Source organism: Heptranchias perlo, unplaced genomic scaffold, assembly GCF_035084215.1.
Source record: "Heptranchias perlo isolate sHepPer1 unplaced genomic scaffold, sHepPer1.hap1 HAP1_SCAFFOLD_868, whole genome shotgun sequence".
Lineage (NCBI taxonomy): Eukaryota > Metazoa > Chordata > Chondrichthyes > Hexanchiformes > Hexanchidae > Heptranchias > Heptranchias perlo.
Window position 1 is genome coordinate 25,001 of NW_027139905.1, and position 54,282 is coordinate 79,282.

The 54,282-nt window shown below is 52.5% G+C and overlaps 1 protein-coding gene across 1 annotated transcript; it reads left to right on the plus strand.

The window, feature by feature from the left end:
• Nucleotides 1–3,218: 3,218 nt before the first annotated feature.
• On the plus strand, nt 3,219–48,934 carry LOC137319579 (cohesin subunit SA-3-like; the record flags this gene model as incomplete). Its single annotated transcript, XM_067981675.1, has 8 exons — nt 3,219–3,393; nt 8,426–8,531; nt 16,878–17,003; nt 17,888–18,025; nt 34,483–34,620; nt 38,949–39,059; nt 48,046–48,142; nt 48,858–48,934. Coding segments are annotated over 8 exons (968 nt in total), but the record flags the coding sequence as incomplete, so codon positions are not given.
• Between the last annotated feature and the right edge of the window lie 5,348 nt (nt 48,935–54,282).

Genomic DNA, 54,282 nt, shown 5'->3' on the forward strand with positions numbered 1-54,282 from the left:
GAGGTAATGGGGGAGAGAGAGAGTGAGGTAATGGGGGAGAGAGAGTGAGGTAATGGGGGAGAGAGAGAGTGAGGTAATGGGGGAGAGAGAGAGTGAGGTAATGGGGAGAGAGAGAGAGCGGGGTAACGGGAGGGGGGGAGAGAGTGAGCGGGGTAACGGGAGGGGGGGGAAAGTGAGAGAGAGCGCGGGGTAACGGGAGAGGGGAAGAGAGAGGGAGGGAGGCAGAGAGAGCGGGGTAACGGGAGATGGGGAGAGAGAACAGAGTAACGGGAGATGGGGAGAGAGAGGGGTAACGGGAGATGGGGGGAGAGAGCAGAGTAACGGGAGATGGGGAGAGGGGAGAGAGAGGGGTAACGGGAGATGGGGAGAGAGAGCAGAGTAACGGGAGAGGGGAGAGAGAGGGGTAACGGGAGATGGGGAGAGAGAGCAGAGTAACGGGAGATGGGGAGAGAGGGGTAACGGGAGATGGGGAGAGAGAGCAGAGTAACGGGAGATGGGGAGAGGGGAGAGAGAGGGGTAACGGGAGAGGGAAAGAGAGAGCGGGGTAACGGGAGATGGGGCGAGAGAGAGCGGGGTAACGGGAGATGGGGCGAGAGAGAGCGGAGTAACGGGAGATGGGGCGAGAGAGAGCGGAGTCACGGGAGATGGGGCAAGAGAGAGCGGAATAACGGGAGATGGGGAGAGAGCGCGGAGTAACGGGAGAGAGGAAGAGAGAGAGAGCGGGGTAACGGGAGAGAGGAAGAGAGAGAGAGCGGGGTAACGGGAGAGGGGAAGAGAGAGAGAGTGGGGTAACGGGAGAGGGGAAGAGAGAGAGAGCGGGGTAACGGGAGAGGGGGAGAGAGAGCGGGGTCACGGGAGAGGGGGAGAGAGAGCGGGCTAACGGGAGGTGGGAGGGAGAGAGAGCGGGTTAACGGGAGTGGGGGAGGGAGAGAGAGAGCGGGTTAACGGGAGGGAGGGAGGGAGAGAGCGGGGTAACAGGAGAGGGAGAGGGAGAGAGAGAGAGAGAATGCTAACGGGAGGAGTGAGAGAGAGCGGGGTAACGGGAGGGGTGAGAGAGCGGGGTAACGGGAGGGGGGGAGGGAGAGAGCGGGGTAACAGGAGAGGGAGGGAGGCAGGCAGAGAGAGCGGGGTAAAGGGAGAGGGAGGGAGGCAGAGAGAGCGGGCAAACGGGAGATAGGGAGAGAGCAGAGTAACGGGAGATGGGGAGAGAGAGCGCGGTAACGGAGAGGGGGGAAGAGAGAGAGAGAATGCTAATGGGAGGGTAGAGAGAGAGCGGGCTAACGGGACAGGGAGGGAGGCAGAGAGAGCGGGCTAACGGGAGATGGGGAGAGAGAGAGCGGGGTAATGGGAGATGGGGAGAGAGAGAGCGGGGTAACGGGAGATGGGGAGAGAGAGAGCAGGGTAACGAGATGGGGAGAGTGAGCGGGGTAACGGGAGATGGGGAGAGAGAGAGCGGAGTAACGGGAGAGGGGGAGAGAGAGAGAGCGGGGTAACGGGAGAGGGAGAGAGAGAGCGGGGTAACTGAAGAGGGGTGGAGAGAGAGAGCGGGGTAACTGGAGAGGGGGAAGAGAGAGAGAGAGAGCGCGGGGTAACTGGAGAGGGGGAGAGAGAGAGCGCGGGGTTACGGGAGGTGGGGGGAGAGAGAGCGCGGGGTAACTGGAGAGAGGGAGAAAGAGAGAGCAGGGTAATGGGCGAGGGGGAGAGAGAGGGAGCGGGGTAATGGGAGGTGGGGGGGGAGAGAGAGAGAGAGCGCGGTGTAACTGGGGAGGGGGAGAGAGAGAGAGAGAGAGAGTGGGGTAACTGGAGAGGGGGAGAGAGAGAGAGCGGGGTAATGGGGGAGAGAGAGAGCGGGGTCACAGGAGAGGGGAAGAGAGAGCGAGAGAGAGCGGAGTAACTGGAGAGGAAGAGAGAGAGAGCGGGGTAACGGGAGGGGGGGGGAGAGAGAGAGAGCGGGGTAACGGGAGAGGGGGGGAAGAGAGAGAGCGGGGTAACGGGAGAGGGGGGGGGAAGAGAGAGAGCGGGGTAACAGGAGAGGGGGGGAGAGAGAGCGGAGAGAGAGAGAGAGCGGGGTAACGGGGGAGGGAGGGAGGCAGAGAGAGCGGGGTAAAGGGAGAGGGAGATAGGGAGAGAGAGCGGGCTAACGGGAGATAGGGAGAGAGAGCAGAGTAACGGGAGATGGGGAGAGAGAGCGCAGTAACGGAGAGGGGGGGAGAGAGAGAGAGAGAATGCTAATGGGAGGGGAGAGAGAGAGCGGGCTAACGGGACAGGGAGGGAGGCAGAGAGAGCGGGCTAACGGGAGATGGGGAGAGAGAGAGCGGGCTAAAAGGAGATGGGGAGAGAGAGAGCGGAGTAACGGGAGATGGGGAGAGAGAGAGCGGAGTAACGGGAGATGGGGAGAGAGAGAGCGGAGTAACGGGAGATGGGGAGAGAGAGAGCGGCGTAACGGGAGAGGGGGAGAGAGAGAGACCGGGGTAACTGGAGAGGGGGAGAGGGAGAGAGAGAGCGGGGTAATGGGAGGTGGGGGGGAGAGAGAGAGAGAGAGACAGAGCGGGGTTACTGGGGAGGGGAAGAGAGAGAGAGAGAGAGAGAGAGCGGGGTAACTGGAGAGGGGGAGAGAGAGAGAGAGAGAGAGCGGGGTAATGAGAGAGGGGGAGAGAGAGAGAGAGAGAGAAAGCGGGGTAATGGGAGAGAGAGAGAGAGAGTAGGTAACGAGAGAGAGAGAGAGAGAGAGAGGGGGAGAGAGAGAGAGAGAGAGAGAGAGAGAGAAAGCGGGGTAATGGGAGAGAGAGAGAGAGTAGGTAACGAGAGAGGGAGGGGGAGAGAGAGAGCGGGGTAATGGGAGAGAGAGCGGGGTAACGGGAGAGGGGAAGAGAGAGAGAGAGAGAGAGAGCGGAGTAACTGGAGAGGGGGAGGAGCGAGAGAGAGAGCGGGGTGACGGGGGAGAGCGGGGTGACGGGGGAGAGCGGGGTGACGGGGGAGAGAGGGAGAGCGGGGTCACGGGAGAGCGGGGTAACGGGAGAGGGAGGGAGAGAGACCCCGACATACCTCGAGGGAGGAAGGAAGAGAGGGAGACCCCGACAGACCCGAGAGAGAGGGAGAGATGGTCATGCAGCAAGGGAGGGAAAGAGAGAGGGGCTGAGGGAGAGAGACAGAGGCACAGACCAGCCCTCCCCCTCCTTCCCCATATGTACGTGACAGGGTTTCTCTTTGTTTTCCAGTTGTTACAGTCATGCCGGTGTTGAGGTCGAAGAAAGGCTCCCCCAGCTCCGAGGGGCCCGTGTCCTCGTCTCCGCAGAGTGGTCTGAGGGGCTCAGGGTCGCAGTTTTCCAGCCCTACCTACTTCCGAGGGGAGGAAGTCGCAGAGTTGCTGGCTGGACAGGACCCTGACTCAGAGTAAGTTGTCACTGCGGAGGGGCTGGAGGCAACAAGAAATATTATCGGTACAAGCCAGTGAGTGAGAGATGTAATGGACACAAGCCAGTGAGTGAGAGATATAATGGACACAAGCCAGTGAGTGAGAGATATAATGGACACAAGGCAGTGAGTGAGAGATATAATGGACACAAGGCAGTGAGTGAGAGATATAATGGACACAAGGCAGTGAGTGAGAGATATAATGGACACAAGGCAGTGAGTGAGATATAATGGACACAAGGCAGTGAGTGAGAGATATAATGGACACAAGCCAGTGAGTGAGATATAATGGACACAAGGCAGTGAGTGAGAGATATAATGGACACAAGCCAGTGAGTGAGAGATATAATGGACACAAGGCAGTGAGTGAGAGATATAATGGACACAAGCCAGTGAGTGAGATATAATGGACACAAGCCAGTGAGTGAGAGATATAATGGACACAAGCCAGTGAGTGAGAGATATAATGGACACAAGGCTGTGAGTGAGAGATATAATGGACACAAGCCAGTGAGTGAGATATAATGGACACAAGCCAGTGAGTGAGAGATATAATGGACACAAGCCAGTGAGTGAGAGATATAATGGACACAAGGCAGTGAGTGAGAGATATAATGGACACAAGGCAGTGAGTGAGAGATATAATGGATACAAGGCAGTGAGTGAGAGATATAATGGACACAAGGCAGTGAGTGAGAGATATAATGGACACAAGGCAGTGAGTGAGAGATATAATGGACACAAGGCAGTGAGTGAGAGATATAATGGATACAAGGCAGTGAGTGAGAGATATAATGGATACAAGGCAGTGAGTGAGAGATATAATGGACACAAGGCAGTGAGTGAGAGATATAATGGACACAAGGCAGTGAGTGAGAGATATAATGGACACAAGGCAGTGAGTGAGAGATCTCATGGACACAAGCCAGTGAGTGAGAGATATAATGGACACAAGCCAGTGAGTGAGAGATATAATGGACACAAGGCAGTGAGTGAGAGATATAATGGACACAAGGCAGTGAGTGAGAGATATAATGGACACAAGGCAGTGAGTGAGAGATATAATGGACACAAGGCAGTGAGTGAGAGATATAATGGACACAAGGCAGTGAGTGAGAGATATAATGGACACAAGCCAGTGAGTGAGAGATATAATGGACACAAGGCAGTGAGTGAGAGATATAATGGACACAAGGCAGTGAGTGAGAGATATAATGGACACAAGGCAGTGAGTGAGATATAATGGACACAAGCCAGTGAGTGAGATATAATGGACACAAGCCAGTGAGTGAGAGATAGAATGGACACAAGCCAGTGAGTGAGAGATATAATGGACACAAGGCAGTGAGTGAGAGATATAATGGACACAAGCCAGTGAGTGAGAGATATAATGGACACAAGCCAGTGAGTGAGAGATATAATGGACACAAGCCAGTGAATGAGAGATATAATGGATACAAGGCAGTGAGTGAGAGATATAATGGACACAAGGCAGTGAGTGAGATATAATGGACACAAGGCAGTGAGTGAGAGATATAATGGACACAAGGCAGTGAGTGAGAGATATAATGGACACAAGGCAGTGAATGAGAGATATAATGGACACAAGGCAGTGAGTGAGAGATATAATGGACACAAGGCAGTGAGTGAGAGATATAATGGACACAAGCCAGTGAGTGAGAGATATAATGGACACAATGCAGTGAGTGAGAGATATAATGGATACAAGCCAGTGAGTGAGAGATATAATGGACACAAGGCAGTGAATGAGAGATATAATGGACACAAGGCAGTGAATGAGAGATATAATGGACACAAGGCAGTGAGTGAGAGATATAATGGACACAAGGCAGTGAGTGAGAGATATAATGGACACAAGGCAGTGAGTGAGAGATATAATGGACACAAGGCAGTGAGTGAGAGATATAATGGACACAAGGCAGTGAGTGAGAGATATAATGGACACAAGCCAGTGAGTGAGAGATATAATGGACACAAGCCAGTGAGTGAGAGATATAATGGACACAAGGCAGTGAGTGAGAGATATAATGGACACAAGGCAGTGAGTGAGAGATATAATGGACACAAGGCAGTGAGTGAGAGATATAATGGACACAAGGCAGTGAGTGAGAGATATAATGGATACAAGGCAGTGAGTGAGAGATATAATGGATACAAGGCAGTGAGTGAGAGATAGAATGGACACAAGGCAGTGAGTGAGAGATATAATGGACACAAGGCAGTGAGTGAGAGATATAATGGACACAAGGCAGTGAGTGAGAGATATAATGGACACAAGGCAGTGAGTGAGAGATAGAATGGACACAAGGCAGTGAGTGAGATATAATGGACACAAGCCAGTGAATGAGAGATATAATGGACACAAGCCAGTGAGTTAGAGATAATCGGTAAATGCCAGTGAGTGAGAGATATATTCGGTGCAAGCCGATGCAATCGATCCATCTGTCCATGACAGCATTGGTAGGAGTGACCACCGCACAGTCCTTGTGGAGACGAAGTCCCGTCTTCACACTGAGGACACCATCCATCGTGCTGTGTGGCACTACCACCGTGCTAAATGGGACAGATTCAGAACAGATCGAGCAGCTCAAAACTGGGTATCCATGAGGCGCTGTGGGCCATCAGCAGCAGCAGAATTGTATTCCAGCACAATCTGTAACCTCATGGCCTGGCATATTCCTCACTCTACCATTACCAACAAGCCAGGGGATCAACCCAGGTTCAATGAGGAGTGTAGAAGAGCATGCCAGGAGCAGCACCAGGCGTACCAAAAAATGAGGTGCCAGCCTGGCGAAGCTGCAACTCAGGGCTACATGCATGCTAAACAGGGGAAGCAACATGCTATAGACAGAGCTAAGCAATTCCACAACGAACGAATCAGATCAAAGCTCTGCAGTCCTGCCACATCCAGTAGTGAATGGTGGTGGACAATTAAACAACTAACGGGAGGAGGAGGCTCTGCAAACATCCCCATCCTCAATGATGGTGGAGTCCAGCCATCTTCAGCCAGAAGTGCCGAGTGGATGATCCATCTCGGCCTCCTCCCGATATCCCCACCATCAGAGAAGCCAGTCTTCAGCCAATTCGATTCACTCCTCGTGATATCAAGAAACGGCTGAGTGCACTGGATACAGCAAAGGCTATGGGCCCTGACAACATCCTGGCTGTAGTGCTGAAGACTTGTGCTCCAGAACTAGCTGCACCTCGAGCCAAACTGTTCCAGTACAGCAACAACACTGGCATCTACCCGACAATGTGGAAAATTGCCCAGGTATGTCCCGTCCACAAAAAGCAGGACAAATCCAAACCGGCCAATTACCGCCCCATCAGTCTACTCTCAATCATCAGCAAAGTGATAGAAGGTGTCGTCGACACTGCTATCAAGCGGCACTTACTCACCAATAACCTGCTCACCGATGCTCAGTTTGGGTTCTGCCAGGACCACTCGGCTCCAGACCTCATTACAGCCTTGGTCCAAACATGGACAAAAGAGCTGAATTCCAGAGGTGAGGTGAGAGTGACTGCCCTTGACATCAAGGCAGCATTTGACCGAGTGTGGCACCAAGGAGCCCTATTAAAATTGAAGTCAATGGGAATCGGGGGAAAACTCTCCAGTGGCTGGAGTCATACCTAGCACAAAGGAAGATGGGAGTGGTTGTTGGAGGCCAATCAAATAAGCCCCAGGACATTGCTGCAGGGGTTCCTCAGGGCAGTGTCCTGGGCCGAACCATCTTCAGCTGCTTCATCAATGACCTTCCCTCCATCATAAGGTCAGAAATGGGGATGTTCGCTGATGATTACACAGTGTTCAGTTACATTTGCAACCCCTCAAATAATGAAGCAGTCCGAGCCCGCATGCAGCAAGACCTGGACAACATCCAGGCTTGGGCTGATAAGTGGCAAGTAACATTCGCGCCAGACAAGTGCAAGTTACCATCGCCGAATCCTCCACCAACATCATCCTGGGGGTCACCATTGACCAGAAACTTAACTGGACCAGCCATATAAATACTGTGGCTACAAGAGCAGGTCAGAGGCTGGGTATTCTGCGGCGAGTGACTCACCACCTGATTCCTCAAAGCCTTTCCACCATCTACAAGGCACAAGTCAGGAGTGTGATGGAATACTCTCCACTTGCCTGGATGAGTGCTGCTCCAACAACACTCAAGAAGCTCGACACCATCCAAGATAAAGCAGCCCGCTTGATTGGCACCCCATCCACCACCCTAAACATTCACTCCCTTCACCACCGGCGCACAGTGGCTGTAGTGTGTACCATCCACAGGATGCACTGCAGCAACTTGCCAAGGCTTATTTGACAGCACCTCCCAAACCCGCGACCTCTACCACCTAGAAGGACAGGCACATGGGAACAACACCACCTGCACGTTCCCCTCCAAGTCACACACCATCCCGACTTGGAAATATATCGCCGTTCCTTCATCGTCGCTGGGTCAAAATCCTGGAACTCCCTCCCGAACAACACTGTGGGAGAACCTTCACCACACGGACTGCAGTGGTTCAAGAAGGCGGCTCACCACCACCTTCTCAAGGGCTATTAGGGATGGGCAATAAATGCCGGCCTCGCCAGCGACGCCCACATCCCATGAACGAATTTTTTTTAAAAGCCAGTGAGTGAGAGATATAATTGACGCGAGGCAGTGAGTGAGAATGCTGTCTGCCTTGAGGAAACCAGAAATGGGAGGGTGTGGTAGGAGAGAACAGAAATAACTTAGACCAAGAGTGGGGCAGGAAATTTACCCAGTCGATTGTCTGAGGAATGTCAACACTCGGCTTTGCTGAGGTCGCCAGTGGCCAAGATTTTTCTGAACTCAATTGAGGAGAAATGCAGGTGCCTGCCCAGGGACTCTGAAAGCTGTGTGACCCACCACCAGCGCAACAGTCCTCCTCCATCTGGAACAGTGTATGTACTGTGCTGGATGTGGGCACTGATTCCTCAGGATCTAACACCCTTCCTGCTTTCTCCCAGCGATGAAGAAAGTGGGTCGGAATCGGAGGCTGACACAGGGAGTGACTTCGAGGAGACGTTGAAGAAAGGGAGGAAGCAAATGGCCTCTGCTCCGCGGAGGGCCCCCGTAAGTGGATCGGGAGCGGCACCTTGTGAACTGTTGGTTGGTGTCGAGCTTGTTCTCAGAGGTGGGAACGATGTAGAGCAGTGACGGAGAAGGTGTTGTGGAGTGGGCCGAGACGGCATGTTCAGGAGTAGGGGTACAGTGGGGAGAGGGGGGGCATGTTCAGGAGTAGGGGTACAGTGAGGAGAGAGGGGGCATGTTCAGGAGTAGGGGTACAGTGGGGAGAGAGGGGGCATGTTCAGGAGTAGGGGTACAGTGGGGAGAGAGAGGGCATGTTCAGGAGTAGGGGTACAGTGGGGAGAGAGGGCATGTTCAGGAGTAGGGGTACAGTGGGGAGAGAGAGGGCATGTTCAGGAGTAGGGGTACAGTGGGGAGAGAGAGGGCATGTTCAGGAGTAGGGATACAGTGGGGAGAGAGGGGGCATGTTCAGGAGTAGGGGGACAGTGGGGAGAGAGGGGACATGTTCATGAATAGGGGGACAGTGGGGAGAGAGGGGACATGTTCAGGAGTAGGGGTACAGTGAGGAGAGAGGGGGCATGTTCAGGAGTAGGGGTACAGTGCGGAGAGAGGGGGCATGTTCAGGAGTAGGGGGGCAGTGAGGAGAGAGGGGACATGTTCAGGAGCAGGGATACAGTGGGGAGAGAGGGGGCATGTTCAGGAGTAGGGGTACAGTGAGGAGAGAGGGGGCATGTTCAGGAGTAGGGGTACAGTGGGGAGAGAGGGGACATGTTCAGGAGTAGGGGTACAGTGAGGAGAGAGGGGGCATGTTCAGGAGTAGGGGTACAGTGGGGAGAGAGAGGGCATGTTCAGGAGTAGGGGTACAGTGAGGAGAGAGGGGGCATGTTCAGGAGTAGGGGTACAGTGGGGAGAGAGAGGGCATGTTCAGGAGTAGGGATACAGTGGGGAGAGAGGGGGCATGTTCAGGAGTAGGGGTACAGTGGGGAGAGAGAGGGCATGTTCAGGAGTAGGGGTACAGTGGGTAGAGAGGGCATGTTCAGGTGTAGGGGTACTGTGGGGAGAGAGGGGGCATGTTCAGGAGTAGGGATACAGTGGGGAGAGAGGGGGCATGTTCAGGAGTAGGGGTACAGTGGGGAGAGAGGGGGCATGTTCAGGAGTAGGGGTACAGTGGGGAGAGAGGGGGCATGTTCAGGAGTAGGAGTACAATGGGGAGAGAGGGGGCATGTTCAGGAGTAGGGATACAGTGGGGAGAGAGAGGGCATGTTCAGGAGTAGGGGTACAGTGGGGAGAGAGGGGGCATGTTCAGGAGTAGGGGTACAGTGGGGAGAGAGGGCATGTTCAGGAGTAGGGATACAGTGGGGAGAGAGGGCATGTTCAGGAGTAGGGGTACAGTGGGAAGAGAGGGCATGTTCAGGAGTAGGGGTACAATGGGGAGAGAGGGGGCATGTTCAGGAGTAGGGGTACAGTGGGGAGAGGGGGGCATGTTCAGGAGTAGGGGTACAGTGGGGAGAGGGGGGCATGTTCAGGAGTAGGGGTACAGTGGGGAGAGAGGGGGCATGTTCAGGTGTAGGGATACAGTGGGGAGAGGGGGCATGTTCAGGAGTTGGGGGACAGAGGGGGCATGTTCAGGAGTCGGGGTACAGTGGGGAGGGAGAGGGCATGTTCAGGAGTAGGGGTACAGTGGGGAGAGAGGGGACATGTTCAGGAGTAGGGGTACAGTGGGGAGAGAGGGCAAGTTCAGGAGTCGGGGGACAGTGAGGAGAGAGGGGACATGTTCAGGAGTCGGGGTACAGTGGGGAGAGGGGGCATGTTCAGGAGTAGGTGTTCAGTGGGGAGAGAGGGGGCATGTTCAGGAGTCGGGGTACAGTGGAGAGAGAGGGGGCATGTTCAGGAGTAGGGGTACAGTGGGGAGAGAGAGGGCATGTTCAGGAGTAGGGGTACAGTGGGGAGAGAGGGGGCATGTTCAGGAGTGGGGGTACAGTGGGGAGGGAGAGGGCAGGTTCAGGAGTAGGGGTATAGTGGGGAGAGAGGGCATGTTCAGGAGTAGGGGTGCAGTGGGGAGAGAGGGCATGTTCAGGAGTAGGGGGACAGTGGGGAGAGAGGGCATGTTCAGGAGTAGGGGTACAGTGGGAAGAGAGGGCATGTTCAGGAGTAGGGGTACAATGGGGAGAGAGGGGGCATGTTCAGGAGTAGGGGTACAGTGGGGAGAGGGGGGCATGTTCAGGAGTAGGGGTACAGTGGGGAGAGGGGGGCATGTTCAGGAGTAGGGGTACAGTGGGGAGAGAGGGGGCATGTTCAGGTGTAGGGATACAGTGGGGAGAGGGGGCATGTTCAGGAGTTGGGGGACAGAGGGGGCATGTTCAGGAGTCGGGGTACAGTGGGGAGGGAGAGGGCATGTTCAGGAGTAGGGGTACAGTGGGGAGAGAGGGGACATGTTCAGGAGTAGGGGTACAGTGGGGAGAGAGGGCAAGTTCAGGAGTCGGGGGACAGTGAGGAGAGAGGGGACATGTTCAGGAGTCGGGGTACAGTGGGGAGAGGGGGCATGTTCAGGAGTAGGTGTTCAGTGGGGAGAGAGGGGGCATGTTCAGGAGTCGGGGTACAGTGGAGAGAGAGGGGGCATGTTCAGGAGTAGGGGTACAGTGGGGAGAGAGAGGGCATGTTCAGGAGTAGGGGTACAGTGGGGAGAGAGGGGGCATGTTCAGGAGTGGGGGTACAGTGGGGAGGGAGAGGGCAGGTTCAGGAGTAGGGGTATAGTGGGGAGAGAGGGCATGTTCAGGAGTAGGGGTGCAGTGGGGAGAGAGGGCATGTTCAGGAGTAGGGGGACAGTGGGGAGAGGGGGCATGTTCAGGAGTAGGGGGACAGAGGGGGCATGTTCAGGAGTCGGGGTATCGTGGGGAGAGAGGGGACATGTTCAGGAGTAGGGGTACAGTGGGGAGAGGGGGCATGTTCAGGAGTAGGGGTACAGTGGGGAGGGAGCGCATGTTCAGGAGTAGGGGGACAGTGGGGAGAGAGGGGACATGTTCAGGAGTCGGGGTGCAGTGGGGAGAGAGGGGGCATGTTCAGGAGTGGGGATACAGTGGGGAGGGAGAGGGCAGGTTCAGGAGTAGGGGTACAGTGGGGAGAGAGGGCATGTTCAGGAGTAGGGGTACAGTGGGGAGAGAGAGGGCATGTTCAGCAGTCGGGATACAGTGGGGAGAGGGGGGACATGTTCAGGAGTAGGGATACAATGGGGAGAGAGAGGGCATGTTCAGGTGTAGGGGTACAGTGGGGAGAGGGGGGAAATGTTCAGGAGTAGGGGTACAGTGGGGAGAGGGGGCATGTTCAGGAGTCGTACAGTGGGGAGAGAGGGGGCATGTTCAGGACAAGGGGCAACAGTGGGGAGAGAGGGGACATGTTCAGAATTCGGGTACAGTGGGGAGAGGGGGCATTTTCAGGAGTAGGGATTCAGTCGGGAGAGATGGGACATGTTCAGGAGTCGGGGTACAGTGGGGAGAGAGGGGGCATGTTCAGGAGTCGGGGTACAATGTGGAGAGAGGGCATGTTCAGGAGTAGGGGTACAGTGAGGAGAGAGAGGGCATGTTCAGGAGTAGGGATACAGTGGGGAGAGAGGGGACATGTTCAGGAGTAGGGATACAGTGGGGAGAGAGGGCATGTTCAGGAGTAGGGATACAGTGGGGAGAGAGGGCATGTTCAGGAGTCGGGGTACAGTGGGGAGAGAGGGGGCATGTTCAGGAGTAGGGGTACAGTGGGGAGAGAGGGGGCATGTTCAGGAGTAGGGGTACAGTGGGGAGAGAGGGGACATGTTCAGGAGTAGGGATACAGTGGGGAGAGAGGGGACATGTTCAGGAGTCGGGGTACAGTGGGGAGAGAGGGGACATGTTCAGGACTAGGGATACAGTGGGGAGAGAGGGCATGTTCAGGAGTAGGGGTACAGTGGGGAGAGAGGGGACATGTTCAGGAGTAGGGGTACAGTGGGGAGAGAGGGGGCATGTTCAGGAGTTGGGGTACAGTGGGGAGAGAGGGGACATGTTCAGGAGTAGGGATACAGTGGGGAGAGAGGGGGCATGTTCAGGAGTGGGGATACAGTTGGGAGAGAGGGGGCATGTTCAGGAGTGGGGGTACAGTGGGGAGGGAGAGGGCAGGTTCAGGAGTAGGGGTATAGTGGGGAGAGAGGGCATGTTCAGGAGTCGGGGGACAGTGGGGAGAGAGGGGACATGTTCAGGAGTAGGGGTGCAGTGGGGAGAGAGGGGGCATGTTCAGGAGTAGGGATACAGTGAGGAGAGAGAGGGCATGTTCAGGAGTAGGGATACAGTGGGGAGAGAGGGGGCATGTTCAGGAGTAGGGGTACAGTGGGGAGAGAGGGGGCATGTTCCGGAGTAGGGGTACAGTGGGGAGAGAGGGCATGTTCAGGAGTAGGGGGACAGTGGGGAGAGAGGGCACATGTTCAGGAGTAGGGGTACAGTGGGGAGAGAGGGGGCATGTTCAGGAGTGGGGGGACAGTGGGGAGAGGGGGCATGTTCAGGAGTAGGGGTACAGTGGGGAGAGAGGGGACATGTTCAGGAGTAGGGGTACAGTGGGGAGAGAGGGGGCATGTTCAGGAGTAGGGATACAGTGGGGAGAGAGAGGGCATGTTCAGGAGTCGGGATACAGTGGGGAGAGAGGGTGCATGTTCAGGAGTAGGGGGACAGTGGGGAGAGAGAGGGCATGTTCAGGAGTAGGGGGACAGAGGGGGCATGTTCAGCAGTACGCGTACAGTGGGGAGAGGGGGCATGTTCAGGAGTAGGGGTGCAGTGGGGAGAGAGGGGGCATGTTCAAGAGTAGGGGTACAGTGGGGAGAGAGGGGACATGTTCAGGAGTAGGGATACAGTGGGGAGAGAGGGGACATGTTCAGGAGTAGGGGTACAGTGGGGAGGGAGAGGGCATGTTCAGGAGTAGGGGTACAGTGGGGAGAGAGGGGACATGTTCAGGAGTAGGGATACAGTGGGGAGAGAGGGCATGTTCAGGAGTGGGGGGACAGTGGGGAGAGAGGGGGCATGTTCAGGAGTAGGGGTACAGTGGGGAGAGAGGGGGCATGTTCAGGAGTGGGGGGACAGTGGGGAGAGAGGGGACATGTTCAGGAGTAGGGGTACAGTGGGGAGAGAGGGGGCATGTTCAGGAGTAGGGGTACAGTGGGGGCAGAGGGGGCATGTTCAGGAGTGGGGGGACAGTGGGGAGAGAGGGGGCATGTTCAGGAGTAGGGGTACAGTGGGGAGAGAGGGGACATGTTCAGGAGTGGGGGTACAGTGGGGAGAGAGGGGGCATGTTCAGGAGTTGGGATACAGTGGGGAGAGAGGGGACATGTTCAGGAGTAGGGATACAGTGGGGAGAGAGGGCATGTTCAGGAGTTGGGGTACAGTGGGGAGAGAGGGCATGTTCAGGAGTAGGGGGACAGTGGGGAGAGAGAGGGCATGTTCAGGAGTAGGGGGACAGTGGGGAGAGGGGGGCATGTTCAGGAGTAGGGATACAGTGGGGAGAGAGGGCATGTTCAGGAGTGGGGGTACAGTGGGGAGAGAGGGGGTATGTTCAACAGGTGTCGAGATACAACCTGTGTATAAACTAATGTGTATAACTCATGTAACTGACCTGGGTTATGGGTGCAGCAGAAAGAGTAAAGCTCCCTCTGCACTGTCCCATCAAACACTCCCAGGACAGGTGCAGCACAGGTTAGATACAGAGTAAAGCTCCCTCGACACTGTCCCATCAAACACTCCCAGGGCAGGTACAGCATGGATTCGATACAGATTAAAGCTCCCTCTACACTGTCCCATCAAACACTCCCAGGGCTGGTACAGGATTAGATACAGAGTAAAGCTCCCTTTACACTGTCCCATCAAACACTCCCAGGGCTGGGACAGCGTTGGATACAGAGTAAAGCTCCCTCTGCACTGTCCCATCAAACACTCCCAGGGTCAGTTACAGGGTTAGATACAGAGTAAAGCTCCCTCTGCACTCTCCCATCAAACACTCCCAGGGCAGCTACAGCACGGGTTAGATATAGAGTAAAGCTCCCTCTGCATTGTCCCATCAAACACTCCCAGGGCAGGTACAGCACTGGTTCGAAACAGAGTAAAGCTCCCTCCACACTGTCCCATCAAACACTCCCAGGGCAGGTGCAGGGTTCGATGCAGAGTAAAGCTCCCTCTGCACTGTCCCATCAAACACTCCCAGGGCAGGTGCAGGGTTAGATACAGAATAAAGCTCCATCTACACTGTCCCATCAAACACTCCCAGGGCAGGTGCAGGGTTAGATACAGAGTAATGCTCCCTCTGCACTGTCCCATCAAACACTCCCAGGGACAGGTACAGGGTTAGATACAGAGTAAAGCTCCCTCTACACTGTCCCATCAAACTCTCCCAGGGCAGGTACAGCACGGGTTAGATGCAGAGTAAAGCTCCCTCTACACTGTCCCATCAAACACTCCCAGGGCAGGTACAGGGTTAGATGCAGAGTAAAGCTCCCTCTGCACTGTCCCATCAAACACTCCCAGGGCAGGTGCAGGGTTAGATACAGAATAAAGCTCCCTCTACACTGTCCCATCAAACACTCCCAGGGCAGGTGCAGGGTTAGATACAGAGTAATGCTCCCTCTGCACTGTCCCATCAAACACTCCCAGGGACAGGTACAGGGTTAGATACAGAGTAAAGCTCCCTCTACACTGTCCCATCAAACTCTCCCAGGGCAGGTACAGCACGGGTTAGATACAGAGTAAAGCTCCCTCTACACTGTCCCATCAAACACTCCCAGGGCAGGTACAGGGTTAGATGCAGAGTAAAGCTCCCTCTGCACTGTCCCATCAAACCCTCCCAGGGCAGGTACAGGGTTAGATACAGAGTAAAGCTCCCTCTACACTGTCCCATCAAACTCTCCCAGGGCAGGTGCAGCACGGGTTAGATACAGAGTAAAGCTCCCTCTCCACTGTCCCATCAAACACTCCCAGGGCAGGTCCAGCACGGGTTGGATACAGAGTAAAGCTCCCTCTCCACTGTCCCATCAAACACTCCCAGGGCAGGTACAGGGTTAGATGCAGAGTAAAGCTCCCTCTACACTGTCCCATCAAACTCTCCCAGGGCAGGTACAGCACGGGTTAGATACAGAGTAAAGCTCCCTCTCCACTGTCCCATCAAACACTCCCAGGGCAGGTCCAGCACGGGTTAGATACAGAGTAAAGCTCCCTCTCCACTGTCCCATCAAACACTCCCAGGGCAGGTACAGGGTTCGATACAGAGTAAAGCTCCCTCTCCACTGTCCCATCAAACACTCCCAGGGCAGGTACAGCACGGGTTAGATACAGAGTAAAGCTCCCTCTACACTGTCCCATCAAACACTCCCAGGGCAGGTACAGGGTTAGATACAGACTAAAGCTCCCTCTGCACTGTCCCATCAAACACTCCCAGGGCAGGTGCAGGGTTTGATACAGAGTAAAGCTCCCTCTACACTGTCCCATCAAACACTCCCAGGGCAGGTGCAGGGTTAGATACAGAGTAAAGCTCCCTCCACACTGTCCCATCAAACACTCCCAGGGCAGGTACAGGGTTAGATACAGAGTAAAGCTCCCTCTTTCACATTATGCCTCAGCCCCCACCTGTTGCACCAGGGTGAGTATTTCGTGTTCTATAACCTGTGGCCTCTCCTCTGCCAAAATTGCCATTGCTCCAGGAGCATCTTGGACAGCAAGGATAACCCCTGGCTTCTCTTCTCCATTACCAACTATCTCCTTTGAACCCCTTTCCCCTCCACCTTCAACTCCAACCAGTGTGCGGAGTTCATGATTTCTTTGTTCAGCTGCCTTTGCTGCTTCCATGATCCCTTTTCCTACCTTTGAAGCTCCCCTCTGCCCTCACCCTGATCCTGTGTGTCTCTCGTTTCCAGCCTGACTCATCATCCCCACCCCAATGCCCTCCTCGAGCTCCTCTTGTCCATGAGACCTTCCTCATTGTTGCTTTGATCGCGCACCCACTAAACTGACTGCCCAACTTCCATTCCAGGGCTCCCATATTGCTAACATTGTAAACTGTTCACTCTCAAGTACTGTCCCCGTCCCTTTCAAAAGCACAGGAGCCTGATCAGACAAACATTGTCACCGACCCACAGAAGGAGATATTAGGAGGGATAACTAAAAACCTGGTCAAAGAGAGGTTTTAAGGAGGGTCTTAAAAGAGGAGAGAGAGCGGTGGACAGGTTCAGAGAGGGAATTCCAGAGCTTCGGGCCGAGACGGCTGAAGGCACGGCCGCCAATGGTGGGTGAATGGACAGGGGAATGCACAAGAGGCCAGAATTGGAGGGGCGCAGAGATCTCAGAGAGTTGTCAGGCTGGTGTTGATGTTCTGCTTGTCATCCTGATGTGTTTGCAGCTGTCCAAGAGGCCAAGACATGCGCTGGTGGAGAAGAAAGCAGCTGTGGGGAAGAGGAATTCTGCCAGGCAGCAAGAACCGAGCCCTTTGCCCAAATCACTGAGTGTGGCACAGGGCGCCCCACAGGTGGGTGCTGGACCCGCAGCAGCTGGCCCGTGGCCTTTGGTCAAAGAAAGAAGGAACTTGAATTTATCTCGAGCGCCTTTCACAACCTGTGAACCTCCCAAAGTGCTTTCCAGCCAATCAAGTACTTTCGAAATGTGGTCACTGTTGTAATGTAGGAAATGTGACAGTTAATTTCCGCACAGCAAGATCCCACAAACAGCAATGAGATAGTGACCAGATAATTTTTCTGGTGATGTTGGTCGTGATCAGTATTGGCCCAGAGCACTGGGAGAACTCCCCTGCTCTTCGAATAGTGGCCATAGGATCTTTCACATCCACCCGAGAGGGCAGATGGAGCCTCAGTTTAACATCTCATCCTAAAGACGGCACCTCTGACAGTGCAGCACTCCCTCAGAACTGGCACTGGAGTGTCGGCCTGGATTATGGGCTCAAGTCTCTCGAGTGGGGCTTAAGCACACGATCTTCTGACTCGGGCGAGAATGTTACCCACTGAGCCAAGGTAACCCATGGCGACGATGCCCCTCACTCTGCCCCAGATTCACCTGCTGCTCCTGCCCTTAGTTCTGGACCACTCTTTTCCAAAATGAATCGTCGGTGCTGGAATATGAATCGACCGGCCCCTGTCGCCCCTCGGTCAACTAACCGTTTAATGGAGACAGCTGACGGGCTTCACAGCCGAGCCGAGCCGAATCCTGTCCATCCCCTCCCCCCCCCCCACCCTGCCGGCCTCACTCAGCAGTGACTGGCAGTGGGGATCCCCACCTGGGGTCCTGATGTCAGATTTTTCCTCTGAGGCCCAGCAGGAGCCCAAGTTTCTCCAGACAACAAAGTTGTATCACTCCCCCCCCTCCTGATGAACTCACATCATCCCAATGTGTTGGCAGGTCCCCAGGAGACCACGGCGAGCACTGGCACAGAGTAACCAGACAGCGGGGAAAGAGAATGATTCGATGTGGCCGGACAGTGATCAGGAAGCCAGTAACCTGTCTGAGACCACCAGACGGCCTAAAGGCACGGCACAGGTGAGTGTTGGAGCAGCCGGAGCAGGCTGGGAGACTTTGGCCCTTTTGAATAATCTCACTAATTCACCAAGAAGTGGCCGGTCCTTGCTATTGAATAGCAGTTGTGTGTGCGTGACATTCAGTAGCTCTCATGTGCACTGAACGCATCTCTGGGACAAGAGGCTTTAGTTATGAGGAGAGCATTGTGCCTGAGTTACACAGCCTGGCGAAGGGTGCCTCTCAGGTGGGTGTTGGACTCCCAGCTGCTGGGCTGTGGCCTTTAGTAACCCATGGTGACCATGTCCCTCACTGATGCTGCTGCTGCTGCCCTTCGATCTGGACCAAAAACAGTTAGGAAAGCAAAGAGGAACTCTGAATTTAATCACAGAATCTAAAAAGAAATAAAGTATTCTACAGGTACATAAATTACAAGAAAAATCAGGATAGGGATAGGGCCATGAATGGATGTGTAGGTCTGTGAGGGTGTGTGTGTGTATATAGGTCTGTGAGGGTGTGTGTGTATATAGGTCTGTGAGGGTGTGTGTGTGTATAGGTCTGTGAGGGTGTGTGTATATAGGTCTGTGAGGGTGTGTGTGTGTATAGGTCTGTGAGGGTGTGTGTATATAGGTCTGTGAGGGTGTGTGTGTATAGGTCTGTGAGGGTGTGTGTGTGTATAGGTCTGTGAGGGTGTGTGTGTATATAGGTCTGTGAGGGTGTGTGTGTATAGGTCTGTGAGGGTGTGTGTGTGTATAGGTCTGTGAGGGTGTGTATGTGTATAGGTCTGTGAGGGTGTGTGTATATAGGTCTGTGAGGGTGTGTGTGTATAGGTCTGTGAGGGTGTGTGTGTGTATAGGTCTGTGAGGGTGTGTGTGTGTATAGGTCTGTGAGGGTGTGTGTGTGTATAGGTCTGTGAGGGTGTGTGTGTATATAGGTCTGTGAGGGTGTGTGTGTATAGGTCTGTGAGGGTGTGTGTGTATATAGGTCTGTGAGGGTGTGTGTGTATAGGTCTGTGAGGGTGTGTGTATATAGGTCTGTGAGGGTGTGTGTATAGGTCTGTGAGGGTGTGTGTGTATAGGTCTGTGAGGGTGTGTGTGTGTATAGGTCTGTGAGGGTGTGTGTGTGTATAGGTCTGTGAGGGTGTGTGTGTATATAGGTCTGAGGGTGTGTGTATATAGGTCTGTGAGTGTGTGTATATAGGTCTGTGAGGGTGTGTGTGTGTATATAGGTCTGTGAGGGTGTGTGTGTATAGGTCTGTGAGGGTGTGTGTATATAGGTCTGTGAGTGTGTGTATATAGGTCTGTGAGTGTGTGTATATAGGTCTGTGAGGGTGTGTGTGTGTATAGGTCTGTGAGGGTGTGTGTGTGTATAGGTCTGTGAGGGTGTGTGTGTGTATATAGGTCTGTGAGGGTGTGTGTATATAGGTCTGTGAGGGTGTGTGTGTGTATATAGGTCTGTGAGGGTGTGTGTATATAGGTCTGTGAGGGTGTGTGTGTGTATATAGGTCTGTGAGGGTGTGTGTATATAGGTCTGTGAGGGTGTGTGTATATAGGTCTGTGAGGGTGTGTGTGTGTATATAGGTCTGTGAGGGTGTGTGTGTATAGGTCTGTGAGGGTGTGTGTGTGTATATGTGAGGGTGTGTGTGTATATAGATCTGAGGGTGTGTGTGTGTATATAGGTCTGTGAGGGTGTGTGTGTATATAGGTCTGTGAGGGTGTGTGTGTATAGGTCTGTGAGGGTGTGTGTGTGTGTATAGGTCTGTGAGGGTGTGTGTGTGTATATAGGTCTGTGAGGGTGTGTGTGTGTGTATAGGTCTGTGAGGGTGTGTGTGTGTGTATAGGTCTGTGAGGGTGTGTGTGTGTGTATAGGTCTGTGAGGGTGTGTGTGTATAGGTCTGTGAGTGTGTGTATATAGGTCTGTGAGTGTGTGTATATAGGTCTGTGAGGGTGTGTGTGTGTATAGGTCTGTGAGGGTGTGTGTGTGTATAGGTCTGTGAGGGTGTGTGTGTGTATATAGGTCTGTGAGGGTGTGTGTGTGTATATAGGTCTGTGAGGGTGTGTGTATATAGGTCTGTGAGGGTGTGTGTATATAGGTCTGTGAGGGTGTGTGTGTGTATATAGGTCTGTGAGGGTGTGTGTATATAGGTCTGTGAGGGTGTGTGTGTGTATATAGGTCTGTGAGGGTGTGTGTGTATAGGTCTGTGAGGGTGTGTGTGTGTATATGTGAGGGTGTGTGTGTATATAGATCTGAGGGTGTGTGTGTGTATATAGGTCTGTGAGGGTGTGTGTGTATATAGGTCTGTGAGGGTGTGTGTGTATAGGTCTGTGAGGGTGTGTGTGTGTGTATAGGTCTGTGAGGGTGTGTGTGTGTGTATAGGTCTGTGAGGGTGTGTGTGTGTGTATAGGTCTGTGAGGGTGTGTGTGTATAGGTCTGTGAGGGTGTGTGTATAGGTCTGTGAGGGTGTGTGTGTATAGGTCTGTGAGGGTGTGTGTGTATAGGTCTGTGAGGGTGTGTGTGTATAGGTCTGTGAGGGTGTGTGTGTATAGGTCTGTGAGGGTGTGTGTATATAGGTCTGTGAGGGTGTGTGTGTGTGTATATAGGTCTGTGAGGGTGTGTGTATATAGGTCTGTGAGGGTGTGTGTGTGTATATAGGTCTGTGAGGGTGTGTGTGTGTATATAGGTCTGTGAGGGTGTGTGTATATAGGTCTGTGAGGGTGTGTGTGTGTATATAGGTCTGTGAGGGTGTGTGTGTATAGGTCTGTGAGGGTGTGTGTGTGTATATGTGAGGGTGTGTGTGTATATAGATCTGAGGGTGTGTGTGTGTATATAGGTCTGTGAGGGTGTGTGTGTATATAGGTCTGTGAGGGTGTGTGTGTATATAGGTCTGTGAGGGTGTGTGTGTATAGGTCTGTGAGGGTGTGTGTGTATAGGTCTGTGAGGGTGTGTGTGTGTGTATAGGTCTGTGAGGGTGTGTGTGTGTGTATAGGTCTGTGAGGGTGTGTGTGTGTATCTAGGTCTGTGAGGGTGTGTGTGTATAGGTCTGTGAGGGTGTGTGTGTATAGGTCTGTGAGGGTGTGTGTGTATAGGTCTGTGAGGGTGTGTGTGTATAGGTCTGTGAGGGTGTGTGTATATAGGTCTGTGAGGGTGTGTGTATATAGGTCTGTGAGGGTGTGTGTGTGTATATAGGTCTGTGAGGGTGTGTGTGTATATAGGTCTGTGAGGGTGTGTGTGTGTATAGGTCTGTGAGGGTGTGTGTATATAGGTCTGTGAGGGTGTGTGTGTATAGGTCTGTGAGGGTGTGTGTGTGTATATAGGTCTGTGAGGGTGTGTGTGTATAGGTCTGTGAGGGTGTGTGTGTGTATAGGTCTGTGAGGGTGTGTGTATATAGGTCTGTGAGGGTGTGTGTATATAGGTCTGTGAGGGTGTGTGTGTGTATATAGGTCTGTGAGGGTGTGTGTGTGTATATAGGTCTGTGAGGGTGTGTGTGTGTATATAGGTCTGTGAGGGTGTGTGTGTGTATATAGGTCTGTGAGGGTGTGTGTGTGTATATAGGTCTGTGAGGGTGTGTGTTTATAGGTCTGTGAGGGTGTGTGTGTGTATAGGTCTGAGGGTGTGTGTGTGTATAGGTCTGTGAGGGTGTGTGTGTGTATATAGGTCTGTGAGGGTGTGTGTGTGTATATAGGTCTGTGAGGGTGTGTGTATATAGGTCTGTGAGGGTGTGTGTATATAGGTCTGTGAGGGTGTGTGTATATAGGTCTGTGAGGGTGTGTGTATATAGGTCTGTGAGGGTGTGTGTATATAGGTCTGTGAGGGTGTGTGTATATAGGTCTGTGAGGGTGTGTGTATATAGGTCTGTGAGGGTGTGTGTGTGTATATAGGTCTGTGAGGGTGTGTGTATATAGGTCTGTGAGGGTGTGTGTGTGTATATAGGTCTGTGAGGGTGTGTGTGTATAGGTCTGTGAGGGTGTGTGTGTGTATATGTGAGGGTGTGTGTGTATATAGATCTGAGGGTGTGTGTGTGTATATAGGTCTGTGAGGGTGTGTGTGTATATAGGTCTGTGAGGGTGTGTGTGTATATAGGTCTGTGAGGGTGTGTGTGTATATAGGTCTGTGAGGGTGTGTGTGTATATAGGTCTGTGAGGGTGTGTGTGTATATAGGTCTGTGAGGGTGTGTGTGTATTGGTCTGTGAGGGTGTGTGTGTATAGGTCTGTGAGGGTGTGTGTGTGTGTATAGGTCTGTGAGGGTGTGTGTGTGTGTATAGGTCTGTGAGGGTGTATGTGTGTGTATAGGTCTGTGAGGGTGTGTGTGTGTGTATAGGTCTGTGAGGGTGTGTGTGTATAGGTCTGTGAGGGTGTGTGTGTATAGGTCTGTGAGGGTGTGTGTGTATAGGTCTGTGAGGGTGTGTGTGTATAGGTCTGTGAGGGTGTGTGTGTATATAGGTCTGTGAGGGTGTGTGTGTGTATATAGGTCTGTGAGGGTGTGTGTGTGTATAGGTCTGTGAGGGTGTGTGTGTGTATAGGTCTGAGGGTGTGTGTGTGTATAGGTCTGTGAGGGTGTGTGTGTGTATAGGTCTGAGGGTGTGTGTGTGTATAGGTCTGTGAGGGTGTGTGTGTATAGGTCTGTGAGGGTGTGTGTGTGTATATAGGTCTGTGAGGGTGTGTGTGTGTATAGGTCTGTGAGGGTGTGTGTGTGTATAGGTCTGAGGGTGTGTGTGTGTATAGGTCTGTGAGGGTGTGTGTGTGTATATAGGTCTGTGAGGGTGTGTGTGTATATAGGTCTGTGAGGGTGTGTGTGTATATAGGTCTGTGAGGGTGTGTGTGTATGTAGGTCTGTGAGGGTGTGTCTGGGTCTGTGAGGGTGTGTGTGTGTATAGGTCTGAGGGTGTGTGTGTGTATATAGGTCTGTGAGGGTGTGTCTGGGTCTGTGAGGGTGTGTGTGTGTATAGGTCTGAGGGTGTGTGTGTGTATATAGGTCTGAGGGTGTGTGTGTGTATATAGGTCTGTGAGTGTGTGTGTATATAGGTCTGTGAGTGTGTGTGTATATAGGTCTGAGGGTGTGTGTGTATATAGGTCTGAGGGTGTGTGTGTATATAGGTCTGAGGGTGTGTGTGTGTATAGGTCTGTGTGGGTGTGTCCAGGTCTGTGAGTGTGTGTCCAGGTCTGTGAGTGTGTGTCCAGGTCTGTGAGTGTGTGTCCAGGTCTGTGAGTGTGTGTCCAGGTCTGTGAGTGTGTGTCCAGGTCTGTGAGTGTGTGTCCAGGTCTGTGAGTGTGTGTCCAGGTCTGTGAGTGTGTGTCCAGGTCTGTGAGTGTGTGTCCAGGTCTGTGAGTGTGTGTCCAGGTCTGTGAGTGTGTGTCCAGGTCTGTGAGTGTGTGTCCAGGTCTGTGAGTGTGTGTCCAGGTCTGTGAGTGTGTGTCCAGGTCTGTGAGTGTGTGTCCAGGTCTGTGAGTGTGTGTCCAGGTCTGTGAGTGTGTGTCCAGGTCTGTGAGTGTGTGTCCAGGTCTGTGAGTGTGTGTCCAGGTCTGTGAGTGTGTGTCCAGGTCTGTGAGTGTGTGTCCAGGTCTGTGAGTGTGTGTCCAGGTCTGTGAGTGTGTGTCCAGGTCTGTGAGTGTGTGTCCAGGTCTGTGAGTGTGTGTCCAGGTCTGTGAGTGTGTGTCCAGGTCTGTGAGTGTGTGTCCAGGTCTGTGAGTGTGTGTCCAGGTCTGTGAGTGTGTGTCCAGGTCTGTGAGTGTGTGTCCAGGTCTGTGAGTGTGTGTCCAGGTCTGTGAGTGTGTGTCCAGGTCTGTGAGTGTGTGTCCAGGTCTGTGAGTGTGTGTCCAGGTCTGTGAGTGTGTGTCCAGGTCTGTGAGTGTGTGTCCAGGTCTGTGAGTGTGTGTCCAGGTCTGTGAGTGTGTGTCCAGGTCTGTGAGTGTGTGTCCAGGTCTGTGAGTGTGTGTCCAGGTCTGTGAGTGTGTGTCCAGGTCTGTGAGTGTGTGTCCAGGTCTGTGAGTGTGTGTCCAGGTCTGTGAGTGTGTGTCCAGGTCTGTGAGTGTGTGTCCAGGTCTGTGAGTGTGTGTCCAGGTCTGTGAGTGTGTGTCCAGGTCTGTGAGTGTGTGTCCAGGTCTGTGAGTGTGTGTCCAGGTCTGTGAGTGTGTGTCCAGGTCTGTGAGTGTGTGTCCAGGTCTGTGAGTGTGTGTCCAGGTCTGTGAGTGTGTGTCCAGGTCTGTGAGTGTGTGTCCAGGTCTGTGAGTGTGTGTCCAGGTCTGTGAGTGTGTGTCCAGGTCTGTGAGTGTGTGTCCAGGTCTGTGAGTGTGTGTCCAGGTCTGTGAGTGTGTGTCCAGGTCTGTGAGTGTGTGTCCAGGTCTGTGAGTGTGTGTCCAGGTCTGTGAGTGTGTGTCCAGGTCTGTGAGTGTGTGTCCAGGTCTGTGAGTGTGTGTCCAGGTCTGTGAGTGTGTGTCCAGGTCTGTGAGTGTGTGTCCAGGTCTGTGAGTGTGTGTCCAGGTCTGTGAGTGTGTGTCCAGGTCTGTGAGTGTGTGTCCAGGTCTGTGAGTGTGTGTCCAGGTCTGTGAGTGTGTGTCCAGGTCTGTGAGTGTGTGTCCAGGTCTGTGAGTGTGTGTCCAGGTCTGTGAGTGTGTGTCCAGGTCTGTGAGTGTGTGTCCAGGTCTGTGAGTGTGTGTCCAGGTCTGTGAGTGTGTGTCCAGGTCTGTGAGTGTGTGTCCAGGTCTGTGAGTGTGTGTCCAGGTCTGTGAGTGTGTGTCCAGGTCTGTGAGTGTGTGTCCAGGTCTGTGAGTGTGTGTCCAGGTCTGTGAGTGTGTGTCCAGGTCTGTGAGTGTGTGTCCAGGTCTGTGAGTGTGTGTCCAGGTCTGTGAGTGTGTGTCCAGGTCTGTGAGTGTGTGTCCAGGTCTGTGAGTGTGTGTCCAGGTCTGTGAGTGTGTGTCCAGGTCTGTGAGTGTGTGTCCAGGTCTGTGAGTGTGTGTCCAGGTCTGTGAGTGTGTGTCCAGGTCTGTGAGTGTGTGTCCAGGTCTGTGAGTGTGTGTCCAGGTCTGTGAGTGTGTGTCCAGGTCTGTGAGTGTGTGTCCAGGTCTGTGAGTGTGTGTCCAGGTCTGTGAGTGTGTGTCCAGGTCTGTGAGTGTGTGTCCAGGTCTGTGAGTGTGTGTCCAGGTCTGTGAGTGTGTGTCCAGGTCTGTGAGTGTGTGTCCAGGTCTGTGAGTGTGTGTCCAGGTCTGTGAGTGTGTGTCCAGGTCTGTGAGTGTGTGTCCAGGTCTGTGAGTGTGTGTCCAGGTCTGTGAGTGTGTGTCCAGGTCTGTGAGTGTGTGTCCAGGTCTGTGAGTGTGTGTCCAGGTCTGTGAGTGTGTGTCCAGGTCTGTGAGTGTGTGTCCAGGTCTGTGAGTGTGTGTCCAGGTCTGTGAGTGTGTGTCCAGGTCTGTGAGTGTGTGTCCAGGTCTGTGAGTGTGTGTCCAGGTCTGTGAGTGTGTGTCCAGGTCTGTGAGTGTGTGTCCAGGTCTGTGAGTGTGTGTCCAGGTCTGTGAGTGTGTGTCCAGGTCTGTGAGTGTGTGTCCAGGTCTGTGAGTGTGTGTCCAGGTCTGTGAGTGTGTGTCCAGGTCTGTGAGTGTGTGTCCAGGTCTGTGAGTGTGTGTCCAGGTCTGTGAGTGTGTGTCCAGGTCTGTGAGTGTGTGTCCAGGTCTGTGAGTGTGTGTCCAGGTCTGTGAGTGTGTGTCCAGGTCTGTGAGTGTGTGTCCAGGTCTGTGAGTGTGTGTCCAGGTCTGTGAGTGTGTGTCCAGGTCTGTGAGTGTGTGTCCAGGTCTGTGAGTGTGTGTCCAGGTCTGTGAGTGTGTGTCCAGGTCTGTGAGTGTGTGTCCAGGTCTGTGAGTGTGTGTCCAGGTCTGTGAGTGTGTGTCCAGGTCTGTGAGTGTGTGTCCAGGTCTGTGAGTGTGTGTCCAGGTCTGTGAGTGTGTGTCCAGGTCTGTGAGTGTGTGTCCAGGTCTGTGAGTGTGTGTCCAGGTCTGTGAGTGTGTGTCCAGGTCTGTGAGTGTGTGTCCAGGTCTGTGAGTGTGTGTCCAGGTCTGTGAGTGTGTGTCCAGGTCTGTGAGTGTGTGTCCAGGTCTGTGAGTGTGTGTCCAGGTCTGTGAGTGTGTGTCCAGGTCTGTGAGTGTGTGTCCAGGTCTGTGAGTGTGTGTCCAGGTCTGTGAGTGTGTGTCCAGGTCTGTGAGTGTGTGTCCAGGTCTGTGAGTGTGTGTCCAGGTCTGTGAGTGTGTGTCCAGGTCTGTGAGTGTGTGTCCAGGTCTGTGAGTGTGTGTCCAGGTCTGTGAGTGTGTGTCCAGGTCTGTGAGTGTGTGTCCAGGTCTGTGAGTGTGTGTCCAGGTCTGTGAGTGTGTGTCCAGGTCTGTGAGTGTGTGTCCAGGTCTGTGAGTGTGTGTCCAGGTCTGTGAGTGTGTGTCCAGGTCTGTGAGTGTGTGTCCAGGTCTGTGAGTGTGTGTCCAGGTCTGTGAGTGTGTGTCCAGGTCTGTGAGTGTGTGTCCAGGTCTGTGAGTGTGTGTCCAGGTCTGTGAGTGTGTGTCCAGGTCTGTGAGTGTGTGTCCAGGTCTGTGAGTGTGTGTCCAGGTCTGTGAGTGTGTGTCCAGGTCTGTGAGTGTGTGTCCAGGTCTGTGAGTGTGTGTCCAGGTCTGTGAGTGTGTGTCCAGGTCTGTGAGTGTGTGTCCAGGTCTGTGAGTGTGTGTCCAGGTCTGTGAGTGTGTGTCCAGGTCTGTGAGTGTGTGTCCAGGTCTGTGAGTGTGTGTCCAGGTCTGTGAGTGTGTGTCCAGGTCTGTGAGTGTGTGTCGAGGTCTGTGAGTGTGTGTCGAGGTCTGTGAGTGTGTGTCGAGGTCTGTGAGTGTGTGTCGAGGTCTGTGAGTGTGTGTCGAGGTCTGTGAGTGTGTGTCGAGGTCTGTGAGTGTGTGTCGAGGTCTGTGAGTGTGTGTCGAGGTCTGTGAGTGTGTGTCGAGGTCTGTGAGTGTGTGTCGAGGTCTGTGAGTGTGTGTCGAGGTCTGTGAGTGTGTGTCGAGGTCTGTGAGTGTGTGTCGAGGTCTGTGAGTGTGTGTCGAGGTCTGTGAGTGTGTGTCGAGGTCTGTGAGTGTGTGTCGAGGTCTGTGAGTGTGTGTCGAGGTCTGTGAGTGTGTGTCGAGGTCTGTGAGTGTGTGTCGAGGTCTGTGAGTGTGTGTCGAGGTCTGTGAGTGTGTGTCGAGGTCTGTGAGTGTGTGTCGAGGTCTGTGAGTGTGTGTCGAGGTCTGTGTGTGTGTGTGTGTGTGTCGAGGTCTGTGAGGGGGTGAGGGTGTGTCGAGGTCTGTGAGGGGGTGAGGGTGTGTCTCGGTCTGTGAGGGTGTGTCTCGGTCTGTGAGGGGGTGTCTCGGTCTGTGAGGGGGTGTCTCGGTCTGTGAGGGGGTGTCTCGGTCTGTGAGGGGGTGTCTCGGTCTGTGAGTGTGTGTCTCGGTCTGTGAGCGCGCGCGGATCTGGGTCTGTGAGCGTGCTCGTGTGTAAAAGAATAGTTCCAGACGAGCTAATGTGATTCCTGTGTTTTAAAAGGGAGAAAGAACAAGTCCAGGGAACTGTAGACCAATTAGCTTAACATCAGTGGTAGGAAAGAATCTTAACTCAAAGATGAAATGGGAAAACATCTAGAAATTGAAAATAATCAGTCGGTTACTCAGACTGGCGGGAGGTGGGACGTTGAGTTCCACAGGGATCAGTGCTGGGACCACTGGTGTTCACAATTTACATTAACGATTTGGATTCAGGAATCAGAAGAACAATTTCAAAATTTTCGGACGACACCGGACTGGCGATGTCGTTAATACCGAGGGGGACTGCGACAAAATACAGGAAGACATTAATAAACTTGCAGAATGGACGCGTAATTGGCACATGAATTTCAATATAGATTAAGTGTGAGATATTACATTTTGGTAGGAAGAATAAGGGGGCCACATACTGCTTGGATAAATGGGGGAGAGGAGCAGAGGGATCTGGGGGTACAGATACACAAATCACTAAAACTAGTGACGCAGGTTAATAAGACCGTTTTTTAAAAGAAAGCAAATAAAGCACTGGGGTTCTTTTCTAGAGGGATAGAATTGAAAAGCAGAGAGGTTATGTTAAACTTGTATAAAACCTTGGTTAGACCACACTTGGAGTATTCTGAACAGTTCTGGTCTCCCCATCATAAAAAGGATATAGAGGCACTGGAGAAAGTGCAAAAAGGATTTATTGGGATGATACCAGAACTGAGAGGTTATAACCTATCAGGAAAGGTTGAGCAGGCTGGGGCTCTTTTCTCTAGAAAAGAGAAGACTGTGGGGTGACCTGATGGAGGTAAGATTATGAAAGGGTTTGATTGGGTTATGGTGGAGAAGGTGTTTCTACTTGTGGGGGAGACCAGAACTGGGGCCAGAAATATAAGATAATCGCTAATAGGAACAGGAGTCGGCCATTTGGCCCCTCGAGCCTGTTCCTCCATTCAATAAGATCATGGCTGATCTGTGACCTAACTCCATATACCCGCCTTAGCCCCATATCCCTCAATACCTTTAGTTAACAAAATCAATCTCAGATTGAAAATTAACAATTGAGCTTGCATCAACTGCCGTTTGCGGAAGAGAATTCCAAACTTCTCCCACCCTCTGCGTGTAGAAATGTTTCCTAATTTCACTCCTGAAAGTCCTGACTCTAATTTTTGGGCTATGTCCCCTCGTCCGAGACTCCCCAACCAGTGGAAATAGTTTCTCTCCATCTACCCGACCGGCTCCCCTTAATATCTTGAAAACTTCGATCAAATCACCCTTTATTCTTCTAAATTCCAGGGAACACAACCCTGGTTTGTGTAATCACTCCTCGTAATTTAACCCTTAGAGTCCAGGTTTCATTCTGGTCGCTGCACTCCCTCCAAGGCCAATATAACCTTCCGAAGATGCAGTGCCCAGAACTGAACACAATACTCCAGGTGTGGTCTAACCAGGACTTTGTATCGATGCAGCATATCTTCAACCCCCTTGTAGTCTCGTCCTCTAGATATAAAGGCCAGCATTCCATTAGCCTTATTGATTTTCTGTACCTGCCCATGACATTTTAATGATCTATGAACATGGGTCCCTCAGTCTGTTTGGACCTCCACTGTTTCGAGCTTTTCACCCTTTAGAAAGTGCTCTGGTCCACTTAGAAAGTACTTTTTAGTTCCAAAATAAATCCAAGAGGGAATTCAGGAGAAACGATTTCACCCAGAGAGTGGTTAGAATGTGGACCTCGCTCCCACAAGGAGCAGTTGAGGTGACATTGAAGGAGAAGCTGGATAAAGACATAAAGGAGAAGGGAATAGAAGGTTCTGACCGGGTTCGGTGGAGGAGGCTCGTGTGGAGCATGATCTATGTAATCACGGATTTCAAAAGGGAAGGTCATCCTTGATCAACCTAATTATAGAATCATACAATGGTTACAGCACAAAAGGAGGCTGTTCAGCCCATCGAGCCCGTGCTGGCTCTTTCCAAGAGCGATCCAGTTAGAACCATTCCCCTGCTCTTTCCCTGTACCCCTGTGAATTTTTTTCCTTCAAGTATTTACCAATTTCTTTTTGAAAGCCACGATTGAATCTGCTTCCATCACCCCCTCAGGCAGCGCATTCCAGATCACAACTACTCGCTGTGCAAAAAAGATTTTCCTTGTGGTTCTTTTGCCAATCACCTTAAATCTTCCGCCAATGGGAACAGTTTCTCTTTATTTACTTTATCTAAACTCGTCATGATTTTGAGCACTTCTATCAAATCTCCTCTCAACCGTCTCTGTTCTCAGGAGAACAATCCCAGCTTCTCCAGTCTATCCGTGTAACTGAAGTCCCTCATCCCTGGAACCATTCTAGTAAATCTCTTCTGCACCCTCTCTAAGGCCTTCACATCCTTCCTAAAGTACAATGCCCACAACTGGACACAATACTCCAGTTGTGCCTGAATCATTTTGTGGATGACACAAACCTTGGAAGTGTAGTGAACAGTGAGGAGGATAGTGATAGACTTCAAGAGGATATCGTCAGGCTGGTGGAATGGGCGGACACGTGGCAGATGAAATTTAACACAGAGAAGTGTAAAGTGATACATTTCGGTGGGAAGAACGAGGAGAGGCAATATAAACTAGAGGGCACAATTCTAAAAGGGGCACAGGAACAGAGAGATCTGGGGGTATATGTGCACAAATCGTTGAAGGTGGCAGAGCAGGATGAGAAAACATTTAAAAAAGCATACGGGGTCCTGGGCTTTATAAATAGAGGCACAGAGTACAAAAGCAAGGAAGTTATGATGAACCTTTATAAAACACTGGTTCAGCCACATATTGTGTCCAGTTCTGGGCACCGCACTTTAGGAAAGATGTGAAGGCTTTAGAGAGGGTGCAGAAAAGATTTACTAGAATGATTCTAGTGATGAGGGACTTTAGTTACATGGATAGACTGGAGAAGAGGGGGTTGTTCTCCTTGGAACAGAGACGGTTGAGAGGAGATTTGATCGAGGTGTTCAAAATCATGAAGGGTCTGGACAGAGGAGAGAGAGAAACTGTTCCCATTGGCAGAAGGGTCAAGAACCAGAGGACACAGATTTAAGGTGATTGGCAAAAGAACCAAAGGTGACCTGAGGAAAATCTTTTTAACACAGCGAGTGGTGAGGATCTGGAATACACTGCCCGAGGGGGTGGTGGAGGCAGATTCAATCATGGCCTTTAAAAGGAAACTGGATAAGTCCTTGAAAGGAAAAAATTTGCAGGGCTGTGGGGAAAGAGCGGGGGAGTGGGACCAGCTGGATTGCTCTTGCATAGAGCCGGCGTGGAGTCGATGGGCCGAATGGCCTCCTTCCGTGCTGTAACCTTTCTATGATTCTATGTGGCACTTTATCAAGCGCCTTTTGAAAGTCCATATACACATCATCATCATCAACTGCATTGCCCTCATCGACCCTCTCTGTTTCCTCATCAAAAAACTCAGTCAAGTTGGTTAAACATGTTTTGCCTTTAACAAATCCGTACTGGCTTTCCTTTTATTAATCCACGCTCGTCCAAGTGCCTATTAATTTTCTCCCTATTCTCCGAGTAATTTTTTGAACTAGGGTGTAACATTTACAATTCTCCAGTCCTCTGGCACCACCCCCATATCTAAGGAGGGTGAGAAGATTATGGCCAGTACCTCCGCAATTTCCACCCTTACTTCCCTCAGCAACCTCGGATGAATCCCATCTGGAGCGGGTGACTGATCTACTTTAAGTACAGTCAGCCTTTCTGGTACCTCCTTTATCAATTTTTGGCCCATCCAGTATCCCAACTACCTCCTCTTACTGTGATGTTGGCAGCATCATCTTCCTTGATAAAGACAGATCCTTCAGTACCTCAGCCATCCCCTCTGCCTCCACGTGTCGATCTTTTTGGTCCTTAATCGGCCCCACCTCTCCTCTTACTACCTGTTTACTATTTATATGCCTATCAAAGACTTTTGGATTCCTTTTTATGTTAGCCGCCAGTCAATTCTCATAATCTCTCTTTTCACTTCTCTGAACTTTCTATATTCAGCCTGGTTCTCACTTATATTATCAACCTGACACCTGTCATAAGCCCCCTTTTTCTGCTTCATCTTACTCTCGATCTCTTTCATCCAGGAAGTTCTGGCTTTAGTTGCCCTACCGTTCCTCCTTGTGGGAATGTACCTAGACTGTTCCCGAACCTTCTCTTTAAAGGCAGCCCAGTGTTCGATTACTGTTTTGCCTGACAATCTTTGATTCCAATTTACCTGGGCCAGATCCGTTCTCAACCCACTGGCCCTCCTCCAATTAAGTGCTTTTACTCTAGATTGCTCCTTGTCCTTTTCCATAACTAATCTAAACCTTATGATACTATGATCACTGTTCCCTAAAAGTTCCCCCACTGACACTTGGCCCACCTCATTCCTCGGAATCAGATCCAGCAATGCCTCATTCCTCGTTGGGCTGGAAACATACTGATCAAGAAAGTTCTCCTGAACACACTTCAGAAATTCCTTCCCCCTTTGCCCTTTACACTATTACTATCCCAGTCTATATCAGGATAGTTGAAGTCCCCAGTTATCATTACTCTATGGTTCTTGCATCTCTCTGTAATTTCCCTGTCAAGTTGTTCCTCTATCTAGGAACATTGGAACAGGAGTAGGCCATTCTGCCCCTCGTGCCTGCTCCGCCATTTGATAAGATCATGGCTGATCTGTGATCTAACTCCATATACCTGCCTTTGGCCCATATCCTTTAATACCTTTGGTTGCCAAAAAGCTATTTCTCAGATTTAAATTTAGCAATTGAGCTAGTATCAATTGCCGTTTGCGGAAGAGAGTTCCAAACTTCTACCACCCTTTGTGTGTAGAAATGTTTTCTAATCTCGCTCCTGAAAGGTCTGGCTCTAATTTTTAGACTGTGCCCCCTACTCCTGGAATCCCCAACCAACGGAAATAGTTTCTCTCTATCCACCCTATCTGTTCCCCTTAATATCTTATAAACTTCGATCAGATCACCCCTTAACCTTCGAAACTCCAGAGAATACAACCCCAATTTGTGTAATCTCTCCTCGTAATTTAACCCTTGAAGTCCGGGTATCATTCCAGTAAACCTACGCTACACTCCCTCCAAGGCCAATATGTCCTTCCGAAGGTGCGGTGCCCAGAACTGCTCACAGTACTCCAGGTGCGGTCTAACCAGGGTTTTTATCTCCTTCCCACCAGTTGCTGGCCTGTAGAATACACCCAGTAGTGTAATGGTACCTCTATTGTTTCTTAACTCTAACCAAATAGATTCTGTCCTTGACCCCTCCAGGACATCCTCTCTCTCCAGCACTGCAATATTCTCCTTAATCAATACTGTCATCCCACCCCCGCCCCGTCCTCCTTTCTCCCTATCTTTCCTGAACACCTTGTATCCAGGAATATTCAGTAGCCAATCCTGCCCTTTTTTGAGCCAGGTCTCCGTTATCGCCACAGCATCGTAATCCCCCGTGCAGCTCATCAACCTTATTGATTTCTTTGAAGAAGCAACAGAAAGAGTAGATAAGGGTAATGCAGTAGATGTAATATATTTGGATTTTCAAAAGGCCTTCGATACGGTGCTACATAGTAGACTCACGATTAATGTCAGAGCATGTGGAGTCAGGACAAGGAGAAGAATGTAGAGCAAGCGAGCTACAAACCAGAAGACAGAGTAGGGGTTTAAGATAATTACTCAGACTGGGGAAGGTGCGAAGTGGTGGTCTGCAGGGCTCGGAGCTGGGACCCCAATTTAGATCAGCGATTTGGACTCTGGAATCAGAAGTACCATTTCAAAGTTTGCGAACAACACCAAATTGGGGGTATGGTTAACACCGAGGGAGACTGCCACAAAATACAAGAAGACAGAATGGGTGTGTAATTGGGAAATTAATTTCAATATCGGTATGTGTGAGGCGGTGCATTTTGATTGGAGAAATTAGGAGGCCACATACTGCTCGGGTAATAAGAATCTAAATGGGGGAGAGGAGCAGAGGGATCAGGGGTACAGATACACAAATCACTAAAAGTAGCGACACAGGTTAAACAGGGCCATTAAAAAAGCAAACAAAGCACAGGTTCATTTCTAGAGAAATAGAATTGAAAAACAGAAGCCATGTTAATCTGATCCAGAACATTGGTTCACCCTCACTTGCAGCACTGGGCACAGTTCTGGTCTCCGTTATAAAGAGGCACTGGAGAAGGTGCAAAAAAGATTCACAACAATGATACCAGAACTGAGGGGTTATACCTACCCGGGAAGGCTGAACAGGCTGGGGCTTCTTTCACCGAGAAAAGAGAAGATTGAGGGGTGACCTGATCGAGGTCTTTGATTGTGAAGGGGTTTGAGAGGGTAGGTGTAGAGAAGATGTCTCCACTCATGGGGGAGACCAGAACGAGGGGGCCATAAATATAAGATAGTCGCTAATAAATCCAATGGGGAATTCAGGAGAAACTTCTTTACCCAGAGAGTGGTGGGAATGTGGAACTCGCTCCCACAAGGAGTAGTTGAGGTGAATAGTGTAGTTGAGGGAGACCGGGATAGGGTTAGACGAAATAGGGAGGGAGGAGGCTCGTGTGGAGCATAAATACCGGCATTGTCCAGTTGGACCGAATGGCCTGTTTCTGTGCTGTAAATTCTATGTAACTCTTTTCCTAAATGAATCGTCGGTGCTGGAATATGAATCTACCGGCCCCTGTCGCCCCTCGGCCAACTAACCGTTTAATGGAGACAGCTGACGGGCTTCGCAGCCGAGCCGAGCCGAATCCTGTCCATCCCCTCCCCCCCAGCCTGCCGACCCTGCCGGCCTCACTCAGCAGTGACTGGCAGTGGGATCCCCACCTGGGGTCCTGCTGTCAGATTTTTCCTCTGAGGCCCAGCAGGAGCCCAAGTTTCTCCAGACAACAAAGTTGTATCCCCGCCCCCCCTCCTGATGAACTCACATCATCCCAATGTGTTGGCAGGTCCCCAGGAGACCACGGCGAGCACTGGCACAGAGTAACCAGACAGCGGGGAAAGAGAATGATTCGATGTGGCCGGACAGTGATCAGGAAGCCAGTAACCTGTCTGAGACCACCAGACGGCCTAAAGGCACGGCACAGGTGAGTGTTGGAGCAGCCGGAGGAGGCTGGGAGACTGTTGGTTTCTCTGGGAATTAATCTTGCATGACCCTGCTGACTTAGTTCGAATAAAAAAACAGGCACCAATGGGATAGAAGGCGTTCAGGAAAGATAGGGAAGGACGAAAAGGAGGGCTGGCAGTATTGATTAAGGAGAATATTGCAGTGCTGGAGAGAGAGGTTGTCCTGGAGGGGTCAAGGACAGAATCTATTTGGTGAGAGTTAAGAAACAATAGAGGTGCCATTACACTACTGGGTGTATTCTGCAGGCCACCAACTAGTGGGAAGGATATCGAGGAGCAAATTTACAGGGAAATTACAGAGGTGCAAGAACCATAGAGTCGTGATAATGGGGGACTTCAACTATCCTGATATAGACTGGGTTAATAATAATGATATAAGGGGCAAAGAGGGGCAGGAATTTCTGAAGTGTGTTCAGGAAAACTTTCTTGATCAGTTCCGGCCCAACGAGGAAGGAGACATTGCTGGATCTGATTCCGAGGAATGAGGTGGGTCAAGTGGAGCAAGTGTCACTGGGGGAACATTTAGGGAACAGCGATCACAGTATCTTAAGGTTTAGATTAGCGACGGAAAAGGACAAGGAACAATCAAGTAAAAATATTTAACTGGAGGAGGGCCAATTTCAGTGGATTGAGAACAGATCTGGCCCGGATAAATTGTAATCAAAGATTGTCAGGAAAACTAATTGAACAGTGGGCGGCCTTTAAAGAGGAGCTGGTTCGGGAACAGTCTAGGTACATTCCCACGAGGGGGAAAGGTCGGGCAACTAAAGCCAGAGCTCCCTGGATGATGAAAGAGATAGAGAGTAAAATGAAACACAAAAAAGGGGGGCGTATGACAGATGTCAGGTTGATAACACAAGTGAGAACCAGGCAGAATGTAGAAAGTTCAGAGGAGAAGTGAAAAAGGAAATAAGAGGGGCAAAGAGAGAGTATGAGAATAGACTGGGGGCTAAAGTAACAGGGAATCCAAAAATCTTCTATCGGCATGTAAATAGTAAATAGGTAGTAAGAGGAGGGGTGGGGCCCATTAGGGACCAAAAATGAGACTACACATTTAGGCAGAGGGGATGGCCGAGGTACTAAATGAGTACTTTGCATCTGTCTTTACCATGGAAGGAGATGCTGCCAGAGTCTCAGTAAAAGAGGACGTAGTTGAGATACTGGATGGGCTAAAAATTGTTAGAGGAGGTACAAGAAAGGCTGACTGTACTTAAAGTAGATCAGTCACCCGGTCCGGATGGGATGCATCCTAGGTTGCTGAGGGAAGTAAGGGTGGAAATTGCAGAGTTACTGGCCATAATCTTCTAATCCTCCTTAGATACAGGGGTGGTGCCAGAGGACTGGAGAATTGCAAATGTTACACCCTTGTTTAAAAAAGGGTGTAAGGATAAACCCAGCAACTACAGGCCAGTCAGTTTAACCTCGGTGGTGGGGAAGGTTTTAGAAACGATAATCCGGGACAGAATTACTGATCACTGGGACGAGTGTGGATTAATAAAGGAAAGTCAGCACGGATTTGTTAAAGGCAAATCGTGTTTAACTAACCTGATAGAGTTTTTTGATGAGGTAACAGAGAGGGTCGATGAGGGCAGTGCGGTTGATGTGTATACGGACTTTCAAAAGGCGTTTGATAAAGTGCCGCATAATCGGCTTCTCATCAAAGTTGAAGCCCATGGAATAAAGGGGGCAGTGGCAGCATGGATACAAAATGGGCTCAGTCACAGGAAGCAGAGAGTAGTGGTGAACGGTTGTTTTTCGGACTGGAGGGAGGTGTACAGTGGTGTTCCCCAGGGGTCGGTGCTGGGACTGCTGTTTTTTATATATATATAATAAATTTGCAGATGACACAAAGCTTGGAATGTGGAAATTTAACAGAGTGAAGTGCGAAGTGATCCATTTTGGCAGGAAGAACGAGGAGAGGCAATACAACCTAAATAGTCCAATTCTAAATGGGGTACAGGAACAGAGCGATCTGGGGGTGTATGTGCACAAATCGTTGAAGGTGGCAGGGCAGGTTGAGATAGCGGTTAAAAAAGCATACGGGATCCTGGGCTTTATAAATAGAGGCAGAGAGTACAAAAGCAAGGAGGTTATGTTGAACCTTTATAAAACACTGGTTCGGCCACAATGGGAGTATTGTGTCTAACTCTGAGAGGGTGCAGAAAAGATTTACTGGAATGATTCCAGGGATGAATGACTTCAGTTACGTGGAGAGACTGGAGAAGCTGGGATTATTCTCCTTGGAATAGAGACGGTTGTGAGGAGATTTGATCGAGGTATTCAAAATCATGAAGGGTCTGGACAGAGTAGAGAGAGAGAAACTGTTCCCATTGGCGGAAGGGCCGAGAACCAGAGGACATAGATTTAAGGAGATTGGCAAAAGAAGCAAAAGCAACATGGGGATGTACTTTTTCGCAGCAAGTCGTGATGATCTGGAAAGGAGGTGGAAGCAGATTCATAGAATCATAGAAAGGTTACAGCACTGAAGGAGGCCATTCTGCCCATCGAGTCTGTGCTGGCTCGATGCAAGAACAATCCAGCTAGTCCCACTTCCCCGCCCTATCCCCGGAGCCCTGCAAATTTCTTCCTTTCAAGTACTTATCCAGTTCCCTTTCAAAAGCCATGATTGAATCTGCCTCCACCACCCCCTCGGGCAGTGCATTCCAGATCCTCACCACTCACTGTGTAAAAAAAGGTTTTTCCTCAGGTCACCTTTGGTTCTTTTGCCAATCACCTTAAATCTGTGTCCTCTGGTTCTTGACCCTTCCACCAATGGGAACAGTTTCTCTCGATCTACTCTGTCCAGACCCTTCATGATTTTGAATACCTCGATCAAATCTCCTCACAACCGTCTCTGTTCCAAGGAGAACAACCCCAGCTTCTCCAGTCTATCCACGTAACTAAAGACCCTCATCCCTGGAATCATTCTAGTAAATCTCTCCTGCACCCTCTCTAAGGCCTTCACATCTTTCCTAAAGTGCCCTCAACCTGCCCGGCCACCTTCAACGATTTGTGCACATATACCCCCAGATCTCTCTGTTCCTGTACCCCTTTTAGAATTGTGCCCTCTAGTTTATATTGCGCCTCCTAATTCTTCATATTGAAATGTATCACCTTGCATTTTTCTGCATTAAATTCCATCTGCCACGTGTCCGCCCATTCCACCAGCCTGTCTATATCCTCTTGAAGTCTATCACTATCCTCCTCACTGTTCACTGCACTTCCAAGTTTTGTGTCATTTGCAAAATTTGGAAATTTAATATATATCAAGAAAAGCAGTGGTCCCAGCACCGACCCCTGGGGAACACCACTGTACACCTCCCTCCAGTCCGAAAAACAACCGTTCACCACTACTCTTTGTTTCCTGTCACTGAGCCAATTCTGTGTCAATGCTGCTACTGCCCCTTTTATTCCATGGGCTGCAATCTTGACGAGCCGATTATGTGGCATTTTATCAAATGCCTTTTTGAAACTCCATATTCACCACATCAACTGTATTGCCCTCATCGACCCTCTCTGTTACCTCATCAAAAGACTCTACCAATTTAGTTCACACGATTTGCCTTCAACAAATCCGTGCTGGCTTTCCCCAATCAATCCACACTTGTCCGAGTGACTGTTAATTCTGTCCCAGATTATCGTTTCTAAAAGTTTCCCCACCACCGAGGTTAAACTGACTGGCCTGTAGTTGCCGGGTTTATCTTTACACCCTTTTTTGAACAAGAGTGTAACATTTGCAATTCTCCAGTCCTCTGGCACCACCCCCGTATCTACAGATGTTTGTAAAATTATGGCCAGTACCTCTGCAATTTCCACCCTTCAATCGTGGCTTTCAAAAAGGAATTGGACGAATACTTGAAGGGAAAAAATTTACAGGGCGACGGGGGAAGAGCGGGGGATTGGGACTGACTGGATTCCTCTTATAAAGAGCCATCATGGGCTCGATGGACTGAATGGTCTCCTGGTGTGTAACTATTCTATGATTCTAAGCAGTAATGGAAGAAATACAGGAGTGTGGTCAGACAGCTTGGTTTTCATAGGATCAAAGGAACTTAGAGCAAAGGCTGAGCTCTGTCGACCGCCTTTGCCCCACATCTTTATCCCTCCTCCCCGCCCACCCACCCCCCCCCCCCCACTTTGGGTCAACCCATTCCCCCCGCAACCCCCCTCGCATTGAGTCATATTGAAGCTCGATGAGCAACGAGCCACGTTTGGAGTTTGTGAGGGAAAGTGGTGGGTGACTGATGCTGTGTTGGCGATGGCTCTCCTGATCTCACTCTGTTTCCAGTCCTTGAGGAAACAGAGGCAGGCACCGGAGGAGAAAGGACCTGCTCGAGGACATCAGAAGGAAATCAGTAACCTGTTCGAGGCTGTGAAACTGGCAAAGAGTGCCATGCAGGTCAGTGTTTGGGTTCGTGGTGTTATGTGGAGATGAGTGTGGGAAAGAGGGGTTTGCTCAAGTGTGGCTTCTAAAAGGGAGCGTCACGAAAGCCCTGTGGGGGCAGTAAGGGTGCATGTGAGTGAGTACACTAACACTGTACATGTAACAGACGGTGTGAGTGAGTGAGTACACTAACACTGTACGTGCAACAGACGGTGTGTGTGTGTGAGTACACTAACACTGTACGTGCAACAGACGGTGTGTGTGTGTGAGTACACTAACACTGTACGTGCAACAGACGGTGTGTGTGAGTGAGTACACTAACACTACGTGCAACAGACGGTGTGTGTGTGTACACTAACACTGTACGTGCAACAGACGGTGTGTGTGAGTGAGTACACTAACACTGCTGTACGTGCAACAGGCGGTGTGAGTGAGTGAGTACACTAACACTGCTGTACGTGTAACAGACGGTGTGTGTGAGTGAGTACATTAACACTGCTGTACGTGTAACAGACGGTGTGTGTGTACACTAACACTACGTGCAACAGACGGTGTGTGTGTGTGAGTACACTAACACTACGTGCAACAGACGGTGTGTGAGTGAGTACACTAACACTACGTGCAACAGACGGTGTGTGTGTACACTAACACTGTACGTGCAACAGACGGTGTGTGTGAGTGAGTACACTAACACTGCTGTACGTGCAACAGGCGGTGTGAGTGAGTGTACATTAACACTGCTGTACGTGTAACAGACGGTGTGTGTGAGTGAGTACACTAACACTGCTGTACGTGTAACAGACGGTGTGTGTGTGTACACTAACACTACGTGCAACAGACGGTGTGTGTGAGTGAGTACACTAACACTGCTGTACGTGTAACAGACGGTGTGTGTGAGTACACTGACACTGCTGTACGTGTAACAGACGGTGTGTGAGTGAGTACACTAACACTGCTGTACGTGTAACAGACGGTGTGTGTGTGAGTACACTAACACTGTACGTGTAACAGACGGTGTGAGTGAGTGAGTACACTAACACTGTACGTGTAACAGACGGTGTGTGTGAGTGAGTACACGAACACTACGTGCAACAGACGGTGTGTGTGTGTACACTAACACTGTACGTGCAACAGACGGTGTGTGTGAGTGAGTACACTAACACTGCTGTACGTGCAACAGGCGGTGAGTGAGTGAGTACATTAACACTGCTGTACGTGTAACAGACGGTGTGTATGAGTGAGTACACTAACACTGCTGTACGTGTAACAGACGTGTGTGTGTGTACACTAACACTACGTGCAACAGACGGTGTGTGTGAGTCAGTACACTAACACTGTACGTGCAACAGACGGTGTGTGTGAGTGAGTACACTAACACTGCTGTACATAAGAACATAAGAACATAAGAAATTGGAGCAGGAGTAGGCCAATCGGCCCCTCGAGCCTGCTCCGCCATTCAACAAGATCATGGCTGATCTGATCCCAACCACAAATCTAAAGAACACAATAAGTCGGAGCAGGACCCGGCCACATAGCCCCTGGGCCCTCTCCGCCACCCACAGACCGATCCGAACTCAGCTTCATGTCCAATTTCCTGCCCGCTCCCCATAACCCCTAATTCCCTTTACTTCTAGGAAACTGTCTATTTCTGTTTTAAATTTATCTAATGATGTAGCTTCCACAGCTTCCTGGGGCAGCAAATTCCACAGACCTACCACCCTCTGAGTGAAGAAGTTTCTCCTCATCTCAGTTTTGAAAGAGCAGCCCCTTATTCTAAGATTATGCCCCCTAGTTCTAGTTTCACCCATCTTTGGGAACATCCTTACTGCATCCACCCGATCAAGACCCTTCACAATCTTATATGTTTCAATAAGATCGCCTCTCATTCTTCTGAACTCCAATGAGTAGAGTCCCAATCTACTCAACCTCTCCTCATATGTCCGCCCCCTCATCCCCGGGATTAACCGAGTGAACCTTCTTTGTACTGCCTCGAGAGCAAGTATGTCTTTTCTTAAGTATGGAGACCAAAACTGTATGCAGTATTCCAGGTGCGGTCTCACCAATACCTTATATAACTGCAGCAATACCTCCTTGTTTTTATATTCTATCCCCCGAGCAATAAAAGCCAACATTCCGTTGGCTTTCTTGATCACCTGCTGCACCTGCATACCAACTTTTTGATTTTCTTGCACTAGGACCCCCAGATCCCTTTGTACTGCAGTACTTTCCAGTCTCTCGCCATTAAGAAAATAACTTGCTCTCTGATTTTTCATGCCAAAGTGCATAACCTCACATTTTCCAATATTATATTGCATCTGCCAAATCTCCGCCCACTCACCCAGCCTGTCTATATCCCCTTGCAGGTTTTTTATGTCCTCCTCACTCTCTACTTTCCCTCCCATCTTTGTATCATCTGCAAATTTTGATATGTTGCACTCGGTCCCCTCCTCCAAATCGTTAATATAGATTGTAAAGAGTTGGGGACCCAGCACCGACCCCTGTGGAACACCACTGGTTACTGGTTGCCAGTCCGAAAATGAACCATTTATCCCAACTCTCTGCTTCCTGTTTGATAACCAATCCTCCACCCATGCCAGAATATTACCCCCAATCCCGTGATTTTTTATCTTAAGTAATAATCTTTTATGTGGCACCTTGTCGAATGCCTTCTGGAAGTCTAAATACACTACATCCACTGGTTCCCCTTTATCCACCCTATACGTTATATCCTCGAAGAACTCAAGCAAATTTGTCAGACATGACTTCCCCTTCATAAAGCCATGCTGACTTTGTCCTATTAAATTATGCTTATCTAAATGTTCCGTACGTGTAACAGACGGTGTGTGTGAGTACACTGACACTGCTGTACGTGTAACAGACGGTGTGTGAGTGAGTACACTAACACTGCTGTACGTGTAACAGACGGTGTGTGTGTGAGTACACTAACACTACGTGTAACAGACGGTGTGAGTGAGTGAGTACACTAACACTGTACGTGTAACAGACGGTGTGTGTGAGTGAGTACACGAACACTACGTGCAACAGACGGTGTGTGTGTGTACACTAACACTGTACGTGCAACAGACGGTGTGTGTGAGTGAGTACACTAACACTGCTGTACGTGCAACAGGCGGTGAGTGAGTGAGTACATTAACACTGCTGTACGTGTAACAGACGGTGTGTATGAGTGAGTACACTAACACTGCTGTACGTGTAACAGACGTGTGTGTGTGTACACTAACACTACGTGTGTGTGTGTACACTAACACTACGTGCAACAGACGGTGTGTGTGAGTCAGTACACTAACACTGTACGTGCAACAGACGGTGTGTGTGAGTGAGTACACTAACACTGCTGTACGTGTAACAGACGGTGTGTGTGAGTACACTGACACTGCTGTACGTGTAACAGACGGTGTGTGTGTGTGTGAGTACACTAACACTGTACGTGTAACAGACGGTGTGAGTGAGTGAGTACACTAACACTGTACGTGTAACAGACGGTGTGTGTGTGTACACTAACACTGTACGTGCAACAGACGGTGTGTGTGAGTGAGTACACTAACACTGCTGTACGTGCAACAGGCGGTGTGAGTGAGTGAGTACACTAACACTGCTGTACGTGTAACAGACGGTGTGTGTGTGTACACTAACACTACGTGCAACAGACGGTGTGTGTGTGTGAGTACACTAACACTGTACGTGTAACAGACGGTGTGAGTGAGTGAGTACACTAACACTGTACGTGTAACAGACGGTGTGTGTGTGTACACTAACACTGTACGTGCAACAGACGGTGTGTGTGAGTGAGTACACTAACACTGCTGTACGTGCAACAGGCGGAGTGAGTGAGTACACTAACACTGCTGTACGTGTAACAGACGGTGTGTGTGAGTGAGTACACTAACACTGCTGTACGTGTAACAGACGGTGTGTGTGTGTACACTAACACTACGTGCAACAGACGGTGTGTGTGAGTGAGTACACTAACACTGCTGTCCGTGCAACAGGCGGTGTGAGTGAGTGAGTACATTAACACTGCTGTACGTGTAACAGACGGTGTGTGTGAGTGAGTACATTAACACTGCTGTACGTGTAACAGACGGTGTGTGTGTGTACACTAACACTACGTGCAACAGACGGTGTGTGTGTGTGAGTACACTAACACTGTACGTGCAACAGACGGTGTGTGTGAGTGAGTACACTAACACTACGTGCAACAGACGGTGTGTGTGTGTACACTAACACTGTACGTGCAACAGACGGTGTGTGTGAGTGAGTACACTAACACTGCTGTACGTGCAACAGGCGGTGTGAGTGAGTGAGTACACTAACACTGCTGTACGTGTAACAGACGGTGTGTGTGTGTACACTAACACTACGTGCAACAGACGGTGTGTGAGTGAGTACACTAACACTGTACGTGCAACAGACGGTGTGTGTGTGAGTACACTAACACTGCTGTACGTGTAACAGACGGTGTGTGTGAGTACACTGACACTGCTGTACGTGTAACAGACGGTGTGTGTGTGTGAGTACACTAACACTGTACGTGTAACAGACGGTGTGAGTGAGTGAGTACACTAACACTGCTGTACGTGTAACAGACGGTGTGTGTGAGTGAGTACACTAACACTGCTGTACGTGCAACAGACGGTGTATGTGTACACTAACACTGTACGTGTAACAGACGGTGTGAGTGAGTGAGTGCACTGACACTGCTGTACGTGTAACAGACGGTGTGTGAGAGTGAGTACACTAACACTGCTGTACGTGTAACAGACGGTGTGAGTGAGTACACTGACACTGCTGTACGTGTAACAGACGGTGTGTGTGAGTGAGTACACTAACACTGCTGTACGTGTAACAGACGGTGTGAGTGAGTGAGTACACTAACACTGCTGTACGTGTAACAGACGGTGTGTGTGAGTGAGTACACTAACACTGCTGTACGTGTAACAGACGGTGTGTGTGAGTGAGTACACTAACACTGTACGTGTAACAGACGGTGAGTGTGAGTGAGTACACTAACACTGCTGTACGTGTAACAGACGGTGTGAGTGAGTACACTAACACTGCTGTACGTGTAACAGACGGTGTGTGTGAGTGAGTACACTGACACTGCTGTACGTGTAACAGACGGTGTGAGTGAGTGAGTACACTAACACTGCTGTACGTGTAACAGACGGTGAGTGTGAGTGAGTACACTAACACTGCTGTACGTGCAACAGGCGGTGTGAGTGAGTGAGTACACTAACACTGCTGTACGTGTAACAGACGGTGAGTGTGAGTGAGTACACTGACACTGCTGTACGTGTAACAGACGGTGTGAGTGAGTACACTGACACTGCTGTACGTGTAACAGACGGTGTGTGTGTGTGAGTACACTAACACTGTACGTGTAACAGACGGTGTGAGTGAGTGAGTACACTAACACTGTACGTGTAACAGACGGTGTGAGTGAGTGAGTACACTAACACTGCTGTACGTGTAACAGACGGTGTGTGTGAGTGAGTACACTAACACTGCTGTACGTGCAACAGACGGTGTATGTGTACACTAACACTGTACGTGTAACAGACGGTGTGAGTGAGTGAGTGCACTGACACTGCTGTACGTGTAACAGACGGTGTGTGAGAGTGAGTACACTAACACTGCTGTACGTGTAACAGACGGTGTGAGTGAGTACACTGACACTGCTGTACGTGTAACAGACGGTGTGTGTGAGTGAGTACACTAACACTGCTGTACGTGTAACAGACGGTGTGAGTGAGTGAGTACACTAACACTGCTGTACGTGTAACAGACGGTGTGTGTGAGTGAGTACACTAACACTGCTGTACGTGTAACAGACGGTGTGTGTGAGTGAGTACACTAACACTGTACGTGTAACAGACGGTGAGTGTGAGTGAGTACACTAACACTGCTGTACGTGTAACAGACGGTGTGAGTGAGTACACTAACACTGCTGTACGTGTAACAGACGGTGTGTGTGAGTGAGTACACTAACACTGCTGTACGTGCAACAGGCGGAGTGAGTGAGTACACTAACACTGCTGTACGTGCAACAGACGGTGTGTGTGAGTGAGTACACTAACACTGCTGTACGTGCAACAGGCGGAGTGAGTGAGTACACTAACACTGCTGTACGTGTAACAGACGGTGTGTGTGAGTGAGTACACTAACACTGCTGTACGTGTAACAGACGGTGTGTGTGTGTACACTAACACTACGTGCAACAGACGGTGTGTGTGAGTGAGTACACTAACACTGTACGTGTAACAGACGGTGTGAGTGAGTGAGTACACTAACACTGTACGTGCAACAGGCGGAGTGAGTGAGTACACTAACACTGCTGTACGTGTAACAGACGGTGTGTGTGAGTGAGTACACTAACACTGCTGTACGTGTAACAGACGGTGTGTGTGTGTACACTAACACTACGTGCAACAGACGGTGTGTGTGAGTGAGTACACTAACACTGCTGTCCGTGCAACAGGCGGTGTGAGTGAGTGAGTACATTAACACTGCTGTACGTGTAACAGACGGTGTGTGTGAGTGAGTACATTAACACTGCTGTACGTGTAACAGACGGTGTGTGTGTGTACACTAACACTACGTGCAACAGACGGTGTGTGTGTGTGAGTACACTAACACTGTACGTGCAACAGACGGTGTGTGTGAGTGAGTACACTAACACTACGTGCAACAGACGGTGTGTGTGTGTGTACACTAACACTGTACGTGCAACAGACGGTGTGTGTGAGTGAGTACACTAACACTGCTGTACGTGCAACAGGCGGTGTGAGTGAGTGAGTACATTAACACTGCTGTACGTGCAACACAACGGTGTGTGTGTGTACACTAACACTACGTGCAACAGACGGTGTGTGTGTGAGTACACTAACACTGCTGTACGTGTAACAGACGGTGTGAGTGAGTACACTGACACTGCTGTACGTGTAACAGACGGTGTGTGTGAGTGAGTACACTAACACTGCTGTACGTGTAACAGACGGTGTGAGTGAGTACACTAACACTGCTGTACGTGTAACAGACGGTGTGTGTGAGTGAGTACACTAACACTGTACGTGTAACAGACGGTGAGTGTGAGTGAGTACACTAACACTGCTGTACGTGTAACAGACGGTGTGAGTGAGTACACTAACACTGCTGTACGTGTAACAGACGGTGAGTGTGAGTGAGTACACTGACACTGCTGTACGTGTAACAGACGGTGTGAGTGAGTGAGTACACTAACACTGCTGTACGTGTAACAGACGGTGAGTGTGAGTGAGTACACTAACACTGCTGTACGTGCAACAGGCGGTGTGAGTGAGTGAGTACACTAACACTGCTGTACGTGTAACAGACGGTGAGTGTGAGTGAGTACACTGACACTGCTGTACGTGTAACAGACGGTGTGAGTGAGTACACTGACACTGCTGTACGTGTAACAGACGGTGTGTGTGTGTGAGTACACTAACACTGTACGTGTAACAGACGGTGTGAGTGAGTGAGTACACTAACACTGTACGTGTAACAGACGGTGTGAGTGAGTGAGTACACTAACACTGCTGTACGTGTAACAGACGGTGTGTGTGAGTGAGTACACTAACACTGCTGTACGTGCAACAGACGGTGTATGTGTACACTAACACTGTACGTGTAACAGACGGTGTGAGTGAGTGAGTGCACTGACACTGCTGTACGTGTAACAGACGGTGTGTGAGAGTGAGTACACTAACACTGCTGTACGTGTAACAGACGGTGTGAGTGAGTACACTGACACTGCTGTACGTGTAACAGACGGTGTGTGTGAGTGAGTACACTAACACTGCTGTACGTGTAACAGACGGTGTGAGTGAGTGAGTACACTAACACTGCTGTACGTGTAACAGACGGTGTGTGTGAGTGAGTACACTAACACTGTACGTGTAACAGACGGTGAGTGTGAGTGAGTACACTAACACTGCTGTACGTGTAACAGACGGTGTGAGTGAGTGAGTACACTAACACTGCTGTACGTGTAACAGACGGTGTGTGTGAGTGAGTACACTAACACTGCTGTACGTGTAACAGACGGTGTGTGTGAGTGAGTACACTGACACTGCTGTACGTGTAACAGACGGTGTGAGTGAGTACACTAACACTGTACGTGTAACAGACGGTGTGAGTGAGTGAGTACACTAACACTGCTGTACGTGTAACAGACGGTGTGAGTGAGTGAGTACACTAACACTGCTGTACGTGTAACAGACGGTGAGTGTGAGTGAGTACACTGACACTGCTGTACGTGTAACAGACGGTGTGAGTGAGTACACTGACACTGCTGTACGTGTAACAGACGGTGTGTGTGAGTGAGTACACTAACACTGCTGTACGTGTAACAGACGGTGTGAGTGAGTGAGTACACTAACACTGCTGTACGTGTAACAGACGGTGTGAGTGAGTGAGTACACTAACACTGCTGTACGTGTAACAGACGGTGAGTGTGAGTGAGTACACTGACACTGCTGTACGTGTAACAGACGGTGTGAGTGAGTACACTGACACTGCTGTACGTGTAACAGACGGTGTGTGTGAGTGAGTACACTAACACTGCTGTACGTGTAACAGACGGTGTGTGTGAGTGAGTACACTAACACTGCTGTACGTGTAACAGACGGTGTGAGTGAGTGAGTACACTAACACTGCTGTACGTGTAACAGACGGTGTGTGTGAGTGAGTACACTAACACTGCTGTACGTGCAACAGACGGTGTGTGTGTGTGTACACTAACACTGTACGTGTAACAGACGGTGTGAGTGAGTGCGTACACTGACACTGCTGTACGTGTAACAGACGGTGTGAGTGAGTGCGTACACTGACACTGTTGTACGTGTAACAGACGGTGTGAGTGAGTGCGTACACTGACACTGCTGTACGTGTAACAGACGGTGTGTGTGAGTGAGTACACTAACACTGCTGTACGTGTAACTGAGGTCTGTCCCTCCAACAGACACTGGTCGATGAGTGGCTGGAGGTTTACAAACTGGACAGGGAGGCCGGCCTTCTCGAGCTTCTCAACTTCTTTATCCACTGCTGTGGGTGTAAAGGTAAAAGGGGGAGACCAGGGAGCACCATGGGGAGGGGGGTTGGAGGGTGGCGGGGGGGGGGGGGGTTGTGGGGGGAGGCGGGAGGGGAGGGGATCGGAGGGAGGCAGGGAGGGGGTTGGGGGGGGCGGTTGGAGGGAGGTCGGGGGTTGTTCGGAATGCTGAAAGGGTTAATTTCTGAGGCCGGGTTGCACAGACTGGGCTTGTTTTCCCTCGAGTCTCGAAGATTCAGGGGTGATCTAATCGAGGTGTTTAATATCATTAAAGGATTTGATGGGGTGGATGGAGAGACACTGTTTCCACTGGGGGGGGAGTCCAGGACAAGAAGACATCACCTTAAAATTAGAGCTCGGCCGTTCAGGGGTGATGTCAGGAAACACTTCCTCACCCACAGGAGAGTAAATCTTTCTCCCGCCCCCCCCCCCCCCCCGGGTTCTGGGGGTCAATTGGAGCTTCCCAGACTGAGATCGATGGATTTTTGTTGGGTCAGGGTATCGAGGGATGTGGACCAAAGGCGGGGCAATCGAGCTGAGGTGCAGATCAGCCGTCATATGATTGGCCTCCTCCTGCACTGTAAAATTCTGTGATTAATGGTGGAACAGGCTCGAGGGGCTGAGTGGCCTGCTCCTGTCCGGGATGGTGTGTCGCAGTCGGGGGAAGTATTTCTCGTCTCTCAGACATGTCTGGTCGTCATTCCATCACATTTCCTTCACTTCAGGCGTCGTTACCTCACAGATGTTCCAAAAGCTGCAGAATGCGGAGATAATCCGGAAGATGACGGAGGAGTTTGACGAGGTACGAAAGGGACACGCTGGGCATCCCGGGATCTGTGAGGGAGGTGGGATCTCCCGGGATCTGTGAGGGAGGTGGGATCTCACGGGGGATCTGTGAGGGAGGTGGGATCTCCCGGGATCTGTGAGGGAGGTGGGATCTCCCGGGATCTGTGAGGGAGGTGGGATCTCCCGGGATCTGTGAGGGAGGTGGGATCTCCCGGGATCTGTGAGGGAGGTGGGATCTCACGGGGGATCTGTGAGGGAGGTGGGATCTCACGGGGGATCTGTGAGGGAGGTGGGATCTCACGGGGGATCTGTGAGGGAGGCGGGATCTCACGGGGGATCTGTGAGGGAGGCGGGATCTCACGGGGGATCTGTGAGGGAGGCGGGATCCAGCACAAAGCAGCCCGCTTGATTGGCACCCCATCCACCACCCTAAACATTCACTCCCTTCACCACCGGCGCACCGTGGCTGCAGTGTGTACCATCCACAGGATGCACTGCAGCAACTCGCCAAGGCTTCTTCGACAGCACCTCCCAAACCCGTGACCTCTACCACCGAGAAGGACAAGAGCAGCAGGCACATGGGAACAACACCACCTGCACGTTCCCCTCCAAGTCACACACCATCCCGACTTGGAAATATATCGCCGTTCCTTCATCGTCGCTGGGTCAAAATCCTGGAACTCCCTTCCTAACAGCACTGTGGGAGAACCTTCACCACCACCTTCTCAAGGGCAGTTCGGGATGGGCAATAAATGCCGGCCTTGCCAGTGACGCCCACATCCCGTGAATGAAAAAAAAAATCTCCCGGGGGATCTGTGAGGGAGGCGGGGGATCTGTGAGGGAGGCGGGGGATCTGTGAGGGAGGCGGGGGATCTGTGAGGGAGGCGGGGGATCTGTGAGGGAGGCGGGGGATCTGTGAGGGAGGCGGGGGATCTGTGAGGGAGGCGGGGGATCTGTGAGGGAGGCGGGGGATCTGTGAGGGAGGCGGGGGATCTGTGAGGGAGGCGGGGGATCTGTGAGGGAGGCGGGGGATCTGTGAGGGAGGCGGGGGATCTGTGAGGGAGGCGGGGGATCTGTGAGGGAGGCGGGGGATCTGTGAGGGAGGCGGGGGATCTGTGAGGGAGGCGGGGGATCTGTGAGGGAGGCGGGGGATCTGTGAGGGAGGCGGGGGATCTGTGAGGGAGGCGGGGGATCTGTGAGGGAGGCGGGGGATCTGTGAGGGAGGCGGGGGATCTGTGAGGGAGGCGGGGGATCTGTGAGGGAGGCGGGGGATCTGTGAGGGAGGCGGGGGATCTGTGAGGGAGGCGGGGGATCTGTGAGGGAGGCGGGGGATCTGTGAGGGAGGCGGGGGATCTGTGAGGGAGGCGGGGGATCTGTGAGGGAGGCGGGGGATCTGTGAGGGAGGCGGGGGATCTGTGAGGGAGGCGGGGGATCTGTGAGGGAGGCGGGGGATCTGTGAGGGAGGCGGGGGATCTGTGAGGGAGGCGGGGGATCTGTGAGGGAGGCGGGGGATCTGTGAGGGAGGCGGGGGATCTGTGAGGGAGGCGGGGGATCTGTGAGGGAGGCGGGGGATCTGTGAGGGAGGCGGGGGATCTGTGAGGGAGGCGGGGGATCTGTGAGGGAGGCGGGGGATCTGTGAGGGAGGCGGGGGATCTGTGAGGGAGGCGGGGGATCTGTGAGGGAGGCGGGGGATCTGTGAGGGAGGCGGGGGATCTGTGAGGGAGGCGGGGGATCTGTGAGGGAGGCGGGGGATCTGTGAGGGAGGCGGGGGATCTGTGAGGGAGGCGGGGGATCTGTGAGGGAGGCGGGGGATCTGTGAGGGAGGCGGGGGATCTGTGAGGGAGGCGGGGGATCTGTGAGGGAGGCGGGGGATCTGTGAGGGAGGCGGGGGATCTGTGAGGGAGGCGGGGGATCTGTGAGGGAGGCGGGGGATCTGTGAGGGAGGCGGGGGATCTGTGAGGGAGGCGGGGGATCTGTGAGGGAGGCGGGGGATCTGTGAGGGAGGCGGGGGATCTGTGAGGGAGGCGGGGGATCTGTGAGGGAGGCGGGGGATCTGTGAGGGAGGCGGGGGATCTGTGAGGGAGGCGGGGGATCTGTGAGGGAGGCGGGGGATCTGTGAGGGAGGCGGGGGATCTGTGAGGGAGGCGGGGGATCTGTGAGGGAGGCGGGGGATCTGTGAGGGAGGCGGGGGATCTGTGAGGGAGGCGGGGGATCTGTGAGGGAGGCGGGGGATCTGTGAGGGAGGCGGGGGATCTGTGAGGGAGGCGGGGGATCTGTGAGGGAGGCGGGGGATCTGTGAGGGAGGCGGGGGATCTGTGAGGGAGGCGGGGGATCTGTGAGGGAGGCGGGGGATCTGTGAGGGAGGCGGGGGATCTGTGAGGGAGGCGGGGGATCTGTGAGGGAGGCGGGGGATCTGTGAGGGAGGCGGGGGATCTGTGAGGGAGGCGGGGGATCTGTGAGGGAGGCGGGGGATCTGTGAGGGAGGCGGGGGATCTGTGAGGGAGGCGGGGGATCTGTGAGGGAGGCGGGGGATCTGTGAGGGAGGCGGGGGATCTGTGAGGGAGGCGGGGGATCTGTGAGGGAGGCGGGGGATCTGTGAGGGAGGCGGGGGATCTGTGAGGGAGGCGGGGGATCTGTGAGGGAGGCGGGGGATCTGTGAGGGAGGCGGGGGATCTGTGAGGGAGGCGGGGGATCTGTGAGGGAGGCGGGGGATCTGTGAGGGAGGCGGGGGATCTGTGAGGGAGGCGGGGGATCTGTGAGGGAGGCGGGGGATCTGTGAGGGAGGCGGGGGATCTGTGAGGGAGGCGGGGGATCTGTGAGGGAGGCGGGGGATCTGTGAGGGAGGCGGGGGATCTGTGAGGGAGGCGGGGGATCTGTGAGGGAGGCGGGGGATCTGTGAGGGAGGCGGGGGATCTGTGAGGGAGGCGGGGGATCTGTGAGGGAGGCGGGGGATCTGTGAGGGAGGCGGGGGATCTGTGAGGGAGGCGGGGGATCTGTGAGGGAGGCGGGGGATCTGTGAGGGAGGCGGGGGATCTGTGAGGGAGGCGGGGGATCTGTGAGGGAGGCGGGGGATCTGTGAGGGAGGCGGGGGATCTGTGAGGGAGGCGGGGGATCTGTGAGGGAGGCGGGGGATCTGTGAGGGAGGCGGGGGATCTGTGAGGGAGGCGGGGGATCTGTGAGGGAGGCGGGGGATCTGTGAGGGAGGCGGGGGATCTGTGAGGGAGGCGGGGGATCTGTGAGGGAGGCGGGGGATCTGTGAGGGAGGCGGGGGATCTGTGAGGGAGGCGGGGGATCTGTGAGGGAGGCGGGGGATCTGTGAGGGAGGCGGGGGATCTGTGAGGGAGGCGGGGGATCTGTGAGGGAGGCGGGGGATCTGTGAGGGAGGCGGGGGATCTGTGAGGGAGGCGGGGGATCTGTGAGGGAGGCGGGGGATCTGTGAGGGAGGCGGGGGATCTGTGAGGGAGGCGGGGGATCTGTGAGGGAGGCGGGGGATCTGTGAGGGAGGCGGGGGATCTGTGAGGGAGGCGGGGGATCTGTGAGGGAGGCGGGGGATCTGTGAGGGAGGCGGGGGATCTGTGAGGGAGGCGGGGGATCTGTGAGGGAGGCGGGGGATCTGTGAGGGAGGCGGGGGATCTGTGAGGGAGGCGGGGGATCTGTGAGGGAGGCGGGGGATCTGTGAGGGAGGCGGGGGATCTGTGAGGGAGGCGGGGGATCTGTGAGGGAGGCGGGGGATCTGTGAGGGAGGCGGGGGATCTGTGAGGGAGGCGGGGGATCTGTGAGGGAGGCGGGGGATCTGTGAGGGAGGCGGGGGATCTGTGAGGGAGGCGGGGGATCTGTGAGGGAGGCGGGGGATCTGTGAGGGAGGCGGGGGATCTGTGAGGGAGGCGGGGGATCTGTGAGGGAGGCGGGGGATCTGTGAGGGAGGCGGGGGATCTGTGAGGGAGGCGGGGGATCTGTGAGGGAGGCGGGGGATCTGTGAGGGAGGCGGGGGATCTGTGAGGGAGGCGGGGGATCTGTGAGGGAGGCGGGGGATCTGTGAGGGAGGCGGGGGATCTGTGAGGGAGGCGGGGGATCTGTGAGGGAGGCGGGGGATCTGTGAGGGAGGCGGGGGATCTGTGAGGGAGGCGGGGGATCTGTGAGGGAGGCGGGGGATCTGTGAGGGAGGCGGGGGATCTGTGAGGGAGGCGGGGGATCTGTGAGGGAGGCGGGGGATCTGTGAGGGAGGCGGGGGATCTGTGAGGGAGGCGGGGGATCTGTGAGGGAGGCGGGGGATCTGTGAGGGAGGCGGGGGATCTGTGAGGGAGGCGGGGGATCTGTGAGGGAGGCGGGGGATCTGTGAGGGAGGCGGGGGATCTGTGAGGGAGGCGGGGGATCTGTGAGGGAGGCGGGGGATCTGTGAGGGAGGCGGGGGATCTGTGAGGGAGGCGGGGGATCTGTGAGGGAGGCGGGGGATCTGTGAGGGAGGCGGGGGATCTGTGAGGGAGGCGGGGGATCTGTGAGGGAGGCGGGGGATCTGTGAGGGAGGCGGGGGATCTGTGAGGGAGGCGGGGGATCTGTGAGGGAGGCGGGGGATCTGTGAGGGAGGCGGGGGATCTGTGAGGGAGGCGGGGGATCTGTGAGGGAGGCGGGGGATCTGTGAGGGAGGCGGGGGATCTGTGAGGGAGGCGGGGGATCTGTGAGGGAGGCGGGGGATCTGTGAGGGAGGCGGGGGATCTGTGAGGGAGGCGGGGGATCTGTGAGGGAGGCGGGGGATCTGTGAGGGAGGCGGGGGATCTGTGAGGGAGGCGGGGGATCTGTGAGGGAGGCGGGGGATCTGTGAGGGAGGCGGGGGATCTGTGAGGGAGGCGGGGGATCTGTGAGGGAGGCGGGGGATCTGTGAGGGAGGCGGGGGATCTGTGAGGGAGGCGGGGGATCTGTGAGGGAGGCGGGGGATCTGTGAGGGAGGCGGGGGATCTGTGAGGGAGGCGGGGGATCTGTGAGGGAGGCGGGGGATCTGTGAGGGAGGCGGGGGATCTGTGAGGGAGGCGGGGGATCTGTGAGGGAGGCGGGGGATCTGTGAGGGAGGCGGGGGATCTGTGAGGGAGGCGGGGGATCTGTGAGGGAGGCGGGGGATCTGTGAGGGAGGCGGGGGATCTGTGAGGGAGGCGGGGGATCTGTGAGGGAGGCGGGGGATCTGTGAGGGAGGCGGGGGATCTGTGAGGGAGGCGGGGGATCTGTGAGGGAGGCGGGGGATCTGTGAGGGAGGCGGGGGATCTGTGAGGGAGGCGGGGGATCTGTGAGGGAGGCGGGGGATCTGTGAGGGAGGCGGGGGATCTGTGAGGGAGGCGGGGGATCTGTGAGGGAGGCGGGGGATCTGTGAGGGAG